This window comes from Chenopodium quinoa, unplaced genomic scaffold (assembly GCF_001683475.1).
Source record: "Chenopodium quinoa cultivar QQ74 unplaced genomic scaffold, ASM168347v1, whole genome shotgun sequence".
Lineage (NCBI taxonomy): Eukaryota > Viridiplantae > Streptophyta > Magnoliopsida > Caryophyllales > Amaranthaceae > Chenopodium > Chenopodium quinoa.
The window spans coordinates 3,812,344-3,884,432 of NW_018745675.1; the positions used below are offsets into that span (position 1 = coordinate 3,812,344).

At 39.3% G+C, this 72,089-nt stretch overlaps 3 protein-coding genes across 5 annotated transcripts; all 3 read right to left on the reverse strand.

The window, feature by feature from the left end:
• Positions 1–15,459: 15,459 nt before the first annotated feature.
• Positions 15,460–19,873, reverse strand: LOC110717227. The gene is made up of 9 exons (XM_021895880.1): positions 19,844–19,873; positions 19,516–19,654; positions 19,409–19,467; positions 19,249–19,323; positions 18,394–18,621; positions 17,196–18,352; positions 16,883–17,070; positions 16,453–16,793; positions 15,460–16,364 (listed from the first exon to the last, which is right to left on the reverse strand). The coding sequence occupies exons 1-6, from the start codon at positions 19,871–19,873 to the stop codon at positions 17,402–17,404; spliced, it is 1,482 nt and encodes a 493-aa protein (XP_021751572.1). The 3' UTR covers positions 15,460–16,364; positions 16,453–16,793; positions 16,883–17,070; positions 17,196–17,401.
• A 12,925-nt stretch (positions 19,874–32,798) lies between these two features.
• LOC110717261 lies at positions 32,799–38,202 on the reverse strand. Of its 3 annotated transcripts, none has more exons than XM_021895921.1 (4): positions 36,737–38,202; positions 35,453–35,565; positions 35,071–35,368; positions 32,799–34,924 (listed from the first exon to the last, which is right to left on the reverse strand). In XM_021895921.1, exons 2-4 carry the CDS (start codon positions 35,555–35,557, stop codon positions 34,539–34,541), a joined length of 789 nt encoding a protein of 262 aa, XP_021751613.1. In that variant the 5' UTR covers positions 35,558–35,565; positions 36,737–38,202; the 3' UTR covers positions 32,799–34,538. The 3 variants fall into 3 exon arrangements, with proteins under 3 accessions (XP_021751613.1, XP_021751614.1, XP_021751612.1); XM_021895922.1 differs by having other exon boundaries at positions 32,799–34,691; positions 34,791–34,924; positions 35,453–38,202; XM_021895920.1 differs by having other exon boundaries at positions 35,453–38,202.
• A 10,392-nt stretch (positions 38,203–48,594) lies between these two features.
• LOC110717228 lies at positions 48,595–49,104 on the reverse strand. Its single transcript, XM_021895881.1, has one exon. The coding sequence runs from the start codon at positions 49,102–49,104 to the stop codon at positions 48,595–48,597; it is 510 nt and encodes a 169-aa protein (XP_021751573.1).
• Positions 49,105–72,089: the final 22,985 nt, after the last annotated feature.

Here is a 72,089-nt window from a genome sequence, read left to right on the forward strand (position 1 = left end):
TTCACTCGGAATTTGTTCCAGAATGTCGATTCCACCTAAATATCACTATTTTTCAGCCAAAATCTGGGTTCGACAGCCAAATCGAGAATAAAACCGAGTTTTAAAATTAATTAAAACGAGCATCTAATCTAATTAGAAGAAGATGAACCAGAAAAATAAATTCTTTTAAAACACCTTAATTAATAAGTAATTGCAAAAATTAAAAGGAGCAGGGCTCCGATACCGCTGTAGGGTTTCGTAGTGACCCGACACTACGCGGAAGGAAACCCCCCAAGACCCACCCCTTAATTAAAGCAATTAACAAGCATAATAAACTTAATCAAGCAAGACTAAGAACAAGAATTATACCTTTGTTGCGTGCTTCGCTCCCAAAGAGCTCTTACTTCAAAATCCCGAAACCACGAGATCTCCAACGGATCGTACCCTCGATCCGACCCGAACGTCCCAAGTCTTGAAGGTTAGTCAAGACCCGGACAAAACAAAACTATGAGTTTTACGAATCAAAGGTTTACTCTAATTATAAGAGTTGCCTTTTTAATTCCACTCAAGGTTGTGTATTTCCCAATACCATGCCTTTGGTATTTATAGGGAAATGCGCCCTTGAACTTCATTTCCCAACCAATGTAGGAGAATGAATAATTTTGATAATTAATTTATTTCCAAAATAAATTAATAATTAAATTCAATCACAATGCAACAAGTGTCAAGGGGAGAGAGAGGGTTAGGTGAGGACCATGAAGAGGTGGGGGGACCATTGCCTTGCCCCCCAAGGCTTTGCCCAAGCCTTGGTCCCCACCCCTCACAAAATCGCATTAAACAAAGGCTCCTGGGCTACTACCAGCTAGCACGCCAGCTAGCAGTGCCAGCTAGCACGCCAGCTAGTAGTGCCAGCTAGCACCAGCCCAGCCAGCAGCCTCGCATCCCAGCCAGAAGGTGCGCTGGCCCCTAGCACTCCTACGCATTGCCTCGCGCACACACTCGCATACTACGCGCAGCCATGCCAGCCAGCCCCCTTACGTACACAAGGCCTAGCATGCGTGCTGCTAGCAAGCCACGCATGCTGGGCTTGGTGCTGCTTGCTAGCTCTTCCTCGCATACACTCGCATAGCCAGCATGCGTGCTGCTAGCGAGCCACGCATGCTGGACCCTTTCCTCGCCATCCACACGCACCAGCCTCAGCCATGCACCACGCACTACGCATGCGCCAGTGCCTAGCACTAGCTGTGCTTGGTGCGTGTGGTCCTGCCATGCGCGCCCAGCATTGTGCTAGGGCTGCGACGGCACCCAGCCATCCTAGGGCACGCATGGTGCGCCTAGAGATGCTGTTTGGGCTGCGATGGTGCCCAGCCATCCTAGGGCACGCATGGTGCGCCTAGAGATGCTGTTTGGGCTGCGATGGGCTGTTTGGGCTGCGATGGTGCGCCTAGCACACCTAGTGTGCTTAGGCTTGCGCCTAGCCATGCTAGGTGCATGCTAGCTCGAACTAGCCTAGCATTTACATGGTTAGACCATTGTGGTGCTACGGCTACGCTCGTACTATTCGCTTGTGATTTTGCGACGTTCGGCCTCGACGCCCTAGGCTCGATATCCGACGTCTGTATTCGTAAAACTCAGTTGACTCATTAAATCCTTTCGGATTAATTCGTCGTCTCGGATCGGTGATTCGATTGGGTTCGACCCGAAGGGTTCAGTTAAGATTAAGTTGTAATATCAATTGTACCTTGATATTACTGATCGGAAGCGTCCTCCACCTAAGCATTCCGATCACTTGATCTAACTGAATAATTAACTCTGTAATAATTCTGAACCCTCTATCGGAAGAATACACTTGTTGGAAGGACACCATTCCTTTCAATTCAAACGGCCATGGGTTATCTTTAACCTAAGCGGTTAAAGCCGTTTGAGTCTATGAGCTGTAGAACAATGTACTACCCGGAAGGGAGATGTTCTCTTCGGCAAATTCACCCAAATGGGCGTCGCCGGATGCCTTCTCATGATTAGAGCAGGCGGTTTAAAACATGATGGCCATTGGCGTTTTGAATAACTAAGTTCAATACTCAGCCTTCTGCTCAATTAGAGCATACGGTTGCCCAGTTGTGCATTGCACATGGGACTTGGAAGTTGCCCTGTTGTGCATTGAACATGGGAATTCGTAATTGCCTAGTTTTGCATTGCACGGATGGGACTTTTACAAAAGATAATTGGAAATAAAGTACTCTTTCATTAATATACTCTATCTACAAAATATTTACAAGTCCTTAGAAGTAGTACTTTTTCAAGTTGTCTACATTCCAGGTTCTGGCTAGCTGCCTTCTGTTTGGTGTTTCTAGGCGGTAGGTGCTGCCTGTAACTTCTTCAAAAACCCGGTAGGGGCCCTCCCAATTAGTGGTTAGCTTCCCTTTCTTATTTGCCCTACCGGTTGCATCCATTTTCCGTAGCACAAAGTCCCCCACTTTGAGGGGTCATTTGTGTACTCTTTTGTTGTAGGCCCTTCGTCATTCTCAGACGGTATATCTCATGACGCAAGGCGGCATTTCCCCTGCGCTCCGGGAGTGAGTCCAATGCTAGACGCATCGCCTCCCAATTAACGTCTTCATCACAGAGCATGACTCGGAGTGTTGGCTCATAAAGTTCAATTGGCAGGACGGTTTCAGTGTCGTATGTCATGAGAAACAGGGTTTCACCGGTTGCCCCTTTTTCAGTTGTTCTTATGGCCCAAAGGACATGAGGCAATTCATCTGCCCATAGTCCACCAGCCCTTTCAATTTTCTTCTTAATGCCATCTGAGATGAGCTTGTTGATGGCTTCAACTTGGCCGTTTGCCTGGCCAACGGATGCAAAGTAATGTGAGATCCCTTGATCTCCCAACCAGCTCTTGAGGGTAGGCGTTTCAATCTGAGGGCCATTTTCTTATACCGTAGACATAGGAACCCTAAACCGGGTGATGATGCTTCTCCAAATGAAAGAGATGACGTCCTTTGTCTTGATGCCCTTGACCGCCTCCGCCTCAACCCATTTGGTGAAGTAATCTACAGCCACAAGGATGTCCCTCCGCCCGCCTGTGGCAGGCGTATATGGACCTAAGATGTCCATGCCCCATTTTGCAAATGGCTCCGGGCAGTAGTTAGCCGTCAGGTCTGTTTCCGGACGGTGTATGAGTCGGCCAAATCTTTGGCACTTGTCACACTTTTTTACCATTTCCATGGCGTCTACCTCAAGAGTAGGCCAAAAGTAGCCCTGCCGCCTGGCCCTTTTTGCTAGAGTTCTGCCGCCTATATGTGATGCACAAAAGCCCGAGTGCTGATCCTTTAGAATTTCTTTGCCCTTTTCATGGGTAATACACTTCAGCAACGGTTGGAGGTAACCCTCTCTGAAGAGCTCCCCCTCGTAAATTTCAAAGCTTAAAGCTCGCTTTTTCAATGCTGCCGCTTCTAAAGGGGCATCCGGCAAGGTGCCGTCTACCAAATAATCTCGGATGGGGTCCATCCAGGTAGAGCTTCAGTCCAAAACTGCAATGGGATCATGCTCAATACTTCTTTTTTCCATGACTTCCCAAAAGACTGACCTAGACGTATCACAAGTGGCGGATGATGCTAGTTTGGACAATGCATCCGCCTGATTGTTTTCTGACCTGGGCACTTGACTTAGATGGAATTCGTTAAGTGTCACGGCCTCATCTTTGACCGCCTACAAATACTTGATCATCACTGGATGGGTGGCCTCATAGTCACCATTGAATTGGCTAACGATCAATTGAGAATCTGAGCAGGCGTAAACTTTCCTTGCCCCTGCCGCCTTACACATGCATATACCGGCTAGCAGGGCCTTGTACTCTGCCTCGTTATTAGAGGCCTGGAACTTGAACCGCAGTGCGTATTCATATTTGTCCCCTTCCGGTGACTTACATATTACGCCTGCACCACAGCCGTTCATAGTAGAGCTCCCGTCTACATATAACTTCCGAACCTGATCAACATTTTTTGACTGTGTCGGTCTCGTAATTTCAACAATGAAGTCGGCGAATGCCTGACCCTTCACTGCCTTTCTAGGCTCGAAAGAAATTTCCAGACTTTGCAATTCAATATCCCACTTGAGCATTCTGCCAGATGACTCCAAGGTTGTCATTAGCCGCTTCAAGGGTTGATCTGTGTAGACCACAACCAGATGTGCCAAGAAGTATGGCTTTAGATTCTTGACTGCCATGAACAGAGAAAGGCCAAAATTTTCAACCAGGGGGTATCGCAGCTTAGCATTCTGGAGAACATGGCTAATGAAGTAGACCGGGAGCTGAATGCCGTCTCTCTCAGCTAGGAGAACGGCACTGAGGGCATGATCTGAGACGGCCAAGTACATGTAGAGAAACTCTCCTGCTAGAGGGCTGACCAACCGTGGTAAAGAGTGGAGGTGCTCCTTCAATTTCTAGAATGTCGCCTCAGCATTCTCCCCTAATTCAAATCTAGTCTTCTTCTTGATTGCCTAGAAGAAGTAGAGGCACTTGTCACCTGACCGATTGAGGAATCTCCCCAATGCCGCCAGATAATCGGTGAGTTTTTGGACTTCTCTGACAGTGCCGGGTGACTTCATGTCAATTACCGCCTGCACTTTTTCCGGATTGGCCTCTATCCCCCTTTGATTAATCAAGAATCCGAGTAACTTCCCAGACTCAACACCAAAGACACACTTTTTGGGATTAAGCATGACCTTATGCCGCCTGATGGTGGTGAAGGTTTCTCGGAGGTCAGCAAGGTGATCCGTCTACAGCTTGGATGTGACTATCATGTCATCAATGTATGCCTCTACGTTCCTCCCAATTTGATTAATGAAGACCGTATTAATCATCCGTTGGAAGGTAGCAGGCGCATTCTTCAACCCAAACGACATCACCGTATAAAAGAATAACCCTTGATCAGTGACGAATGTCGTCTTCTCTTGATCTTTTTTCCACAAGGGTATCTGATGGAAACCTGAGTAGGAGTCCATAAAGCTCATCAAGGCATGACCGGCTGTAGAGTCGACTAGACTATCGATCTTTGGAAGTGGATAGCTATCCTTCGGACATGCCTTGTTTAGGTTTGTGTAAACAACACACATCCGCTAGGTCCCATTCGGCTTTTTGATAAGGACAACATTGGCTACCCAATCCGGGTAGTAGCATTGCCGAATGAACCTGACATCTAGTAGCTTCTTGACCTCGACGGCTGCTGCCTGAGATCTCTCCTCGCCGTGGTTCCTTTTCTTTTGCCTAACCGACTTCTTTTTTAGATCCACGACAAGTTTGTGGACAGTAAGATCCGGAATGTTGCCTGGCATCTCTTCCACTTCAAAGGCAAAGATGTCTTTGAATTCTTTCAGCAGTTGGTGTAAGTTTGCACCCAACTTTGCAAAAGCAACCGTCCCCACTTTTACGGTTCTCTCTGGATGGCTGTCGTCTAGAATAATATCAATAGTATCACCAGCCGGCTGGGGACGGAGATCCTTTGATCGTTCCCCGATCAGTGATTGCTATTGCTTTTCTTTTTTTACGGCCACTAGATGGTCCGCCTTTCTCTTTTTGCTGGCTGCCTTGGGAGCAGGCGCGACTTCTTTGAAGTCATTAAGGTCAATAGGCTCCTCGTTATGGCCGGCTGCAATAGCAGTCGGCTTGACGTCTGAGAGGTAGCACTCCCTAGTCGTCTTCTGGTCCCTGTTTAGGGAACCCACTGACTCGTCATCCCTCTCAAACTTGATCAGCATGAGGGATGGGATGATGACTGCCTTGGACTCGTTAAGGGTAGGACAACCTAGAATGAGATTGTAGGCGGTAAATTCCTCGACCACCAAAAACTTGACGACCATGTGTCGTCCTTCCCCCTTCTCTCCAAGCCGGATGGGTAGGTCAATCCTCCCCACCGGATGCCCTATTCCTCCCCCAAAGCCGACTAGGGGGTGAGAAGCCTTGTGCATACTGCTAGGCTTGTACTTGAGCTTTGCCAAGCACTGATAACTCGTTGATTGGCAACCTTGCATTCGATTTGGGTCATCGTGAGGCCGCCTGACCATACCCCGATCCTTCTCAGAGATGAAGACCTCAAGGAAGGTGTCTTTCGATGCCTGGCCCTCATCCACTGGGTTGGATAGTTTCCGGATGTTGTCCTTGGTACCCCGGATGGTAGGACCATCGCTTTCGAAACCGCCTGCTATGGTGAAGATGTGCTCTTCATTAGTGTCAGAGCTCACAGCCGGCTTCTTTGACAGTTGTTTATTGTTGGTTTTGGGGTTACCCTTGGACTTCACCGTGTAGGACTTCAAAGCCCCCTCATCAGCCAGACCGTCCAATAGCCGCCAGAGGTTATAACAACCATTGATGTCATGACCGACATCCTCATGGAAGTGACAGTACTTGCTCTTGTCACGGTTCTTTATAGAACTCTTCATTGCTGCCGGTTTTTCAATTGTTAACTAGTCTTTAATCTCCATGAGGATAGAGGAGCAGTCCTTGTTGAACTCGTACTTGGGGACGTGCGGTTCCAACTTTCTTTGTTTCTTCTAGGATGGCTGACTAGAGCGATCCGCCGCCCAGACTTATTTTCTTTTCTTGCTCTCTTCTTTTTTGGCTGGCTAAGCAGGCCGACTTTCTCTCCTGTCAGACCTCCTGGGTTCCGACGAGTGCTTGATCGCACAGAGTTCTGTCGCCTGTATATAGGCTTCGGCTTCCATCAGCGCCTCTTGGAGGGTAGCAAACCTCTTACGGACCAGGTCAAACTTAAAATTCGACCTGTCCTTCAGACCCTTGAAGAAGTCTGTGTATGCAACTTCGTCATACAGCCCCTGAATCTGAATTCTCATCAGATTGAACTGCCTGACATAGGACCGTAGTCCCTCCTTGTCTCCCTGCTAAATAACCCCTAGGTCGAGACTTGTCTTTTTGGCAAGGATGTTCATGGAGAAGTTGGACGCAAACAGGTATGCAAGCGTCTTAAAATTGTTGATGCACTTGGCTGGCAGGTTGCTGAACCATTGTTGGGCTATGCCCTTTAATGTTGCCGGGAAGCATCGGCACCAGGCGGTGTCTTCCAACCCCTGTAGGTACATAAGGTTGGTGTAAGCCATTAGGTGGTCTTCTGGGTTGGTGGTACCGTCGTAGGTACCGACCAACACATTCTTAACCTTGGCCGGCTGAGCCGCCTCGGTTATGTCCCTGTAGAAAGCCGAAGGCTGTTCTCCAAGGTTTAGCAGCCGGAGCTGCCAGTCCATAGGCTGGACCTGCTGTGCCGCCGGACTCTCGAAGAGAGCTGGCTGCATGTTGGGTGATCCATAAGGCATGTATGGCTGTCGGGGCACATACGGAACTAGCTGGATGATTTGAGGGCTTGTACGTGCGGACATGCCGCGTGACTGACTCCCTTGGTTTGTCTCCGAATGCTTCATTGAAGTATTACGGAAACTGTCTTGGTAAGTCGACGTTGAGGCTGACTCAGATATGTGTTGACTTCTCTTCTACTGGATCAACATCCGGGCGTCAGAGTAAGTATTTTTTGACCCATCCGGCTAAACTTGCCGGATGGCCTTCCTTTGCCCTGATTTAGGGAAATGAAGTTTGGAGAGGTCGATCAGGGGTCCATCCGTCCCCTTTGGTTTAGGGTGAGGAGTAGGCACCCGGTCTTTGAGGTGCTTCTTCCCGGAGGGAGAAGTCTTCTTTGTCGACTGACCTTTGCTTAAGCCATTTGACTTCTTGATTATGTCCTTGATTTCCCCCTTGAAAATTTTCATGAATTTTATGAGCTCGTCTCTGGTGACGAGGGCTGTGCCCTCTGCCGTCTGGGGTTGCCCAGCAGGCTTGCCGGCTGGGTTGCTAGGACCATCTTTGTCTTGGCCCCGTTCCCTTGTTTCTTTGGAACGGGTGCGCCTTTTTCAAAATAACCCATCTGGGGCTACATAGGTGTCAACCTCATAGTCGTCACCACTACCCTGGTCTGTATGGACCTCAGGCTCGGCGGAAGGCCGTCTGCCCTCACCAGGCGGTACAGTATCGGATGCCATCTCAGAAGTACTCGTCCCACAGACGGCGCCAAATGTTTCAGGGTTTTTTGGAGTCCCTCGGGAGAGTTACAATTTTGGGAATGCGCGCCGATCGTCTGTACCTGCAAAACCACAAAACTTCGGTTAGGTGGAGTTCCGCCTCCAACGATCAAGTTAGTACGTCTCTGGATGTAGAAAAGTGCGGAAAGTAAATGGGTTTTTCTCTCTAATTCAGAGAGATTCTACAATTAATATTGCTCGGTTTTTGGTGTTTGTATTTTTGAGGATTTCTGAATATTTGTGAATGTCAATAAATGAGGAGTTTCCTCTATTTATAGTAGATGAAGTTCTGCTCCCCTATTAGGGTTACAATGTCACGTGTCAACATCTGATTTGATCCCATTGGGCCTTTGAAGGGCTGCCACGTGCCAGGTTGTTATTGGGCCACGTGGCATAGTGGGGGGTTTTTTTACCCCAAACAAAAACGAAGGTGAGGATGATGGCGTACATGGTGTTGTTTCGGATGTCTTCTTCTGTGGCTTTGAACAAGGGGCCTGGTTGTACAAATACACCTGCCACACATGCATTTGGGTTGCCAAATACAATCCCTACATCAGTTAGTGCCTTTGTGGGGAGTTGTGATGGATCCGTTCCGACAGTGATTAAGGATCCACCATTGCCCAAGAAGAAGGCCCATCGTACAACCAATGTGAGTTATCCATCTTGCACAGAGAAAAAGGGAAAAGAAAAGGCTGCTAGGGCGAAAAATGCAGCAAAGAAGCAAGCTGCGGCGGCATAGAACAATATGTCATTGTCAACGAATGACTATATGCGATCGATTGGAGGGATTTAAATGAGGGATGTGGAAAGTTCCTTAGGGTACTTTACTTCTGTTAGGGGAACAAATTCTAGTGGTTTTTTTGCAAGTGTACTAGGTACTCCTGGTACATCAGGTTCCAATCACTTGTAATGTAATCGATTCAACTGGTTTATTAATGCAGTGATATTTATTTGTTGTATTTCTTGTTAAAACATCTTGCAGTGGTACACTTATCGTTCATGAAATGTACCATTAATCAGTTATATGCATGTGTTGAAAATACAGGTGTTTACATGAATAGGTTCCTATAATAGTATACCATATGATTCGCAGAGTGCTACTGTAATCAGGGTGGTACATTTTCAGCATATCTAGGGTTTCAAGGTTAGAGTACACGTTGTCATTTGATCGAGGGTACCACTAAGACAATTAGGGTATCACTGTAGTCAAGGTGGTACAAATGACCTTATAAAATAACCACTGAAAAGTCAATGGCATGTTTCTTATTCAAGGTGGTACAAAACCTTTATAGGAGGACATTGTTTAATCACAATTTTTGGTATCACTAATATCCCTCTTAGTAGGTTTCACTAATATCTTTGGTACAAATAACTAATTACTAGAGTTAACCTCATTAACTAATTCGTAATCTTTTAATGATTTCTTAATCACAACCTTTGGGGATATTTACGTTGATAGTAGGACATTGTAGAACATTATTTAATGACAATTTTCGATTTCACTAATTATTTTGTTAATAAGACATACATGTATGAATACTAGAGTTTACCTCATTAACTAATTTGTAATCTTTTAATGATTTCATAATCACAACCCTTACATGTACCTTAAATTCGTAATCACAAACTTTGGGATATTTACCTCATTAATGAATTTAATTACTTTTTAATACAATATATACGTCCATCTGCTTTCATTGTTTGAGTCATTAAGTTGTTGCTTGGTTCGTTCATGTCCTTACTCGTTATTGATTGTTAAATGATTTAACCAATTAAACTCTGTAATGAACAATGCTTTTATATGTAGTCCACCTTGTGAAATTAGACTTAACACTTACTTCGTTAACCTAATGACAATGAAATTTATAAAGGCCTTAGTACAGTGGTACCTTTTCATGTCATGATTGTATCATTGTACACAAAGTAGTACATTTTATGCAACATAGGGTACCATTTATATGATCACAAGCAAGGGTATCATTGCACTGTACGAGTGGAACTGGTCATCTTTACAAATTCCCACTTTAAATAAAATAGGGCCCATGGTGAAAAATTGGCGCCTAAACACAATAACTTTCCCGCTCTGTGTGGTTTTACCATTATACACTTCACTCCACTATATATGCTTGTGGTTGGAGTTAAAACAGTCATTTGTCCAAAAACGTTTCCCTCCTTCTCAAACACTTTCTTCACAAATTACTTACAATGTCAACCATGTCCTCTGCATCTTCAGGATGTCGTACAATTCGCCGTCCGTGTGCATCTGCGGACATCTCATGGATATTAGCCAAAATTTACAACTGTTTGGGGGATGACGCAACCCTCGTGAAATTTCGGATCTCAATGTTTGAGAAGAATCCGAAGCGAGCGTACTACAAATGTCACCACTGCGGATACTGGGAGTGGGTTGTTCAATTAGACCTAATCAAGGATGGTCCACCAAGCAACAGTGGCGGCGTTGTTCATAGGGTAGAGGTCTTAGAGCAGCAACACATAAAGATCGTAAAATTTGGGCTAACTATTTTTGTAATTGCCGTGTTCGTTTATTTAAATTGTAATTACATTATTCACGATCAAGTTGTTCAACTGTGATTAGTAGTAGCGTTGTTCAATATTAATTATCAAAATATTGTTTGCGCTTTTGTGTGCTAAAATTCCATATGCAGATCTATGTAGTTCAACTAGTTCAATTTCATGTGAAAACAGGACATTTGCACTGGTACTAAACACAAAAGTGTATGTACCATTGTCAACAAAATAGTACATTATAGCCAACTAATAACAGGATATAGTGCTGTGAATGTACCACCTAATACAATAATGGTACATTAGACGATGAGTCCTGAAAAGAACACCCAAGCATTTTTTGATGACAAAAAACATAACCGAGTACCATTTAACAGGCCAGTGGTACATAAAACATAGTAAGACGTACCGTGGTTACGAGAATGGTACATAATGGTACCATTTAACTGGCCAGTGGTACGTAATACATACTAAGACTAATGAAGGTAATGCGTACATGTAATTAACAAAGAAAATGCAACACAACACTACGTAATCAGTCGAACACAAAGTCATGGTACTCTTCCCATGGATACCTATATGGGTCACCATAATCAGGCTCATAACCATCCCAAAAGTCACCGGAATCAGGATTGGACTTATTCTTGAACCTATCCTTCGCCTTGGTCAAATGACACACATACCAAGATGGTTAGTCGTTGTACTTAAATGGCTCCCTTGTGATAAGATCTAAGTGTTGCATCTCATCATACCCGTTTTCAGCCAACATCTTGCTTCTAAAATACATGCATTGTTCTTCGCTCGTATGGATCATGTCAAAAGGATCCTCTCGAGAGAAATTCAGCCACTCTATGGTGACGTGAACCAAATCTTTGTCGTAGTCCGACGTAAAATCATGACCAAGTAGTAGAAGACCAAATTTTTAACCTTCCTCACAGTGGTTATTGAGCATGTACTCAACATTTTGATGCCAATCATGCATAGGGAGGAAAAGCTCCCAAAATTTTATCAAGTTTCTGCAATAGTATGGATATCACATCCAATAGATCATGTTTTCCAGGAACTCACAAAGATTCACACTTACCGCGATCTTGTAAGCGTCAAAAACGTAGTGCATGAAACAGAATGCTTCCTTCCAAAAGTACCTAGGACCTCCTACTTTAAAGGAGTTAGGAAAGGGTACTCCGGATGGAAAACTATCCCGGTGATGGGATTTTCAAGCCCTCCACGAGCAATTGTGGCTGATTGGTGGGCGAACATCATCTCTTTACCTCTTTTGGTGAGGTAAAATTCTCGAACAATACCATTTGCATCGTGATACCCATTTTTTCATGAATTCCAACCGCTTCATAAGGCGCCTTGGGTCTTATCACCAACCACTCCCTTATCAGCCACCATTCTCTTATTTCTTTGGCTACCCTTTATTTTTTTTGACAACTTCTGTTACTTCGAGGAAACCAGCCATGAACTAATACTTGCCCTTTCTTATACTCGCAACTATCAACATGCATTGAATTTACTCCCAACTACTTTGTGTTAGTTTCGTTACTTCCAGTGGTACAACAATTGTACCATTACATTAAGTGTTCCTGTATGTTTGTGACTGTAAATTGTTCCACTGGAACTTACATGTAAGAATTGAGTAGAGGTGTTGTATTGAGCAGTGGTTATCGTGGTAAAAATCAATTAATATTCAATTTAGAGTTATCCGAATAATAAAAGCTTTATTAGTTACAGTGGATAGTAGGTAACTTTCATTTAATTTGGCCTTCTATACATCATCTAGTGGTACAGATATACGCAATGGTTATAGCAATGTTGTTAATGGTAGATATAGATGCCACTGGATGAATGTGTGTTTCTTTTGAAATGACAGCTCTGTGCCATAGTACTAGACCTAGGCCATTTAGCCTGTAACAGAGTGAACATTCACCACCGTAACTGAAGGTAAAAATTAAAATAATACATACAATGGTACATGTAATTCAAGCGAATACGAAATCAAATGTACCACCAGTGATTATCTTGTACCATTTCCCAGACTTTGTTCTTCTTTAGACAAGATAACTCCTTGGGGAACTTCTGCACCTTATCAGTGACTGCGGTAACTCGGTATTTCCAAGGTTAAAAAAATTTCAAAAAGCATTTCATCACAAAAAATTAAGTTTCCCTCCATTTCCTTTCATTTCCCATTTCATCTCATCTCCATCCCCTTCCCCAGTTACAAGGTACTCAAATGGCCGGAAATACCAATGTCAAACACTCTCCATTCCCTACCTCAGGTCACCAAATGTTCCCCACCTAGATAAACCAATAATGTACTTTCATAAAAACCTGAGGGAGGTGTCCAAAATAAACCCAAATTTAGTGAAGTTTTTTATAGGAGCAACTACAACATGGTAAATGAGATATACCAGCATGTGTAATCCATTAGAGCACATCTCCTCCAATCAATGTGCTGCCAAACTGATTACATGCTTCTACAAGATGGCAGCCCAGTTTTGGGACACCTTCCTTTTATAGAGGACTTGGTGGGTTGCTACAATGAGGAGCTTGTGTCATGTTGTATTGGATGATAAAAAAGTTATATTCCTCGTCGTCCCCGCTTACAGTACCACCTGAGATAGAGGAAGCAAGCCCAATCTTAACACCGACTCCATACTTGCTTACAGTTTCCCCATGCTTTGCCGCCACATATCTGTTGGCTCCTTCACGGATACCCTTCACATCATGACGGTCGATACTACCAACACCCACCTGAGGTTCCTGGTTGAAGGTTGTACCTTGAAGCCGAGGCTTAACCATTTGCTGGCCCATTCGTAAACGCTAAAACCGTGTTAGCTATAGAGGAGAGCATCTTGTCTCTACCCGAGAGTATGATGTAGACGATTGTGGGTTGCTCATTCTATTTTGGAACGCCCGAGGGTGCACAAGGCCCTCCTTTGGCGAGCACTTCGCCACCCTACACGAAAAATTTAACCCCTTGTCGGTCATCATTTTTGGAAGCTCGTATTGGTAAACATTACATGAATAATTGGGTTGTTCGTTACCTCCCAGGTGAATATGAAGTGGAAATACGTGGTACGGAGTCAAGGCCTGGTGGAGTTATGATGTTTTTGAAACCAAATATGCTAAGGGCCAATTTCTTGCACAGATCGAGTGTGCCAAATGGGTTGCTTGTTAATGTTGTTTTCCAGGTAATTTTTTTGTTTTATAAGATTGTTTGGAATGTAGGTTATTTAGCGAAATAAATGTTGTTTGCAATTACAGGCTCCACCATCACCATCATGGCCTCCACAACAAGTTGAATTGAACAATGACCCGTGCAACTCGGACGAGGAGGCAGAGCCAGGTAGTCACTACTTCAATTCTGGTTTGGCTTTTGATGGCTCTAACCACCATTGGGGATTTGGAAAAGACCTATGATGAAGATGCTAGGGATCAAATACTCATCCATGCTCTATGTCTTTATTTAATTAGTACTGTAGTTTTATTATCCTTTCCTTAAGACTATGTTTCTTTATGCCTAAGACTATGTTTGATTATGTCTGAAGTTATTACATTTGCCACTTTGCAGCCTTTGTTAAATAATGCTTAACTATTTGTCCTTTGTGTAATGACTGCTGTAATATTACTAATTATACAAATAGGGGGAACCTTGAATATACTACTTAACTGTGATAGTGGTACATTTAATACTCAGAAAACGCACCACTAAAATCACGTTGGTACATTTAATCAAAGTGGTACGTACCTATGTTGTGTAAATACTACTTACCTATCATGTGTACATGAATAATGACCCTTTCATATGCATCGTGTGTACATACTACGTACCTATGCTGTGTACATGAAGTCAATATGCACCACTACTATCAAAGTGGTACGTTTTGTACTTTGAATTATACCACTAGAAAACCAGTGGTTTAAGAATAATGACCCTTTCATATGGGGCAATGAGTCCAAAACTTGTCATCTAAAAGAAGGGTGAAGCGAATTTTCCTATTCTCAAGATGCAGAAAATAAGACAAGTATTGTAACCAATATGGCATAAAATGTTTAAACCAAAACCAATACATCTAACAATTTAACATATTGAATATTTTGACAAATCATATTGTTAAGCTTGTCTATAAAAGGTATTAGAATAATATGACCCAATGGGATCTTATCTGCGAGCACTCTTTTATTTCTTTGGCTCCCCATTTTTTGGTGACACCTTCCTATTACTGATAGTGAGTTACGCAGGCATGAACTAAACCCACACTCGCTGTTTCTTACTATAAATTATTACTTGATATTCGGGTTACTATAAATTGTACCACTGGTACCTATACGAACTGTAAACAGTGGTTACCCTTGGTAACAACCAATTCATTTAAATTAGGAGGAAGTCCGAATAAAAGATATATTAATTACTGTAGCTCAATTCTCCTAATTACTTTCCATGTTTTGTTTGTAGTTGGATTACTATTTGAGTTCCTAAGAATTATTATATGAATTATGGAATATAATGTTCAATTTCGTTGCTGTTTTTTTTATTGAATTGCACTTCTATCAATTATGTGTTGTTATGTTTAATTTCCTTTGCATAATTTTATTAAATTCCACTTGTGTTAATTAGTAAATTCTTGACTTGGATTGCGTTTACTTTCAAACTAGTATAAGCATTTTCCTTCTTTGTAATGTATTATTTCCTCAACACAGTCTAACTCTAAGTGACAGTTATCCTAATTCATGAATACATTGACGGATCAATGGTACAAACCACAACCTTTTAATGTACCATTGCAAAGACAAATGACACTTGTACTATACCATCGCGAACTAAATTGTAAGAATATCATTTACATTCTACTAGTGGCACTTGCAATGTACCATTAGGAAATCCATTCCACCCAATGTCATTTTGATTTAACCAGTAACAGATGTAGCATACCACTGGCATGTTTTTTGTACCTATGGCACTGTACATTGAGTTTAAATTACCCTGTTCATGTAATTACCCAACTCTTGCTGTCATGTACTTATGTACACTCCATGTAGATTGCAACAAGTAATTAAAGCACAGTTTTTGAATAATCTGCAAAATGCAACAAAACACCTAATATAGACATCACATAAAACACTTAGCCATGAGTGGACAAACCACCTCCACAGCCAAAGCAAGCTAATAGTTACCCCTGAGTGGACAGACCACCTTAGAGAGGATTACGTTTGCCAGCATGTGTTTACATGTTCAATACAAACTACTTAGAGCCACCATAGTTCAACCCCAAAAAATAATTACACCATCGCCCAGGCCACTAACATAACACATCACAGATTTCGCGTTGTTTTCCTAGAACCTGGAATCAAATCCCCCAGACCATCTTTCAATTCGTTCAATTCACACTGCACGTCGTCCAAGAACAAATTTGCCCGAGCATTAGGAATCTTCCCCTATAAATGTATGAACACACACTGTAGACAACCACTTCAGAGAACTTGACACAAAACACAGATATATACACCACTTACCACACTAAACCTCGTGGTGAATCTTCTGGCAAAGAACTTAATACACACCAGCATAAGAACACCACAATATGAGCTTCACATTGTAGGACCACAATCAACATAAACAAAAACCACACTTCCTGCCTTTCAACCAAATAAGGCAACAAGTGCTTACTTATCCCTTGGCTCTAATATCTCAATAGTGCATCTCGTCCAAGAATTTAGCTGACCAGTCTTTTATTCTGGGTCACAAAGTTGAAAAAGACGTCGCTACCACTAACCTGTAGTTTGACAAACACATTACACATAACCAAATGGGTCTTAGTAAATACCATATTTGTTTAGAATGAATGACATTAGTATTAGTACCAGAAGATCAAAATATTTGGCATGTGTGGTGAACGGGTTAAGGTACATAGAATCTATCATCCACAACTTTCGAGCCTTCATGTCTAATGCTAAGCACCACCAGTGTGACTCGTTAGGGGAATCCTTGGGAACTTCAAGCACTGGGACAAAGACCTGATAAAATGACAATGTCAATGCCATAAGCACAATTTAGAGTATATACATGAAACACATTTGAGCCTAGAGTATTGAACTATGAGAGTAAGTAGCTGACTTCTCGAATCTGCGATAGCTTATAGCTGAAATTTGCCATACTAGTTAGCAATATGTTCTTCATTTCCTTCATTCAACAATAGTCGATTCTACGGTCCAAACAAAAAAATTAACAAGCATGATCATCAATTATGCATGTATGACACACCAAAGCTGAAATGAACCAAGAACCACTTACCGAAAAGCTTGGGTTAAGCAAAATATGCTTGCTTCTGTTCACAATGTCTTTGGTGCCCCATTGCTTAGTTTAGCACACTGGCCATTATAACATAATCACTAGAAACCCGCGATTTATGGGGCACCACTTCAAAGCAAACCCTCTGGTTGGCTTCCATGTGGTCACACTTTATCAACATAATACCAGGGCTATGAAGCAACAACATAACACCAAGTATACACATAAACATATTAGAATTTATAAATAAAACCAAAAATTTAGAAAAGGCATGCACACAACAGACTTTCCACTTAATTAAATGTTTTTGAATTACCTAAGTGGATCCTTCAGGTCCTTCCAGCGCTTTACAAACTGTAGCAAACGTGCCTCAAGCGTTGTTGGCGTCGGGTGTTTGACACATTGGTGAACATGGCTGACAAGGCTACCTCTGTAGGTTTCACCACCCTCTTATCCGCAGTTCCGTTCCCCTTTTTTAGTAGACTCATCTTCCTCATCAGATGAAGAATAATTTGCCAAACTTCACTCAGCATCAACCAACACAGTAGTTCCCCTCGCCGTAACCAAGCCCAAAACTATTTGAGGTCCAGGCTCAATGTTCTCATCTTCCACTTCAGTATCAGAACAATTATGTAAATCCGAGACAACACCTTCATCAACCTCTGCGTCAACCCCATCCACCTTGGATTCATCCCCAACCACCTTGAACTCACCCCCATCCTCTGTAAACAATGGATCCACCTTAATCTTTTGAACCACACATTCTAGGTCATCTTCACTTGACATTGTATCAGTAGAAGGATCTTCACCAAGTCCTTCCCTACCTTGTTTCAATTGTTCCTTCTCCAATAAAAAACTGGCCAAATTAGGATCTGCACCATTCACATCATCATGATTTTCACCAGACAAGTTCTCATGCACAACAACTTCCTTCTCCATTGGCTTACCCCTCTCCATTGGCTTACCCCCAATCACTCTCTGGGCATTAGCTACGTCAACACACTGTGACATCAATTGATGCATTGATTTCATAACGCATTTGGTGTACGGTGGCAAATACCCAATTTTACTCACCAACAAATAAAGGATACAACCCCCAGAACCTGCAACATATCCATCATGAGCAAATTTCTTTTGGAAACTCCTGGCTGCTACAACCATCCAGTTAAATACATAAGTACACCAGTCATACTCAAACGCTTCATCGCAAACCAATAACGACGGTACAAGCTTCACTCCAAGATAGCTTGTATTTGTCGTAGCAGACAATGCGTAGCCCAAAGCTGCTATGAGAAAGGCTATCTTGAAATCAGCTTTCTCGTCATCCGACAGCAGGAATACATTGCTTTCCTCATCCTTTCGAATAAGTGCCCCCAAAGTAGCTACTAATGAAATGCTATCATTTTTCCCAAACTTTTCCAAAATTCTACTATGCTCTGCCTGCTTATCTTCAGGAATCGTACATGGCAATACCTTCTACCCCATGGGAACTACCCCATGGAAATCCCAAGTACGTACTCGACCTGAAGAGGACTCAAAGGAAGCACATACTCATCTACAAAAGTTATCAAACCATAACCCATCACCCTTGTCAACAGCCAGTACACAAACTTCCGCGGTATAAAAGCTAGGTGTATACTTAACAACCCTCCAAAACCCATTTCTATGACAAGCTTCTTCCTAGAGTCATCAAAGTTCTTCATCGCTGTCGCAAAAGCCTTCACACCATGCAAATTAGGGGCCTACAACATTACATTCAAAGGACATAAACTTCTACCAATTCACACCAGAGATAAGAAAAAGTAATTAAGCTGACAAGATAAGACCATGAACCGATTGTAGTCCTCGTATTTCACTCGAATTCATAATTTCTAACTTACTCCAATAAATCCACCTTTTCCATTAACAATTGAATTACTCTAAATTACTGCAGCTCTCCTTCTTTTCACCCCCTTTACACTTACTTAACATATTATTGAAAATACATACATTCTGTTACAACAACTACTTCTAACTCACCTATAATTTCCAATGTCTCTGTTTTACACCATTTTCAACATGTTCATGCCTTTATTTGTTCATTATCTAAAAACAATAGCTAAACAAACAATACTAATACATTCCCACTACACTTACTTGTGAATGTTTTATGAGGTATTTTAATCTTTCACAACCAATTAAGGACTCACAATATTATTACCAAACTTATAACTCAAGTAGAATTAACAATTAATCTATTTTATAAAATTGTCCTCATCTTCACATGCATATTTATTCACTACATTTTCCCACCTACCTAAACAAAGGACCAACCACATAGAAGCATTTCCATATCAAAAATTTGGCGACAAAAAAGGTTGAGACAGTACCTTTTTCGTATTTCTTGATTGGGTTTTAACGACAACCCCTTTCTCCTTCACCTCTTCTCCATTCGTCTTGTCAACCTACGTAAAACATTATACATGTAATTTATCCATCCAAATATTACTCAGTCAAAAACCTTTTATCATTATCATCTAACATCAATACCTTTTGCTTGGCCCTCTTTGCTGTCTGCTTCTGAGCACCAGTTTCTCGCTTGCGCTTCCCTTTATCAACTTTTTCTTGTAATAACTAGATTAGGAGATCCTGGTAACCATCTCTGTTAGGTTCAGGTTCTTCCTCACTAGCTTCACCCTCCTCCACATCCTCCTCAGAATCAACATCTTCAGAACCACCATCATCAAAACTAGATTCTTCAGCACCAGAATCATCAGAAACAGCATCCTCGAAATCCTATAATTCCTCTTCCTCAAAAACAGGATTAGGTTTCATTTTCTTTTTAGGCGCCTCATTCATCCGACTCATTATGGGTTTAGACCTCGCTTACACACATACAAATAATTTACAACATAAATCAACTACACCATACAACGATCACTAACCAAACATACAATCTATTAGTTTCAGGAAAAAATAACTCACCAATTCTGATCCATTCTTCTTCCTCGCCATTATTTCCTCTTGACAAATTCAAATGAACCCTACATAAATGGGATTTTCCAACTAAATAAAACCATTTCAACCAACCCTTAACTCTTCACATATAATTTTTTCAACCTTTAAATACACTTTATTCACATACACAACACTCATACCTTAATAATTTAACAAGCCAAAAAAATATACAAGAATCCATACTTACATACTCATTAATTCGACCAGCACAACCCATAATTTTAAAATTATTCATAATCCTAGACTATATTTCATAGTAGACTACAAACAAGTCAAATAACCATACTACTCCCTTCGTACCACCATACATTTCATAGTAAACTACAAACAAGTTTAAAGAATTACTAAAATTGATAAGTAGACTTTTAAATCAAATAGTAGGTTAAAAGGTGGGAACTGTAAAAAATTACAAGGTTAACAAACAAAGACGATAATTGGACAAACAATAATTCTAGATATGATAACTGGGCCTAAGCAAACAAACTATGAATATTATCTTCCCAAATAATTCAGGACCTGTTTAATGATGTTCATCAAATCTTGAAAAGGTTGGAAAAACTGCATATCGCACATAAATTACATGAAACAGATACTTAAATTGTGGATGAAAGCAAATTAATTAACCTGGAGTAGTGTAGTATGTACAATCGACCACCGCAACCCAAAATTTTAAAATTATTCATAATTCAAACACAACAACTCAGCCAATCGCCAAACCTATTAACAATTTATACGAACACCACAACTCAAACTCATTCCAATTAAATATCAGGTTACACAAACAATTTACAGATTAAATCCTAATTCTCTATATTCAATTGATAACCCTTAATTTCATATACTAATCCATCACAAAAACAAATGACATTCTCATATTGAAGAAATACACATGAATTTATTAAATAACAAAAAAATCGTTTCAAGCATAATCATACAAGGGTTTTGTGCCCATACCTTTAATCGCCCAGACAAGGTACCCCTTTGATTTTGCACGGCTCCATCGCACCAAACTTCTGCTTCTGTTGCTCCGGCAGGAACCACCTTCGTTGTCTTCGTTGGCACAGAGGAAGGGAGTTACAGAGAGGAGAGGGAAGAAGAGAAAAGTTTCTTGACTCCAAATGAATATTATACAAGTTCGTTTTTAAAAAAAAACACCTTTTCGTATTCACAAAACCAAGCACCGTTACATTTTAAAATATAACAGGAGATAGAAAGTCAACCTTTTACTGTTTTTAATTATGAAGCTTGGTAATTTGCACTACTACCCTCCTATTTGCTTTCTTAACCTATAGGCGCTATGCGCTGATATGCACCCGTTAGTAGTTAACTAGTTATTGAAACACTCAGATATTGAGAATGTCTTAGACAGCAGGAAGATCGCTCCTCTCCTAACAGGAGCCTGATCACATTTACATTCCGCACTTTACTCCTCATACACGTTCTAACTTGATCGTCGGAGGCGGAACTCCCACCCCCAAGAGTCTTCGTTGTTTTGCAGGTACAGGCAGCCAGAGGTCAGTCTTGGTGCTATAACTCTCCCGCAGGACGCTTAAAAACGCCGAAACACCCACTACTCGCCATTAGAAATGGGTCGTCATAGGGCCAAGATAAAGACAAGGCCAAACAAACATAGAAACACAGAATCAGCAATGCTGAGTACATAAGCATAAACAGTACACACTAACATGCTTTCATCCTATCAACATACAACTTACCTTGTTGTACCTATTTACAAGCATATAACACAACCAACCAATAACTAGCTAAATAAATTGCTTATTTAATTTGATTACGCATCGAACGGGTTTCCCACCAAATCCCTGCCCCAATTAAATTGAGGTAAACTACACCGGGAGCTAACCAGGTAGTTACATGCCACATGAAAGTGACTGGACGTCCTGTGCATAAATAAATAAAGGAAAATCCAGCGTCCTGTACTCCCAGTAGAAGTTATGAACAAATATAAAGTCGCATAACTCCCGCCATATGTTCATACTCGAGGTATATACGTTTCAAGAGTTTTGGTGCGTAATCTCTTTCACTCTACGTGATTTACATATTTTTAGACTTGGTGATGATTCTCAAATCATAATACAATCAATCATAATAAATCATTCAAGCAATCAAACATACTAATTTAATTATTGAATAATTATTGACCACATAAATTAAATGTTGAACCCTTTTTTAAACTACCTCGATGTTAAATAACACCTTAAGCGCATAAAGCACCGCAAATCCTATCTCTCGGTGTTTAGAACACCTTAAGTGCACTTAGGCACTGCAATACATATAGTTCCTGTGTACTAAGACACTTAATAGCTTAATTCCCATGCTTAAAGGATCAATAAAAATTATATGAACCATGATAAAATTTCCTTTTCAACCAAACCAAATTGAACCTTTAGTTTAATTAAACATGCTCTCAATTATACCAATAATAAAAGTGTGGTTCATAATCAACATGCCAACATATTAATTCCATTCATCAATTCACCACAAATAATTCATACTTCACAAATCAATCACCAACATCAATCCAATCAACAATTCCAACCAATACCTATCATGATACTACCTTGGATTAATTAAACAAAGCCTAGCATGTTTCTATACACTTAAATAATTACCGAGTACGCGAACGTACCTTTAATATGATCTCAAAATCGCCACGACTACACGAAATCACTCACTTGGAAATCTCTTAAAATCCAAAATTACAAAGAGACATTAATACCTATTCAATATAAATTTCCAGCAACATATACACTCTTTCAATCACTTATAAACCCTCTAAAACAAGCTGAAAATTAATTAAAAACCCCTACTTTTATTCCCAATTAATGGGTAATTGAAAATCCTTTCAAGAAACATAATTCTAATATTTATATAAAAATTCCAGCTTTATAAAAACATGTAAAATTGCTGTAATTATGTTTAAAAACACTTATTTCAATAATTCCAACCAACTACAGTCAATTTCCATCAATATACATTAATTTAGAAACCTAGGGTTTTCAATTTGAGGCTTTTCAATTCAAAAAACTAAATCTGAAAAATTATACTTCCTCTGTTCTTTTTTACTGGACCTGTTTCTTTTATCACGGTTGCTTATGCAAAACTTTAACGAGCAATAACTTTAATTCTCCATAAGTAAATTATAAATGTTATATATTATGATAGTACTTATTGAGACAAATTCAAAAATATCCTACATAAATATGTTTTTCCTTACATATTATTCACAAAAGACGGTCAAAAGAGGGATGGTGAATAGTGTAAAAGTCAAAGCGGGTCAAGTAAAAAAGAATGTAGGAAGTACATAATAATCATAATCAAACATCATAAAAATCATTACAAAACCCAAAAATAACAATTAAATTAAGGCTAGATTAGAATTAAAACAAAAGAGTTTTTTTTTTGACTTTTTTTTAAAAATTATTTAAAAAATCCGCACCACACGACGAGGAGGGGGCTGCTGCCGCCCTCCATGCCGGCGGCTGCTAGCGGTGGTGGCCAACCGGTGGGAGGTGGAGGTGGTGGTGGCCGACCACCTTGTGTGTGCATATGGGGTGTGTAAAATAAAGGGGAGGGGGAAAAATTTAGGGAGAGAAAATAAGAGGAGAGAGAGGGAGAGAGTTTACCTTTCGGTATTCTCCACCTCGGGAAAGATCTAACTTGCTCATAAGATGGGTATTTATACCCAAAGGCGTCATTCGAAGGGCGCTTAACTAAGCATGCTGTGAATATGTTTGGCACTCAGAGGAAGCGGGATTTGACATATATGATTAGGGACACGATTAGAGACAAAGAAAAGAAGGGAGCCGCCAACAAGTTTTTAAGGAACTTGTAAACCGTTCACGGATCATTTAAAGGCAACCACAAAAAGGTACAATGATATACATCAACGATTGACCCGTGAAGGTTACACCCCATTCATAATCCATGAGATTACTAACTCCATATGGTTCAGAACCACAAAAGGAGGATCGAGGATGATGGTACGAAGTAAGTCATGGATTTACATTCGCCTGTATTGGCCTCTACTCGATTCTTATTGTAAAAAGTATTCCTGCGATCTCAAAAGCATGCAAACAAAGATTCAATTTGCTCCAAAATATTATTACGATAAATTGGTTGAATGTTAATGCAACATATAATTCTAAAATATTGTGATCACCTGATTAACAACAAGATTAAAAAGGAACCTAAACCGATTGTCCAAATTGTCTTATTAGGCGTTATATTCAATTACATATTCCCCTTAAACATGCAATATAGTGATCAACAATAAAACAATAGAATAACATCAATATTGGAAGAAATTCAACCATTAATCCAACAATTAATATATGACAATCATAACAAAAATTGTTAGAAATATAAGAGGAACAAAAGGAACATGGTTCCTTACTTTGATTGGGTTTGCTTGCAACTACAAAATAATAAACGCGTTAGTAACTTCAAGGAAAAATAATAATAATAATAATAATAATAATAATAATAATAATAATAATAATAATAATAATAATAATAATGAAAATTAATGCAAATGAAAGTAGAGTTGATTTGGGGCCAAACCCTAAAACAGTTCTACCTTTCACGTCTTGCTTTAAGTACGGAATTTCGAGTTAAGTATGGACTCTGGGGAGTGCTTAGGGGATATATTGTGAAAGAATAAGGAGGCTAGCATTTAGGATAGAGCAAAAGAGAGAGAAGAGAGAATGATTTGATGAATAAGAGGGAAAGAGAGAATTTTTTGGTGCTCGAAACTCAGAAATCAACCTCGTATTTATAGACAAAATATGAGGGGTGAAGCACGGAACCCTATAATCCAAGCGCCGCGAAAGAATTAAACCTAAAAATTGCCGTGACGCGGCAAATGTTACCGTGGCGCGGCAGAAATTGCCGTGTCGCGACATTTTGGTTTTCTGGAAAATCATCTAGGTTCATTTTTATCTTCAAATTTGCACTAAGCACGTGGTAAATTAGGCGCCGTTTCAGAGTTACGGACTTATTTCAGGCCTAGGGTTTTTTATTTATCAATCGGGATTAATTAATAAATAACACGAAATGAATTAAGAAGGGTTTGGACTAAAATGTGGATTGGACCGAGTTTAAATAAACATTTGGATTCATCTTTTGACTGATTTGCAGGCTATGTTTGACTAAATGTGGGTTTTAAAAACTCCCAAGATTAAATACTTGACCCGACCAATAATGGCGATGAAAGGTTGTTCATCATCGGGTTTGGTTTTGGGGATACATTTTTAGGTGTCTACAATACCCCCTCTCAAAACCCTCATAATCTTAATTTCCCTTTCTACCCTTAATGATCCATGTTCCTATTCAAACTAGTCATTTGAATTTCTTTAAATACCATTGACTTAAAATTTCTTTTTATAAAATAATATACCTCAAAGTTTCTAAATAATAAAATAAAATATTTCCAAAATAACTAAATGAATAAAAATAGACCTTAAATTAAAAATAAACCTTTTTAAATTAATAAAATAACACAAATAATTCATTTCAAATTATTTAAATGCTTCATAAAATAATAATTTAAATTAAAATACGTATAAAAATACGGGGTATTACAAAATCGGTCCAGTCCAAGATCGGTTTTTATAGGGTTTTGGACTGGACCTGACCAAAGACCGAAAAATTAAATTACTCAACCTGGGGACTGAATCGATTAATTCGGTCCAGTCAGATCCATTTTTTCTGTCCGGCCTGTTTTTTGAACACCCCTACAATTATATAATAGATTAATTTATTTTTGTAATCAAACTAAATACTCTCTGTTTTTGAATAATTAACATGGTGAAATATTTGGCACACATTAGATATACATGATTTCCGTGGTTGCCTATGGTGCGCACAAAGGGGTATGCCTTGGGGTGCTGCTGCTGTGTGGCGAGGGGCTGCTGTTGCAGGCTGATGGCTGGATGCGTGGCCTTAGGCTGCTGGAGTGCTTGTGCGTGCTGCTGGGCAGCGAGGCAGCAAGCCCTAGCCAGCCAGCTAATTGCTGCCAGCGCCAGCGAGCAGCTAGCATGGCGTGCCGCGCTAGGCGAGCATGCTAGCACCCAGCACCAGACGCAACACATGGGCTGCCTAACGGCCATGGTGCGCAACCCTCGTGTTTTGAGGGTGGGCTATTTTGCTTAAATTTTGGGCTATCGTTTTTGCAAAATTTTTCCGTTTTTAATTAATTTATTTATTTTAACGAGGTTAAACCTCGATTTTTCCGGCTCTTGCAAAATTTGGGTTAACCGGCTTAATTAAGTTGGATGCGGAATTCAATGGGAGCTTCGTTAATTGCATGATATAATTGCGTCTCAATCACACAAAATGTTAAAGAGCTTTAACTAGTTTTAATTAGGCATGTTAATTGGATTAACCACCTAAGTTAGTTACTAGTTCGCGCGCGTTATGCATTGTTATTTGTTTTTCTTTTTAAAATGCATGGCCCATTCACATATAGTGAATGGATGAATGGAAAATATATTGTTTCACAAGTTTCATGAAAATGGCAACTAGTGGAGCCCAATTAGGATAGTAAATACGGACTGCGATCCGTTATGTATTTTTGTAAATCTAATTAAGGTCTGCGTGCCGTTGAGTATTTTTGTACCTTAATATTTAGATTAATACTAGTTGTAGTAGCTAGTAATTTTATTTTGGCGAAAATGTCTCAAGATGGCGTTTCTAAGAAAACGAGCCAAGATGAAGACCCTTGAAGATTTGAAGATTTCAAGGGGTCATGCTAGTTGCCAAATGCATCTTATTTCATGTTTTTTATATATAATTGTTCTTATATATTTGAATGATATGTTAGGTGCATGTTTAGGATTTCAAATGTTGCGATGATTAATTGAGTTCACTTAAATCAACCAACATAGAAACCCTAGGTCCCTAAAATATTGAGCTTGTTTAGGGTAAAAATACCCCTAAGACACGTGGCCCTATAATGGCTTTCTAGGTGTCAAGTTCGCAACGGTCAACAAAGGCCCAATCCCTTTGCGACAGTGTCATTGTACCCTAATTGAGGTACAGCTCTTCCCTACTATAAATAGTAAGGGCATACCTCATTTATGGGGATCGAATCATTTTCCCAACCACCAACCAAACACAAATCCCCTTGCAAACGCTCTCAAATCGAGAAGCATTTATTGTCTTATCTCCTCATTAAGAAAGATACTAACTTAATCTTCGGAGGCGGAACACCCCAGCCCCAGCCGGAGTTTTCCGTTACTTGTGCAGGTACAGACAAAGGAAAGAGCATACTAGGAAATTGTAACTCTCCCGTAGGACACATAAAAAACCCCCAAAAATCTGGCGCCGTCTGTGGGGAGAGTACTTTCTAGATGACTTTAGAACCCGTACTGCCGGGTAAAGGTAGTCAACCTGCTGGTGAGGCTGAGGTCCACTCGGACCAAGATACAGTCAACAACTATGAGTTGAAACTTAGACAGCTGCCGATGGTTCTTTAAGAACCAAGCATACTTGTTCCAAAGACAAAAGGGAACGAGCAGAGTAGCAGGCACTCCCAAACCATCCCGTCAGGGGACCGCTTGGGTTAACTCCTGCTTCAGAAGGAGCCACCCCAGTCTCCAGGGACGAACTCATAAGCATGATGATGAGTTTCAAAGGGGAAATTAAAGGCCTTCTGGATAACATAGCCGGCCCCCGTAAGGGTCAGGCGGAAGATAGGCGTCCTGGAAAAAAGATGGCCCAGACAGTGAAAGGTAGAGCGTCTGCCCCACACCCGAAGTCAAAGGTGCCGGCTAGGCCCATTGATTTCTCAAAGATTCACACTCCCATGGATGGAGCCAGAAAACCCATCCGGCACATACAGCCGGATGGAACAAAGAAAGTATATTCTGATGCTCGGACGCTCATTCAGGATAAAAGGACTCATCAGCGCTCTGAGTCGGCATCAACCTCAACCTTTCGAGACATCTTCAATGTCACATTAGGGAGGCACTCGAGAACAAACAATGACAGCCGTACGACCGAGGTTTCCGCTCGATCCAGCCCTCATATCATCCAACCAGCATTGCATGGGACACCATACACGCCTTTTGGATCTCCATATTCACAGCCGGGTCTTTTCGGGGGGCAGCAACAGCCGCCTGTCCAGCCTATGGACTGGCAGCTCCGGCTGCTCAACCTTGGGGAACAGCCAACGGCGTGTTCCAGGGAAATCACCGAGATGGCCCAGCCGTCAAAAATTAAAAACGTGTTGGTGGGTGCCTATGACGGTACCACCAACCTGGAAGATCACCTCATGGCACACCAACCTGATGTATTTGCAGGGTTTGGATGATGCCTCATGGTGTAGGTGCTTCCCGGTAACATTGAAAGGGATTGCTCAACGTTGGTTTGGCAACCTCCCAGCTGGATGCATCAATAATTTTAGGACGTTGGCCTACTGGTTTACGTCCAACTTTTCTATGAATATTCCTGCCAAGAAAACAAGCCTTGATCTAGGGGCAATTTAGTAGGGAGATAAGGAAGGGCTCTGGTCATATGTCAGGCGGTTTAACCTGATGAGGATCCAAATCCATGGATTGTCTAATGACGTTGCCTACACTGATTTCTTTAAAGGCCTAAAAGACGGGTCAACTTTTAAGTTTGACTTGGTTAGGAAGAGGGTCTCTACTCTTCACGAGGCGCTTATGAAGGCGGAGGCTTACATTCAAGCAATGGAACTCTGTGCTGTGAAACTTCCAACGGATTATAAAAGACCCGAGAAAAAAGAGAATCGGCCTACCCATCCGGTCAAAAAGGAAGAAAATAAGAGAAAGGGGGTATGGGCAGCAGACTCATCCAGACAACCTTTCCAGAAAAGAAAGAGGTCGGATCCATATGTGCCAAAATATGAATTCAACAAGGATTGTGCCTCCATTCTCAAAGAAGTAAGGAACCGGTTGAATCTTGAAACACCGGCTCCCATGAAGAGTCCCGTGAGCGCCCGAGATAAGAGCAAATATTGCCTCTTTCATGAAGAAATTGGCCATGATACTGAGGGTTGTTTTAGTCTCAGGCGGCTCTTTGACCGGCTCGCTGATGAAGGGGCTCTCAAGTCCTATTTATCCAAGTCAAAGGGTGGTCCCAAAAAAGTAAAAGGACCACCCCCAAAGACACTGGCAAATAAATCGGATACGGATGAGGATACCATCCTAACCATATATAGCTGGTGGATTTGCGGGAGGTGGGCCTATCATCCGGGGGACGAAGGATAATATTAGGAAACTGGTTAACTCAGTGGATGAGGGCCAGTCGTCTAAGTATTCATTTCCAGAAGTTAACATCTCCGAGAAAGATAGAGGACATGTCAAGCGGCCTCATGATGACCCCATAGTCATCGAGTGCAAAATCGCCAATCAACGAGTTGGCCGAATCTTAATTGATACTAGGAGCTCATCTAACCTCATAAGCTACCGGTGCTTGGAAAAACTCAAGTACAAGCCCAGTAGCATGCATCTGGCCTCATACCCTCTTGTTGGTTTTGGGGGAGGAGTAGTACATCCGGTGGGCATGATTGATCTACCCATCCGGTTCGGAGAAAAGGGAAAGGGTCGGCACATGGTTGTCAAGTTTCTTGTTATAGGAGAACTGACTACCTACAACTTGATTATTGGCCGCCTAACCCTTAACTTCTCAAAAGAAGTCATCATCCAATCTCTAATGTTGATGAAGTTTGAAAGGGATGATGGCACAATCGGTTTCTTGAGTGGGGACCAAAAGATGGCGAGAGAGTATTACCTCTCGGACATCAAACCAACGCTTGACACAGGCGGTCAAGAGAAAGAAATAATTGAACTTGACGACTGTGATCAAAGCTCACCAGCTATTAAGAGAGCCGGTAAAAAGAGAAAGGCGGACCAAATGGCACCTATCAAGGAGAAACAATTGCAATCACTGTTAGGGGAGAGGCCAGACGGCCTTCGCCCACAACCGGCTAGAGAAATAATTGACATAGTCCTCGAAGACAGCCGGCCAGACAGAACCGTTAAGATTGGGACGGTTGCTTTTGAAAACTTGGGACCTGACTTGCTCCTTTTGCTGCAGGAATTCAAAGATGTGTTTGCCTTTGAAGTAGAAAAGATGCCGGGTGTAAGTCCGGATCTTGCTGTTCATAAACTTGATGTGGATCTTAAGAAGAAGCCGGTTAGGCAAAAGAAAAGGAACCATGGCGAGGAAAGGTCCAAGGCGGCAGCAACTGAGGTTAAGAAACTCTTAGATACTGGGTTCATCAAGCAATGCTACTACCCGGATTGGGTAGCCAATGTTGTCCTTGTGAAAAAGCCGAATGGAACCTGGCGGATGTGCGTAGATTACACAAACTTAAACAGGGCTTGTCCAAAAGATAGCTACCCGCTTCCAAAGATAGATCATTTCGTAGACTCTACAGCCGGCCATGCCCTGATGAGTTTTATGGATGCCTACTCCGGCTTCCATCAGATACCCTTGTGAAAGAAAGACCAAGAAAAGACGACTTTCATCACAGATCAAGGGCTATACTGCTACACGGTGATGTCGTTTGGGTTGTAGAATGCGCCTGCCACTTTCCAACGAATGATGAACTCGGTCTTTTATGATCAGATTGGAAGGAATGTGGAGGCGTACATCGATGACATGATAGTCAAGTCAAAACTACAGGCGGATCATCTAGCTGACCTCTGAGAAACCATCACCACCCTCAGGCGGCATAAAGTCATGTTAAACCCGAAAATATGCGTCTTTGGAGTTGAGTCTGGGAAGTTTCTCGGATTTTTTATTGATCAGAGAGGCATAGAGGCCAATCCGGACAAAGTAAAGGCGGTGATTGACATGTAGTCGCCTCGTACCGCCAAGGAGGCTCAAAAGCTTACCAGTTGCCTTGCGGCATTGGGGAGATTCCTTATCCGGTCAGGTGACAATGGCCTGTATTTCTTTCAAGCAATAAAAAAGAGGTCAAGGTTTAAATAGGGTGAAGAGGCTGAGGCGACATTTCAAAGGCTGAAACAACACTTGCATTCTTTACCAAGATTAGTGAGTCCCCTACCCCAAGAGGCTCTCTACATGTACTTAGCCGTCTCAGATCATTCCTTAAGTGTCGTTCTCCTTGCTGAGAGAGATGGCAACCAGCTCCCGGTCTACTTTATAAGCCATGTCCTCCCAAATGCTGAACTTCGCTATCCTATGATCGAAAAATTCGGTCTGGCTTTGTTCAAAGTAGTCAAGCGGTTGAAACCTTATTTCCTGGCTCATCTGGTTACCGTCTATACTGACCAACCGCTCAAAAGGCCTATGACCACTTTAGAGTCATCCAGAAGAATGATTAAATGGGCTGTGGAAATTAAAATTCTAGAAATCACTTTCGAACCTAGGTCGACAGTGAAGGGTTAGGTGTTTGTCGACTTCATTATTGAAATGACAATGCCGATACAGCCAGATAATACTGATCAAGTTTGGAAAGTTTATGTAGACGGGAGCTCTACTGTGAATGGTTGTGGGGCAGGCGTAATTTGTCATTCTCTAGAGGGGGACAATTACGAATATGCTCTACGATTCAAATTTCACGCTTTAAATAATGAAGCTGAATACGAGGCCCTGCTAGCCGGTATCCGCATGTGTAAGGCAGCCGGGGCAAGAAAAGTTGAAGCCTGTTCTGATTCTCAACTCATCGTTAGCCAGTACAACGGTGATTATGAGGCCACCCATCCGGTGACGATTAAGTATCTTCAGGCGGTCAAGGAGGAGGCTGGGGCATTTGATGAATTCAATCTAAGTCAAGTACCCAGGTCCGAGAATAATCAGGCGGATGCGCTATCAAAATTGGCATCATTCGCCACATGTGATACGCCTAGGTGAGTCTTTTGGGAAGTCATGGAAAAGAAAAGCAATGAACATGATCCCATTGGAGTTCTACATCGAAGCTACACTTGGATGGACCCCATCCAGGATTACTTGGTAGACGAAACTCTACCGGGTGTCTCATCAGAAGCGGCTGCTCTTAAAAGACGAGCATTAAGCTTCGTAATGCACAAAGGTGAACTCTTTTGGAAGGGTTACCTGCAGCCACTATTCAAATGTGTTACCCCGACAAGGGGAAAGGAAATACTAGAACATCTGCATGCCGACTTCTGTGGATCACACATTGGCGGGAAGACTCTTGCCAAAAGAGCCAGGCGGCAGGGATACTTTTGGCCCACTCTCGAGACAGATGCATAAGATCTGGTAAAAAGATGTGACAAGTGCCAGAAGTTTGGCCTGCTGATCCGACAGCCGGCCACTGATTTAACGGCTATTCACAGCCCTATTCCCTTTGCCAAATGGGGCATGGACATTTTGGGGCCATACACTCCAGCCCCAGGCGACAAAAGATACATTTTAGTGGCTGTTGATTACTTCACAAAGTGGGTTGAGGCCGAGGCGGTAAAGGGCATCAAAACTAAGGATGTCATCTCCTTCATCTGGAGAAATGTCATCACCCGGTTCGGAGTACCTATGTCAATGGTCTTTGACAATGGCCCCCAGTTCGAAACACCTGTCCTAAAGACTTGGTTGCAAGATCAAGGGATTTCCCATTACTTTGCATCCGTTGGCCGTCCTCAAGCAAACGGTCAGGTTGAAGCTTTTAACAAGCTCATCTCAGGCGGTATAAAGAAGAAGATTGAAAAAGCAGGCAGTCTTTGGGCAGAGGAATTGACTCATGTTCTTTGGTCTATCAGAACCACTGAGAAGGGGTCAACCAGTGAAACTCCATTTCTTATGGCATATGGCATAGAGGCGGTGCTTCCCATTGAATTATATGAGCCAACACTTCGAATCATGTTACATGATGAAGAGGCAAATTGGGAAGCCATGCGCCTGTCTTTGGATACGCTTCCTGAAAGAAGGGGCAATGCCACCTTGCGTCATGAAATCTACCGCCTGCGAATGATGAGGGACTACAACAAAAGGGTGCGCAAACGCCCCCTCAAAGTTGGAGATTTTGTTTTACGAAAGCTTGAGGCAACCGATAGGGCGAACGAACAAGGGAAACTAACCCCAAACAGGGAAGGACCCTACCGGATTTTTGAAGAAGTTAAAAACGACACATACCGCCTGGAAACCCCAGACAGCATGCGGCTGCCTCGGACCTAGAATGTAGATAACTTGAAAAAGTACTACTTCTAAGGAATTTGTAATTTTTTGTAAATAGTATTGAAATGTGAAAGCATATAGTTTCCATTCATACAATTGTATTAGCACCTGTCTAGTGCAAAAACACAGACAGAAGAACACTTATTAAAAACCACTGCTCCAAAAAGAGCAGTCATCCGGCGACACCCATCCGGGTGAAATCGTTGAAGAGAACAGCTCCCTTCCGGGTGGTACATTGTTCTAGCGATCAAATGACTTAAACGGCATTTACTTAAAAGAAACTCGCAGCCGTTAGAAATGATCCTTCGCATCTAGGATTCATCAGCAAGGACCCAAAAGTGGTCCATCCGGCAAAGTAAAAATCCTAGTGGGTTAATGCAATCGGGTTTTATCTAAAAGCCAACCAAACGGTTTTTGCAACCCATTCGGCTGCCTGTTTACCGTTGGATTAAACAGTTGGCCATTTCAGGGGCATTTTATTGTACCAGCCGGAATAGGAGTAGATCAACCATTGATCACCCATCCGGCTGCCAATGAAACGGTTGCTTGTTTACCGTTGGAGTAAACAGTCGGCCATTTCAGGCGCATTTTATTGTACCAGCCGGAATAGAAGTAGATCAACCATTGATCACCCATCCGGCTGCCAATGAAACGACTGCCTGTTTACCGTTGGAGTACACAGTTAGCCATTTTAGGGGCATATCATGGTACCATCGCTTCATCCGGCGAAAAATAGAACGACTGCTCATTTACCGTTGGAATAAATAAACAACCATTCTACTTTGAAAGAATATTAACCAGACGAGTAGTTAAAGCTTTGTAATACTTGTAGAAATTGTATAAATAAAAATTAAATGCAATAGAGAGAATATAAAATAGCAAAACCGACTACGTCGGCCAGTAAATTACAAAAATTTTCAAATGTTAACCGGACCCTTGTCTGAGCAAAGTACATTGATGACCACGGCACGCAGGCCGGTAAAAGAAGTTATATATAAAAAAAAAGAGAGATTCATTGCTGCTCCTGTTGCTGTTGTTGCTCCGGCTACTGCTGCTCCTGCACCTGCTCCTGAGCCGGCTCTTGAGTCTGCGCCTGCTGCTCACCCTTTTGTTGCTCTTCTTCGACCAAACCGGCCTACTCCTTGAAGGAAGCAGGCGGGTCCAGTCCAAGGACCTTGGCATCATATACCTCTGAGGCATACTTATACCTAAGGTCGAATAACTCGTAGTCATAGTTCGGGTGTATGAGCCCCCAGGCAAGCTTCATGCGCTCCTCAATGTCGGTCTCGTCCTCAGCAATTAGGCGGCGTTGTTCTTTTTGAAGCTCTTCTTTATGAGCCGCCTGACTAGAAGCAAGTTCATTTTTGAGCCGATTGATGTCAGCGCGAAGGTCGACGTTTTCCTTGTCATCTCCTTCCAAAGCCTTGAGATCGGCTTGGAGATTTTTGACCTTCAGATCTAGCTCATCCGCCCTCGCCTTTTCCGCCTCAGCAGCCTCAATAGTTTGCTTCAGCAATTCCTCCTATTCCAACTCTCGCCGTTTATTTTCCATGTCATATTTAATGGCATTGTATTGGGAAACATCAATGAGCTCAAATGCCCGTCTCTGGGCATCCCTTACCTCCTCTTGCTTCTTGCGCAAGGGGACCTGAAGCCCGTCAACTCTCAGCATCACCTGTGATATCAGCCGGTAGAGGAATGTTAGAATTATTTTCAAACAACTAAAGCGGCAAACAAAGAAATTACAAGAAGGTGATGCATCCGGTAAAATTACTTCAGCCAGGAGAGAAGTGATCCGGTCAATGTTGACTGTATGCACAGCCGACACAACCTCTTTCTCGGTCCGGGTTAGGGTCCAGATCATCCTCTTGGCATACTGTTGATAGTTGGGCCGACTGGAGGTAGCATCTGAATTAGAGATTTATCTGTCAGGTGTTGGGCATACGCCGCGCCAATATTCTGACGGCTGCCAGAAGAATCCCCGGATTGGCAAGCTTGGGTCTTTACTCGCATAGGCCCAAGCGGCTAGGGGGGATCAAAGGAAAAAGTCATACCTTTATCGAACTGTGGGGTAGTATCACCCCCAGCCGCGTTTGAGCCAGTACCCGTTTGAGTCTGGCCAGCCGGAGTCACCGGCTCCTTTATACCCTCATCCACCACTTCAATTGTGGGAACAATTCCACTAAGGCTCTTGCCTGCAGTGGTGGGCCTACCTCCTGCAGGCGGTTTAGGAATAGACTTAGCTGGCGGGGGAACCCGCATCTTCAGTGCCTTAGCAGCAGGCAAAGGAATGTCCCCCGCCGGTCTTTTGACCATCTTAGATAACGAGCGAGGAACAACTTTGTTCCCGGCCTGCAAATATACAAGACCAACCGGTTAATGTCAACAACGGCATACATATGCTACAACCGGTGAAGTAGATGAAATAAATGTTACCCCGCCGTCTTTAGCCGCCAGCTGCAACTTTTTCTTCTCAATTTGCTCCTTCCGAAGCAGAGCGGCTGAGTTAACCGGTGTTTTTTCTTTTGGTATCTTCTCCATCGCAACTTCTGCAAAAACAAAAGAAGAATGGTTAATATGCAATATAAAGTACCAATATCAGGCGGCAAAGGCCGGTGAATAATAAAAACCTACTCTTAGGAAGCATGGTGCTAAGGTGGGTATTTATTGTATCTACGCAGCTGGCGATTAAGTTGAGGAGATGGTGAAGAAACGACATAAAATTTGCTCTTCCAGCTACTCCATTTGGACGGTTTGTCCAACATCATCATATATTCCGGGTGCGTGGTTAGAGTATACCATGCATTCCACCCACCCGGCGCCCTGCTGAGATAATGCATGTGTGCAAAGGATTCCCAGCTTGGTTTGACCTCTTGCATCTCGCAGGCGGCAATGTATCCAAGAATGTTGACCCATAAGTTAGGAGTCAACTGCCATACACCCAAGTCATACCCCCTTAGTATGGCTTTAATGCAGTGGTAAAGGGGGAAACGGAGGCCGGCTGTGAACGCCGCCTCATAGCAGCCGAAGTAGTTGTCGGCATTGTCTACGTCGTCGGTCCAAACGACGCTTACCTCTACAGACGGGACAACCACTTCCCAGTCCTCCCCTACAGGCTTCTTCTCCAAGAAAGTAGGTAGTGTTGCATTTAGAGTAACCACATCCCTGGCGGATATGGTCATGTCAATAGGGTCGCCTGTAGCCGGCCACTTATAGGCGTCCTCATCAATAGGGGCAGCCGTTCCAGGAGACTCCTCATCTGAGTCGAACCCCTCGTCATCTGATCCTTCACCGGATTCTCGGCATTAGAACCAGAGCTACCTAATATGCTATCACCCGGTGTGCTAGGTTCACTCGGGGAGTCCTGCGGAGTATTTTCATTTAGAACCCTCTCAAACGGTCCCTCCATCTGATCATCATCTAAATGGTCAGCCGGATCTACGGCTGTGTCATCAGACTTGTAGTCCGGATCTACTGCCGTCCATCTAATCCGAGCCATTCTGTTCTGCACATGAATAGAAACGGTCGGATTCGAAGTAGGAGAAGGTTGTCCCAAGCACCCCCAGATGGCAGTCCCAGTCCTAGACTCAGCCGTCCCTGGTGACCGGCTGACCACTGTCGTAGGCTGTGCCGTGTTTATATTGGTGGAGTCCATGTCCTAACTCTATATGCACAGCCGAAAAATAAAGGGAAAAGAATTACTAAGGATACAGACGGTACCTTAGAATTTGAAGCTTGGTATGTGGAAATGGGCTTGAAGTCACCTCAGGCGGAGAACTCCACGAATGTGTTTTAAGCTGAAAAGACACAAGCACAAGTTAGCCGGTTATTCATAAGCTCAGTCAAAGAGACCACAGACGGCATTTACCGCCTGTGATTGTTTAGATCTAGCTAGATTATTGTAAAGCTCTCTATGATACCCCACACGGTATTCAGCGAGCTAGGTCAGAAGTACCCCAGACGGTATAAGACCGGATGGGGGTTATGACTTGCATTTTTGTAAAGGCTAGCTAGATTATTGTAAAAGTCTCTATGATACCCCATACGGTATTCAGCGAGCTAGGTCAGAATTACCCCAGACGGTATAAGACCAGATGGGGGTTATTACTTGCATTTTTGTAAAGGCTAGCTAGATTATTGTAAAGCTCTCTATGATACCCCAGACGGTATTCAGTGAGCTAGGTCAGAAGTACCCCAGACGGTATAAGATCGGATGGGGGGTTATGACTTTCATTTTTGTAAACTTAGCAAGATAACTTGTAAAGTTCACTAAATAATACCCCAAACGATATTCAGTGAGCTAGGTTAGAAGTATCCCCAAACGGTATAAAACCGGATGGGGGTGGGGAAAATAAGCATTGGTTAAAATAGTAAAAAGAAATGTAAGGCTCACTCCATGATACCCCAGACGGTATCAAAGAAGTTGGGGCAGAGGTACCCTATTTGGTAAAAATACCGGATGTAGGAGCTGCAAACAACATTTAAAGTCAACCATACCCCAAACGGTAAAATACCGGATGAGGGTATAGTAAGACCTGTTTCAAAAAGGCCTGTTCAAACAATACCCAGACGGTGAGTCGTTCAAACAATACCCAGACGGTGAGTCACCGGACGGGGGTGCATTGAATGCACCTTAAAATTTGAAAAGGTCATGAAAAGACAAGGATGATGACCCAACCGGCTTTAAAACCGGTTGGGGTTTTTGAAATCATCACTTAACAAAACAAATACCCAGGCAGTGTAATACCGGATGGGGATGCTTTAAAAGCCTTGTTATTTGAAAGAAAAAAGAAAAAAGGTAGTCTAAACTTGGAAATGGGTCTAGACCTCCCAGGTGGCTTACCACCTGGATGGGGAAAACATTCAACAAATCCTCAAAAAGAAAGAAGTAAAAGAGAATGAAGAAAAAGATCTGGCACCTTAGAAAAATTGCAGAGAAATTACCCAACCGGTAGCCGTATGTACTTGATCTCACAAGGCCGGATGCAAGAAAACTAGAAGGAAATTAGCAGCCAGTATCAGAGCACTCAAGAAATTTTTTTAAAAATATGCAAAGTGTGGAGAAGAGAGAGAGAGTGTCTCTCATTTATAGAGAAAGAGCAGAAGGCGAAACGATGCCTTCTGCCCTAAAAACTTAAAATTTGAAAAAAGGAGGGAAGAAGACGAACCGTCTCCTCCCATGCATCTGACACTTGTCACAGGTGACACGTGGACATGCCACGTCACACCTGTGAGGGGCAGATGTTTAGGGTAAAAATACCCCTAAGACACGTGGCCCTATAATGGCTTGCCACGTGTCAAGTTCGTAATGGTCAGCAAAGGCCCAATCCCTTTGCGACACGTGTCATTGTACCCTAATTAAGGTACAGCTCTTCCCTACTATAAATAGTAAGGGCAGACCTCATTTATGGGGATCGAATCATTTTCCCAACCACCAACCAAACACAAATCCCCTTGCAAACGCTCTCAAATCGAGAAGCATTTATTGTCTTATCTCCTCATTAAGAAAGATACAAACTTAATCTTCGGAGGCGGAACACCCCAGCCCCAGCCAGAGTTTTCCGTTACTTGTGCAGGTACAGGAAAAGGAAGGAGCATACTAGGAAATTGTAACTCTCCCATAGGACACATAAAAAACCCCCACACAGAGCTAAAATATGCCATTTTAAGAACAACACTTACCGAACTAATGCCCGTATGTGATGGGCTACGCCAAAGCGAGGCATCACTACCTCCCTAAGAATGTAAGGTATACTAGGTATACGAGTTATTCTTGGTTAAGCTCGACGATATCAGTAAAGAGTCCTTTGATGTCGTGGAAAAAGAGATAAGACGTCAAGGATGCATTAGATGCGACGTTTTATCAAACCAAGATTAAGATTGAAAATTTGCATGAATGCTTTTAAATTTCAGACAAGCCAAATCATGCTTAATCACTTTTTGATTTTTGGGATCTTTGAATCATTTTATTCTCGCCAAAAGGGACAAATTATTAATGCGTGGAAAAATGCTCAATAAGATTGAAAATTTGCATGAATGCTTTTAAATTTCAGACTTATTGGTTTATGAATGGTTTTTCATTTCAAATTCTTTCAATTGTAGAACCATGTCTGCAAGTAACTCAAACAACAATTCTAGGTGCCCGGAACTCCCCGACAAGTTGGCTTTTAGCCTCAACTTGGTCAAATTCAAGGAGTGGGAGGAGAAACTCTGGAAAACTCTTCGGAATTGTTCCTTGGAGTACACTCTTGATACTCCCATTCCAAGCTTCTTCTCTAAGGGGATCAATAATTAATTCCAATGGAATATTCCGTAGAAAAAATAAGAAATTCCGACGGATTTTAATTCCGTCGGAAATTTCCGACGGATTTCCGCAGATTGTTAAAAATTTTCGAAAATTTCCGACGGAATAAAAATCCTTCGGAATTTCTGATTTTTTCGACGGAAATATGTGTCCGTCGGAAACAGTCCGTCGGAAATCGGCCTATTTCTAGTAGTGTTCTTAACCGAGCTACTTCCTATGGATCAACCGAAAGGCCCCTCAGACTAAGAAGGAGGGAGTTCAAGAAAAAGGCAAAGATTCGTTGCTTCTATTGTGGTGGGGAAGGCCACTACAAACGAGAATGCAAGATCTTTCGCAAGGATGAGGAGGAGAGGAATGTTCCGACTACCTCAGGTATCTTCCTTAAACACTTGTGCATTAAGCAAATCATAGGTATTAGATATCAAATATGACTCACTTTAGTAAGACAAATCAAAATTTCATCACCTTCACCATCGACTATAGTAGATATGGTTATGTCTACCTTATGTCGAATAAATCTGAATCCTTTGAGAAATTCAAAGAATTTCAGAGTGAAGTTGAAAATCAACTTGGCAAGAAGATTAAAGCACTTCGATCGGATCGAGGTGGCGAATATTTGAGCCAGGAATTCGACGATCACTTGAAAGAAAATAGTATTCTTTGAGCTGACACCTCCTGAAACTCCTCAAGGGAACGGAGTATCCGAAAGGAGAAATCGAACCTTTTTAGACATGGTTCGATCAATGATGGGTCTTAGTGAACTTCCTATCTCTTTTTGGGGACATGCGCTACTAACTGCGGCACTAACACTAAACCGTGCTCCATCAAAAGCTACAAAAAGACTACACATGAATTATGGAATAAGAAACCTCTAATGTTGTCTTTTCTTAAGATTTGGGGTTGCGAAGCATATGTCAAGCGATTAATTTCGGACAAGCTTCACCCGAAATCAGACAAGTGTTTCTTTGTGGGCTACCCAAAAGAAACCAAAGGGTATTACTTCTACAATAAATCCGAGAACAAAGTGTTTATTGCTCGTGATGGTGTCTTTTTGGAGAAGGAACACCTTTCCAAAATGACAAGTGGGAGGAAAATCGAACTCAACGAAGTTCGAGAGGACGAGCAACAGTGTCAACCTTATAAAACTGACAATCAAAATGCTTTAGAAGCAGTTGATAAGATTGGTCAGAATCAAACAGACAATGTAAATGCTCAACCTATTACCCTTCGTAGGTTGCAACGGCCAAGATCTCAACCAGACAGATACCTTGATATTGTCTTAACCAAAGATTAGGACATCCTAGTCATGGATGGAGATGAGCTAGCGACATACAAACAAGCTATGACGAGCCCCAACTCTGCTAAATGGAAAGAGACCATGAAATCTGAGATGGACTCCATGTCTGAAAATCAAGTCTAGGACTTGGTAAATTTGCCCGAAGGTTACACACCCATCGGTTGCTAATGGATTTTCAAATTGAAAATAGACAAATATGGAAATTTATCAATATACAAAGTTAGACAGGTGGCAAAAGGTTACAGGAAAATCCATGGGATTGATTATAATGAAACCTTTTCCCCAGTCGCAATGCTTAAGTCCGTCCGGATCATCCTAGCAATTGCTGCATATTACGATTACAAAATATGGCAAATAGACGTCAAAACCGCCTTCCTTAATGGGATTTTGGAAAAAACTGTGTATATGACACAACCGGAAGGTTTTGTTGATCCATGCGATGCTGGAAAAGTATGCAAGCTTAAGAAGTCCATTTATGGACTGAAGCAGGCAAACAGAAGTTAGAATCTGCGATTTGATTGGAATCTGCGATTTAATGAAGCCATCAGCAAGTTTGGTTTTATCAAGAATATGGATGAGTCTTGTGTTTACAAGAAGGTCAGTGGGAGTGACATCGCATTCCTAGTCCTATATGTCGATGACATATTGCTCATTGGAAACAACACAAAATTATTAGAGTCCGTAAAGAGCTGGCTGGGAAAGTGTTTTTTCAATGTAGGACTTAGGAGAGGCACAATACATATTGGGCATCAAGATCTATAGGGATAAATATAAGAGGATGATTGGATTGAGCCAGAGCACTTACATTGATAAAGTACTGGCCCGATTCAGCATGGAGAATGCCAAGAGAGGGCACTTACCCATGTCCCATGGCGTAACTCTCAGCAAGAAACAGTGTCCACAGACACCTGTTGAGCGGGAGAGAATGAATCAGATTTCATATGCTTTACTAATCGGATCGATCATGTATGCCATGATATGTACTAGGCCTGATGTATCGTACGCCTTAAGTGCTACGAGCCGATACCAATCAGACCCAGGAGAGGCGCATTGGACTCATCCAAGAATATCCTAAAGTACCTAAAAAATAACAAGGATAAATTCCTTGTCTATGGTGGCCATGAAGACTTGATTGTTGAAGGTTACACTAACGCTAGCTTCCAGACTGACAGAGATGACCTCAAGTGTTTAGTTGGAAGAGTGCCAAGCAAAGCACTACTGCAGATTCTACAACTGAAGCCGAATACTTGGCAGCTTTGGAAGCCGCTAAGGAGGCAGTTTGGATTCGTAAGTTCGTTAGTAAACTTGGTGTTGTACCCTCCATCAAGGGTCCAATAGATCTCTATTGTGACAAGGGAATGGAAATCCGAAGGTGAAATCAGAATTTGTAAGATCGGGACGGATGAGAATGTGGCCGATCCTTTGACTAAACCTCTACCTCAAGTGAAGCACAACAAACACGTCGAGGCAATGAGAATCAAGCACGTTGGAGATTGGATTTGAATTCCCTATACATATGTTTTAATTAAACTAGACGTCTTAATGTAAAACACTATGTAGAAACCATTCATTTTTTGAGTAATCAATTTTTATGAATTACTATTCACTCCATTGGTATTTAATTGTGGTTTAGAATTAAATAATGAGTCCATTCGATTTCTGAGAATATTCAAAACAGGGTATCAAGACCATGTCCTGGATAAAGAAATACTTATTAAGTGAACATTGAATATATAAATCGAAAATTATCCCTAATCGAGGTCATTTAACTGATGGACGATCAATGACCACCAGAGATTAGTGTGTAGTATGATCTACATCACCGTTTCTTGTGTTGTAAGGACACAGTAGTCATAAATCATTTGCAAAGGTGCTAGTTTGGAACCGCACCGGATTGACCTATGAGAGTACTTTAAGAGATTTAAAAAAGTCATAAGTACATTTCTCATTATAACTATTGGAACCTATTTCCTCGACCATGAGTATTGGGAAGTTCTCTTGTTTGAGTACTAGTCTCTTTGATGTTTTCTAACGTCTGCCGTAACTGGGGACTATAATGGGAACACTCGGGAGATTAGGTCCTCATAGTAAGAAAGGCTTACAGTACAAGACTGCGAATGTCCCCCTACTAACAATAGGGAATATGTCTATGTTTTTTACAAGGCCGCTAAAAGAGAGAGACAGTGAAAATGCATGGTCGTGCTCAGATGGATTTTAGAAAGCATCTGCTTATTGACAGTCGAACTCGAAGATCGAGAAACACTTCTGGACGTAATAAGGATGACGAATATTCTTACCTTATAGTTCATGAAGAGACATTAAGTGACATAGGATATGGGCCATACACTATATGCACACTTGTCTTGACTGAACCCTTCGGGTCGAACCCAAACGAACTGCCGATCCGAATCGACGAATTTATCCGGAGGATTTGATGAGTCACTAGAGTATAACGAACACAGACGTCGGATATCGAGCCTAGGGCGTTGAGATCGAGCGTCGCAAAATCAACAAGGAACAAGTTCGAGCAAAGTCGTAGCATCACATTGGCCTAGCCATGTTGTTGCTAGGCTAGCTTGAGCTAGCACAGCACCATCGCAACACCATGGGTGTGCGTGTGTGCGTGCATCGCTAGCACAGCACCATCGCAGCACCATGGGTGTGCGTGTGTGCGTGCATCGCTTAGCACAGCACCATCGCAGCACCATGCTTGTGCGTGTGTGCGTGCATCGCTAGCACAACACCATCGCAGCACGCCACGCACTAGCTAGCAAGCTAGCTGGTATGTGTGTGTGTGTGCGTGCGTATGCCTTCGCATGGGAGCACCAAGCACGGCTTAATAGGCCTCGCCTAGCAGCAGCAGCATGCATGGCTCGCTAGAAGCACGCATGCGCTTGCTAGGCTGTGCGTGCTTGCTGTGCTACGCTGGCTGGCTGGCTAGCAAGGCAGGCTTCCTAGCCTTGGTGCTAGGCGCCAACTAGCAGCCTTGGTAGCCAAGGCAGGCTGCCAGCTTGCTTATGCCTTGATGCCGGTTTGGAGAAGTGGGGACCAAGGCTCGGAGCCATCCCTTGGGGAGCAAGGCAATGGTCCCCTTTGGTGATGGTCCTAACCTAACCTCTCCTCTCCATGTGCCACTTGTTGATTGTTGATTGCATTATCTTTTAATTAATTTTTTATTTAAATAAATTATTTAGAAATGCAAACTATCCCACATTGATCATGAATGGGAGTGGAAGTTGCATTTCCCTATAAATACCCCATGATTGGGAATTTGGAAATCAACTTGAGTAGAACTCAAAAGGGCATCTCTTATTGTTGAGAAAACCTTTAAATTCGTAATTCTCTAGTTTTATATTTGGTCAAGTCTCGACTAACCCTCGAGACGAAGATCGTTTGGGTCGGGTTGTGGGTACGAGCCTTTTGAGGCCGTCACGCTTGTGAGGCTTTAAGCTTCGAAGTAAGAGCTCGATTTACGAGCGAAGCACGCTTCAAGGGTATTACTTCTTTATTCCTTCTGTTAATTATTGTTTAATTATTTTTATGCATGCTTTATTGCTTTAATTATTTGGGCGGGTCTTGGGCGGGTTTCTCTTCCGCGTAGCGTTGGACGTTACGAAACCCAACATATTAACGCATAATTAATATTATAGCTTAATCTTGACTAAACCCTCCGGGTCACACCTTATCGAGTAACCGAAATGAAACGACAAATTAATCCGAAGGATTAAATGAGTCATTAGAGTAATACGAATATAGAAGTTGGATTCCGAGCTTGAAGCGTCGAAAACCGAGCGTCCTAAGTTGAGTCGAATTTAGGAATTGACGAGACGAGAAATCAAGCAAACAACAAGTCATCGCACGAGAAAATCCTAGCCTCGAAGTGGCCTAGCTAATCGAGGGCTATGATGGCTAGTCATAGCCAGCCATGTGTGCAAGGCAAGGCCTGCAAAGGGCCAGCTGCACATGCTAGGCATGGCAACAGCAAGCCTGCACCATCGCAAGCAAGGCCAGTAGCACATGCTAGCTGAGTCTTGCGCGTAAGGTAGTAGCATGCTGGGTTGCGCCTAGCAAGAGCATCGTATCAGCAGCACAAGCACGCTAGGCGTGTGTGTGTTGGGGGCATTGCGTGGTGGGGTGCGCCTAGCACAAGCATTGAAGCAACAGCTAGCTAGCGAATGCTAGCGATAGCAGCATAACATCAGCTAGCTTGAAAGAGCTTGTGGTAGTAGTGCCAGCACGCCCAGCAGTAGCCCGCATGCATGCGAGGCACACTTGTTGGGCTGCACACACACGCAACCAGCCAGCAGGCCCAGCCTAGGGGCCAGGTCGCCAGCGATGCAACCTTGGCGCTAAAGGCAGGCCACGTCAGCTGGATAATGCGTGTGGGGCGTGTGGCTGTGGGATTGCTTGGGGAGCAAGGGGAGGGTGGTCCCCCCCTTGTGAACCTCACCTAACCTTTTGCTCTCCACTTGATACTTATTGTTTGTTGATTAATTTGCATTTTAATTTGATTTTTGAATTAAATTAAATTGAATAAAATGCATTTTACCAACTCTTCCACATTTATGGGAGATTGGAATTCAAGGGCTCCCTTCCCTATAAATACCAATCATTTGGCATTAGGAAGGGACACTTGAGTTGTGAACTTTAAGGGATCTCCAAGAAGAGAAAACTTTAGCTCTAATACTCTAAGTTCTTTTGCTCTAGCCCCGACTAAACTTCGGGGTTGGGGCTTTTCAGGACGGGTCTTTAGGGTGAGCGCTGTTGGAGGTTTGCGCATTTGCAGAGATTTACACTTTCGAGTTCGAGCTCTAAAAGGAGCGAAGCACGCATTAAGGGTATGATCGTCTTTCTATCTCTCTTTGTTAATTAATTATGTGATTGTTAATTTATATGCATGTTTCGTTACTTTAATTTGTGTGCGGATTTTCGGAGGGTTTCATTCCGTGTAGTGTTGGATACTACGAAACCCAACAATTTTGTCTTTATAGATTTTGGGATTTTCATATGCCTCTAACCTTAATTCTTCTAGTTGAAGCAACAGTAATTTCCTTTCATATCCAGCAAGGTCATAGTCTAAATTACATTGCTTTACTGACCAAAAAGACTTGTGCTCAATTTGCACAGGTAATTGACATGCTTTACCAAAAACAAGTCTAAATGGAGACATTCCTAAAGGAGTTTTATATGCAGTTCTATATGCCCACAATGCATCACCTAATCGAATACTCTAATCTCTCTTATTAGGATTAACCATTTGCTCAAGAATCGATTTTATTTCCCTGTTAGAAATCTTAGCCTGCCCACTAGTTTGAGGGTGATATGCAGTAGCAACTCTATAGGTTACATGATATTTCTCTAAAAGCGCACCAAAGGTTTTGTTGCAAAAATGAGTCCCTCTATCACTTATGATGGCTTTAAGCATGCCAAATTTATTAAAATATGACTCTTAACAAATTTAACACAGCCTTCGTCTCTACCCATTTAGATACATAATCAGCAGCAAGAATGATATAAACATTACTAAAAGAAGAAGGAAAAGGGCCCATAAAATCTATACCCCAAACATCAAATATTTCACAAATAAGGATACCAGATTGAGGCATTTCATTTCTTTTAAACAAATTTCCAGTCTTTTGACAACGTTCATAAGATTTACAAAACAAATATGCATCTTTGTAAATAGTAGGACAATATAAACCACATCCAAGTACCTTATGAGCAGTCCTTTGAGGTCCAAAATGTCTTCCACTTTCAGGATTATGACTAAAAGTAAGAATGAAAGCATATTCAGGTTTGTCTACACATCTCCTAATCATTTGGTCAGAACATGATTTCCACAAATATGGATCATCCCACATATAATATTTAGAATCAGATTTAATATTATTCTTTTGAGCTTTAGTGAGTGTAGGGGGAAATGTTCCAGTCACTAGATAATTAACACTATTAGCATACCAAGGAGTGTCAACACTATATAAAGATGCAAGCTCCTCATCGAAAAAAAATTCAGTTAGTAATGGACAATCCTCTCTGGGTACAATTCTACTTAGAAGGTCGGCAACTTGGTTTTCAACACCCTTTTTATCTCTAATTTCCAAGTTAAATTCATGTAATTGAAGCATCCACCTAAGCAACTTAGGTGTTGAGTGACTCTTCTTTAACAAGTATTAAAGAGCCGCATGATCAGAATAAACAATCACATGAGTGCCAAGTAAGTAAGGCCTAAATTTCTCTAAAGCAAAAACAACCTCATACATCTCTTTTTCAGTTACAGTGTAATTGCATTGGGCAGAATCAAGTGATATAGAAGCATAATGGATCACATAAGACTCTTTACCTTTCTTTTGCCCTAGGACTACTCCTACAATTTTATAACTAGCATCACAAATGATTTCAAAAGGCAAAGACCAATCAGGGGGTCTAATCACTGGAGCACTTGTCAATTTTTCTTTTAAAAGCCTTATTGCATTCATCATTAAAGTAAAAAACAACATCTTTAGCAAGCAAAGCACATAAAGGTAAAGCGATTTTAGAGAAATTTTTGATAAAGCGTGTCTATAAAAGCCAGCATGTCCTAAAAATGATCTAACTTCACGAACACATGTAGGATAACGTAAAGAACTAATGACATCAATTTTAGCTTTATCAACCTCTAAATCTTTGGCAATAACAATATGACCAAGAACTACACCTTGTTTAACCATAAAATGACATTTTTTAAAACTCAAACAAGGTTAGTTTCAACACAATATTTCAAAACTCGAGATAAAGCATGAATACATCTATCAAATGAATCACCAAACACAGTAAAATTATCCATAAACAATTCCATAACTTGTTGAATCAAATCAGAAAATATACTCATCATGCATCTTTAAAAAGTTCCAAGAGCATTGCATAAACCAAAAGGCATTCTTCTAAAAGAAAAAGTACCAAAAGGACAAGTAAAAGTGGTTTTATCTTGGTCTTCAAGAACAATGGGTACTTGTGTATAACCAGAATATTCATCATGAAAACAGAAAAAGGATTGTCCAGCAAGCTTTTCTAACATCTGATCAATAAATGGAAGGGGAAAATGGTCTTGTCTAGTAGCTTGATTAAGCTTCCTATAGTCAATACAAACTCTCCATCCATTAGATACTCTAGTAGGGACAAGTTCTCCTTTATTATTCTCTACAACAGTTATTCCACTCTTTTTATGTACCACATGAATTGGACTTACCCATTGGGAATCAAAAATAGGGTAGATCCCCCCTGCATCTAACCACTTTAAAATTTCCTTTTTAACTACTTCCATCATTGAAGGATTTGATCTACGTTGAGCCTCTCTAGTTGGTTTAGCGTCTTTTTCAAGAAAAAATTTATGCATGCACATGGCGGGACTAATGCCTTTTATGTCAACTAAAGTTCATCCTAATGCTTGTGATTTTTAAGCAAATCAATAACCAGGTCTCTTGAGATTCATTTAAAGAACTTGAAATAATCATAGGTAGAGTCTCATTATCACCCAAATAAGCATACTTCAAATTAGAGGGAAGGGGTTTCAATTCTAATTCAGGTGGCTTAACAATAGAAGGAATCAATTTAGTCACAACAAAAGGTAAAGACTTTCTGCATCCATCAGAACATCAGGTTCAATCACATCAGACGAAATTACAAAAGATTTTCTTAAAATCACCAAACACACCATTTTCAAACAAATTTTCACACCACTCATCAAAAACATCCTGAGCCATCCAATCACATGCATCAAATGAATCTATAGAACTAACATTGATGATATCATTAGGGTATTTCATAGCATCAAATATGTTGAAATTAATCATTTCTCCATCAAATTCCATTGTCAAATTACCTTCATGAACATCAATTTTAGTTTTGGAAGTCTTTAGCAAAGGTCGACCCAACAATAAAGGAACACTATTAGATCTATCACCCATATCAAGCACATAAAAATCAGCAGGAAAAACTAGTTCATTCACTTGAACAACCATCTTCCAAAACTCCCATAGGAAATGCATTAGATCTATCAGCTAATTGGATAACAACATTAGTTTTAGACAAAGTACCCACATTCAAAGTATCATATACAGATTTAGGCATGACATTGATTGAAGCACCTAAGTCTAGCATGCATCTTTCAAAAATAGAATTACCAAATTTACATGGAATAGAAAACATGCCAGGATCCTTACATATAGGGGGAAATTTCTTTTGAATTACAGCTGAAATATTTTCCCCCATACTCACCTTTTTAGAAGAGCGAAATTGTCTTTTATTAGTGCGTGGTACTTGCTTAATTTCATTAAGAAGAGGAATATTAACTTTAACTTTTCTAAAAGTCTCAAGAATTTCATTGTCCATAGCTTCTTTCATAGCATTAGCAAATCGAAAAAGGAAAGGGGGAACATCTTTAAAACGAGAAACACCAAAATTCACATCAGAATTACCCTTCCCTACAGGTTCTTTCTCACTCTTTATCATGTTTTTCCTTACTCTCACCAACTGCATCCTTAGGTCTGACTTCTACCTCTTTTTCTACTTCTCTAATCTTTATTTTAGGTTCCTTTAACTCTTTACTGATCCTAAGTGTTACAACTTTAGCATGTTCATTTGGATTGGCAAGTGTTTGAGAAGGAAGCTTATTCGAAAGTTGAGATTCCAACTTACTAAGAGAAGTGCTAATTTGACCTATTTGAGTATCAATGTAATGTAGGTGAGTGTTAGTTTTCTTTTGATAGTAACCACCATGATCATGAACCTATCCTATTTGGTTTGCTAACTGTTTCACCAAATCTTCTAATGAAGGGTTAGCAGGTTTAGGTGGTGGGTTTTGTTGACCAAGTTGCTTAAATTAATTAAACTGTTGAAATTATGGTCGATTTCCATACCTAAGATTATGGTGGTCTTTCCAACCTTCATTATAAGTTTGTGAGAAAGGATCATACTTCCTATTTTGTTGACCAGAAAAACTCCCTAAAGCATTAACATCTTCACTCTGTAAAGTTGGACATTCATCAGTTGCATGAGAAAAATCAGAACAAATACCACTGACTCTAGCTTTAGACTCATTACCAGGAACAATCTTTGACACTAAGGTGGTCAAGGCAGCAATCTGTTGTGCGTTTTCCTGTAATTGATTTTTAATTCCACTTAAGTCCACATCATTAACTCTTCCAACATCATTCCTCCTACTATGTTGTTGAGTGTTTTGTGTCATATTAGAAATTAGAGTTTTAGCTTGAGATGGTGTTTTATCAACTAAGGCACCCCCTCTAGCAGCATCAATCATTCCTCTATCACTAGACAACAATCCCTCATAGAAGTATTGAATTAGGAGTTAGTCACTAATCTGATGTTGTGGACATGAAGCACATAACCTTTTAAAGCGTTCCTAATACTCATAAAGTGACTTATTAGCATGTTGTCTAATACCAAAAATCTCTTTTCTAATGAATCCAACATGACTTGCGGGAAAGAATTTTTCAAGAAAAGCTTTTTGGATAGCCTCCCAAGTCGTGATTGATCAAGAAGAAAGAGAATACAACCAATCTTTAGCTATATCATGCAAAGAAAATGGAAAAGCATGCATTCGAATGTGATCTTGTTCAATTCCTTCAGGTTTCATAGTGGAACACACAATAATAAATTCTTTTAAGTGTCTATGCGGATCCTCACCTGCGCTCCCATAAAATTTAGGGAGAAGATTAAGAAAACCTGAATTGAGCTTCAATGGTTTTTTCCAGAGTAGGGAAGACAATACACAGGGGTTCATCCTCCAGCTTAGGAGCTCCTAGTTCCTTCAATGTTCGTTCGCCCATGAAAGTGTATGTGATAGGTAATGGATCTTCTACTTCAAGTTCAGGTTCTGCACTAAAAATTTGAAGTAACTTCTATGGTTCTTCCTCGTTTAAGAAGCCTACATATGCTTTTATGCGCTGAAGTCGTGCTTCTGTATCGTACGCATACATGCACCTATAAAGAAAACTGAAAACTAATGAGGAATTTCCTAAAATACTATCACATAAGGTCAATATTTATGTACTGGTCAGAACTCAATCATAAGCTTGTAACTAGGCAAGATTACAACTTTAGCAGTTCTGAAGTAATGAGATCTGGTATTCAGATAAGAAATTTTATATTTCATGTATTTGGCAGTAAGTATACTAAATTTTCAGTAGCAAATCAGCAATTCAGCATCTAACAAGTAATGATATGAACTAGATAGTAGTCCAACAGACTGGCAGAAATGGTTCTCCTGTATTTAGGATTAGTCGTACCAATACTCATGCACCTTTATATCAAAATTCAACATATAAAGCTAGCTAATTCTCAATATTATGCTGCCAGACTGTTCACTGAATGATTCACATCAGAACCTTAGATTTTCATTAATATAGTAGCCCAAAACAGCATATAGATGGACACAAACTCGCTTAAATTTATTCTGCCAGGGACTTCTAGAACATTTATGTAGCATACTTGTTTCAATTTTTTTAGTTCTTTTATCAGAGTTATCACACCAGATTAATGCTTGCAAAAATAAATGTTGGGCCCGAGAACAAACAATACATTATAAGCACTCTATTGAAAATACAAATTACAGAAAAATTACAGCCACAAAAAAAAAAAAAATAAATAAATAAATAAATAAATAAATTATTAGAGCAAATGCATATAAACCGCATAATATTGTTACCAAAACACTGTGGAACTTATTACCAGAATCAGCAAGGTATATAAGAATTCAGCAAATAATATATGGTAAAATTAAGTAGCTCAATTGTGAGTGCTAATCTAAAACAATCAACCCATACATAGTGTAAGCAACCCCACTAGCTACCATTAGTCTATTCATTTGAATGTTAATTCGACCTTGGACACATATCTCTTAGCATCTGTCAGTAAATATCACTTATAAAATTAATTAAGCACATGCTTCTTTGAATTATAATTCTCACAATAATAGCAGCAACAAGTCATTCTTCTTGCGTAACGTGATGAATCAAGCTAGAATGATAAAGCAAAAGACATAAGGTAGCTTTCAAGCTTGTGCAGATAAAATTATTTATAATAGTGTCTTTAAACATATATCACTTGTCATAGTTCTAAAGTCATGAAACATATTCTGACGAAACTTATACTGTATACAGATTGAAACAGGATGGGAATGTCAAATTTCCTTCAATGTGGCAAAAGAAGATTTGAGTTGCCGCATAGAACAAGAACGAGAAAAAAAAAATAAAAAATCATTTAAAGTGGACTAATATGTACCGTGGGTGAGAGCTGTTATATTGCAAAAGTAGTACATTGATTAAGGTAGCACTTAACATTAGTCAACTTATTAAAGGATTATTACAGCACACTCACATATATTCTAATATAAAGATAATTTTACAGGCAATATTAGTATTCACAGATTAACAAGTAAACATAAATGAGTAAAACCTTGAATTTTAATTATAAAAAAAAATCTCAACGGCACCAAAATTTGATACGAGTCGTTTACCACACCAAATTAATAAATTAAATACCTAACTTAGATATTCAAAAATATTAACAACTAGTAAAAAGGGTAAGTAAGGAGATTAATTAACTCTATAAACTCAAAGTCAACTCGAAAAGTAAACTATATACACATAAAGAATACTATATATACTATATACATGAGAATGGGAGGTTTAACTTGAACGAGCAACTAAACTAAAAAAAGAATTAAATAATAATCTAATAATCACAAGTGATGACACACTTAACCAATTCCATTCATAACTTTACTCACACCAAACTATTGATAATAATAATTGACCGACTCTGCTAAATTACTCAAGTTAACGAATGGACTAACTGTAGAGACTTTAGTAACAAAAACTCCCTATCTCCATTACTTGAAACCAATTCTAAACTAAACTGAAATTGACTCTAAACCGTCTAATTAACACATATATATCGCAACTTGCATGAGTTAGAATCGGAAGCATTAACAACTAGGAGACCTCATTAGTCTTAATTAAACTAATCAAATAAATGTCAGATTATTTAGATTGAATTTTCTCTTTAATTTAAATCAAACCGTAATCGCACACTTGATATAAAATTAGGGACTACTTTACTATACGATTTAAACTAAGCTAAACCATATAGATAGCAATAATTCACAACTAATAACATGAAAGATAACAATCAATGCCAAATTGCAAATTTGATAATCAAGAACAAGCAAATTTCAAATACCCATTAAATCGAAAAAAACACATAAATCAGAAATCAATTATAATACCAATAATCCAATAAAAGTATTTTATCAAATTAGCAAAGAACATAAAATAAATTAGTAATATGGAACAAATTAATAAGAGGAAGACTTATGAAGTATACTCCCAAGAACACCCGAATAAACCCTGCTTCGACCCCGCAATTCACCTTCGTTCATGTTCTGCCTTGGATTTGAGAATAAGCTGCCCTCCAATGGCTATCTCCTCTTCACCAATTGCCCAATTACGGACTCACTCGAACTATCTCACTCACTACTAGAAAAGAGGCCATTTCCGACGGCAAAATTCCGTCGGAAACACCCTAAATTCCGTCGAAAAACACTGTTCCAACGGAAATTCCGTCGGAACTGGTTGTCGGAACACCCTTTGTAAGTAAAATGGCCAATTCCGTCGGAAAAAACTGTTCCGACAGAAATTCCGTCGGAAACCGCATTAAAAAAAATAAAAATAAAAACCCCGGCACCACCCCAACTACCCTACCCAGCCACCACCTCACCAGGCCAGCCACACCTGCACCCACACCACACCACTCACCAAACCAGCCCACAACACCCACACCACACCACCCACCAAACCAGCCCACACCACACCACACAGCAAACCACCCACCAAACCAGCCCACAGCAACCCACACCCACGCTCCTAACCCACACCCAAGCCCCTAACCCACTGCCGGCCCAGCCTAACCACCACTTAGAACCCCCCCCCCCCACCAAGACAACCACCCAGAACCCACCCACCACCCTCATCCTAACCTGAAAAACATAAAATCAACCCAAATTTGTAAAAAAAATCAACAAAAATCAACCCAAATTTAAAAAAAAATCAATAAAATAATCAACCAAAATTCGAACAAAAAAAAAATCAAACTAAATTCGTACAACACATCAACAACAAAACCAAACCAAATTCGTACATAAAATCAAACAAAAAAAATATTAATAACACAAAAGCATACCTTAAAATCCAAATTGAATTCGAATTTGGTTTATTAAAACCAAATTTGACCATGAAAAACTCTAGATCTAGACTTTTTCATGGTCAAATTTGACCAAAAAACCCATTCATACCTTCACCAAGACCACTCACCGTCACACCATCCGCCGGAATACGCCGGAAAAGCATTAGGCGTATAGAGGAAGGAGAAAGAGAAGGAAGGAGAAGAGAGAGAAAGGGCCGAGGAAGGAGAATGGCCGAGGAAGGAAAAAGAAAAGAGAAGGAAGGAGAAAGAGAGGCGTGGAGGAGAGGAGAGAGAAAACCAAAATGTTAGGGGTGGGAGGGGAAACCGGATTTTGTAGGGTTTTGTAGTGTTTTTTAGGTTTGTTTTTTTTTATTATTATTTAATTGAATTCCGACGGAATTTATTTCCGTAGGAAACATAATGTTCCGACGGATAATTCCCTCGGAACGTTCCGACGGATTTTATTTCCGTCGCGTGATTAAGTTTCCGACGGAAAATTCCGTCGGAATACCCGTAAATTCGAACGGATTTGTATTCCGTAGAAATTCCGTCGGAAATTTACGACAGATTTTAATTCCGTCGGAAATTTCCGACAGATTTCATGTCCGTCGGAGCTAGTCCGTTGTAAATTGACCTATTTCTAGTAGTGACTCTTTGTATAATTTTTGGCTAAGTTGTGTAGTTTTGAGAAGAATTAATGTGGATTTTTATACACCAAAAACGACCTAAATTTTCTTGTTTTGAGAAGATAAAATTGTAGAATAAGATAAAGATTCATCTTCTCTATCTCTTGCCCTGAATTTCGGATGAATTTGGTTGAAGATGAATCTGACCACTTTTGTTCTTCTTAGAGTTCCTTGTTCACGACTAAATGCCTAACTTTCTTCTTACCTTCTTTTCTTTCTTTATCTTTGATGATAGCATGTGAGTCTTTGAGTAGCAAAACAAGTGGGCCTCCTTCTAGTTATTGATAAACTGATTTATTTTCGTCTAATTTTTGTACAAAAAAAACATAACATGATATTAAGTAGTAATTATTATAAAAATAGCTATAAAATAAAATACAAGCATAAACTAAAAACTAAATTATTAAAGTGAATAATTTCATAAAATAACTAATAAAAAGTGATTGTAGGACTAATATTAGGGATAAAAATATGGTAGATTATGCACTTATCAATATATATATATATATATATATATATATATATATATACATATATATAGGGTCGGGATCCGATGAGAACCACCTTCTATGTGAGAACTCATCCCATATGTGAGAACAAATCTCAGCCATTAAATTGTACTAAATCGAACGGCTGTGATTAATCACATAAACCTCCTACAAACCACTTAATTGTCTTCTCTCTCTACCCAGTTAACTAACTTCTCTCCACCACGAAGATTCATCAATGGTGACTGATTAATCCATTTGAAGGTTTGACAATTTTGATTTCATCTTCTTCTTCACAAGTATGAATAACTTCGATTAAAGAATATGAAGGCTCGATAATTATCAAGGTTTGTTCAACTTTTCAATTTTCGTTGTTGTCTATGATTTAATTTGAATTTTAAATCAAGATTGTGCGATTTTGATTACAATAATTTGGGTTTCACATTTTTTAATTTCAATTTTAGTATTCTGGAAATTTTTGAATAAGAATGTTCTTAATTTTGGTTATCCGAGTTTGACATTCTAATTTTTGCTCGATTTTTTTAATTTGAGTGTTCTCAATTTAGGATTTTCGTTAAAATTTTCAATAGGAGTTTCAATTTTTCCTGTAGACAAGATCCTTGACACCATCGAGGAGGTTGCGGACGAGCTGGACTTGCAGGTCCTCATAAGGAAGAAGTATGGTATCGAAGACTTGCTTGGGCCTAAGGGTGATTTCATTGCCATGGTAGAGATTGATCAACTAACTGAACAATTGGTAATTATCAATGAGTTTGTTTTGAATATCCAGATAGTGCATACAATGTGTTTGATAAAATGCTTGGTAATTTGAGGAATGCTATCACATGGAATTGAACAAGGGACTATTAATGCTAATCAAATGATTACTCGGCTTAAGGAGAATGTAGTTGGTAGAATTAGATGTTTTCCATGTAAAATGAGTGCTAAAAACAGAAGTTGGTTTGATAATATGTGATGTATAAGTTTCTTTAGCTGCTTGTTTTGATAATATGTGATGAGCAACGATAATAAGTTAGTTTCTCATTTGTCAAATGAGCAAATAATTAGTTGCTCATTTGTCAAATGAGCAAATAATTAGTTTCTCATTTGTCAAATGAGCAAATACTTAGTTGCTAATTTCACAAATGAGCATTGAGTTATTTGCTCATTTGACAAATGAGCATTGAGTTATTTTCTCATTTGACAAATGAACATTGAATTATTTGCTCATTTGACAAAAGATCAAAGAATTGTTTGCTTATTTCACAAATGAGCATTGTGTTCTTTGGTCTGCTTGCCTATGCACAAGCCCCACCACCTTCTTCTTGGTCTATTTTCTGCACACCAACCACACTCCTTTCTTCCACTTCCCTCCACAAACCTATCCCCCTTGCCCCCTCATCTTTTTGCTTGCAGTTCTGATTTTAGAAACTGATTTCAGTTCTAATTTTAGATTATGAAATTATTGTGTGTGTGTGTGTGTGTGTGTGTCTGTGTATGAGTGTAAGAGTGTATGTGTAAGTGTGTGTTTTTGCTCTGGCCGTGTACATTCTTATTTAAGAATCTCATTTCAGTTCTAATTATTGAGAGTGTGTGTGTAAGTGTGTTTAAGGGGGTGCATATTCACTTCTTACTAATTTACTTGATAATATTAGTAGTTGTGTTGGGTGAGCATGTGTTGGGTAATTTGTGAGCTATGGTGGCTATTGTAGTAATAATGGATGCATTTTAGTTTCTACATTTTATTGTTTTCCTATGCTTCTATGGGAGGGCGTTGATCTATATCGAAAACTTATTAACTCAAGTGGTAGAGCATTATGCAAATGCATAGATGATGTAGGTTCGAATCCTACATAGGTTGTATTTATAAATAACTATATTAAAAAAAGCTTCAAAAAAAACTTGATCATCTCTCCTTTTCTGCTCAACTATATTGTTGTTCAATTCTTATACATGTCTTATAATTGTAATATGATTTATGCAATGTCCGAAATTTTTAGCACGAATTAGCCTAGGCAACTTCCTTTTGATCAAATAATAGGTGTTCCTTTTCCAGCTCTTCAAACTTTTGTAAGTTATAAGTTAATCATTCTTCCTGCTGTATACATACTTGCAGTACTTCTGCTTCTGATGCCAAGCTACACAAGAATGTCGCAGTTAGCATTGTTGTAATTAATAATTGATCGCAACACTCATGTGGGAAAGGAACAAGAAATAACAGTGACGATTGCAGTTCAAGATGTTTATAGAGACAACAGTGGGTGTCTTTTGTATTGTTTTCCCAATAGCCAAAAGAAATAAATTTCATTAACTACTCAAAATTTTCAAACTCTGCATTTTCACACTACTCTACATGCTAATTGAGTGTAGTTTTCTCATTTCTTTGCTCACACTACAAACTTGTGTCTCCACATTACATAAATAAACCTACGTGGGATTCGATCCCACATCTTTTGTGCATTTGCACAGTGCTCTACCCTTGAGCTAGTAGGCTAACGTATTTAAAACATTTAAACACACTCACAAATGAGCATTAATTTGATAAAATGAGTAAGAATCATTTGCTCATTTGACAAATGAGCATTAAATAGTTTGCTCATTTGACATGAGATCATTGAATTTTTTTGCTCATTTGATAAATGAGCAAAAAATTATTTGCTCATTTGACAAATGAACAAAAAATTATTTAATGCTCATTTTAAATGAGCAAAAAATTATTTGCTCATTTGATAAATGAGCAAAAAATTATTTGCACATTTTATCAATATAAAATTTGTTTCCTAATATCAAATGCATGAGAAACATTATCATGTAATTCAAAGAGGACAGACAAAAGCAGCGAGAGAAGCAGAAAAATAAACTAAAATCCTGCACAGTTACAAGATAACATACTTTGAACATACCAAGATAAAGTTCCAAAATAGCTTGTTCTATCTCAAGAATCAACAGTAGAAACCATTTGCCTACAATACATATAATTTTATGTAGTTATGATGGTGACTACATATATATAATATCTCCTTTATAATTTTATAGGAGACAACAAAACAGAACAGTTTTCATAATTTTTTAAGTTAAAAATATCTAAACAACCTAGCTAGACAACTCCGGTCATATCAGTAAGACGGTAAAGCTACCACCTGATTTTTACTATGAACAGATAAATATAAAAATACACAGCAGATGTGAATTGCCAAAGCAATAACCAGTAGCTATTGACCAGTGACTCATCCTTCACAAGAGCTTCCTTGCTATGACTGATTTTTTTTTTTTCTTTTTAGGTTGGGGGAGGAAGAGGAGGGAAATATTGATACAGCCTTGCCCTCATGGATGCAGAAAGGCAATTCTGTTAAGCTAATACTTGCAGGATTTCAAAATTTAATTCAAATAATTGCTAATATAATCAAAATTGAAAATAGAAGCAACAAATAAAAAAAACAACTTTACCTCGATGTTTTTTATTCCAAAAAGCTACATTAATAGTCCGATATTGAATTAGGCGTGATAAAACATCAAGGTATTAAAGTCAAACATCTTTATTACCTGAGTCTTTTCTCTGTATCGCAAGTAACAAGAGCATAAGGATCTGATGTGCCATTCACATTTCCAGCGATAAGATTCTTTAGAAAAACATTACAAACTTAGAAAAGGACAAAAACATTGCTACGATCAAAATTGAGGTTTAGGTACCAAGTGAAAAGCAGGGAATACCCAAAATTGAAGAAGCAAAGAGAGAAAGGGAACAAGAAAAGCATCACTTATCACAGTTTAATTGGTTCTACAATTCACAAATTATGTTATCACTAAACATAACTTAAAAGTTTACTTTAGAAAAACAAAGCAAACCCTTTCCCCTTATTCATGGTTCTCTCAATCATAAAGACTTATAACTCACTCCATTCAAATGTGATATCTTCCATGATTTCAGTATATCACTTAGCATCACGCTACACTGTTTTCTTAATTTCTTCATTCTTATATGGAAACATGTATGCGCGTAACTTTAATTCATTCTCTGTCATTTGACAAATTATTTGCTCATTTTGACATTATTTGCTCATTTTTGAAAAATTAGTAAAGAATAAATATTAATTTTTGAGAAAATGAGCCAAAATTATCTGCTCATTTAGCAAATGAGCAAATAGTTAGTTGCTCATTTGTCAAATGAGCAAATAGTTAGTTGCTCATTTGTCAAATGAGCAAATACTTTTTTGTTAATTTAAAAATGAGCAAAAACTTAATTGCTCATTTGTCAAATGAGCAAATAGTTGGCTGCTCATTTCTCAAATGAGCAAATAGTTGGTTGCTCATTTCTCAAATGAGCAAATAGTTAGTTGCTCATTTTTCAAATGAGCAAACATTTCTTTAATCATTCATTAAATCAACAAGCATTTATTTGCTCATTTGTGAAATGAGAAAACATTAGTTTGCTCATTTGTCAAATGAGAAAATAATTAGTTACACATTTGTAAAATAAGCAAATATTTCTTTGATCATTTTGGAAATGAGCAATAAATTTTTTGCTCATTTAGCAAATGAGCAAATAGCTAGTTGCACATTTGTAACAAATATATGTCCTTTAGAATGGTAACATATGTAATCTACAGACATCACAAGGAGACAAATTATCCAACAAGGCATACATAAGGGACACTGGGATAGGAGCATCAACAGATTAACTAATAGCAGCCCACATCCAATAACCATGATACTATAATTTTTAATTCAGTAGTTCCAGGTATGAGTGAATAAGGCTCAACTCTAATATATCCTTCGCAGAATAAGTGAAAAGATGATTCACACTGAAGTAGCTGAACGAATAAACTTCAGACAAGAATGAATTCTCAATTTTTAAAAGGAAGTAGTAGATATCATTCATATGAAATCAGTAAATTATAATTTTCTGTATACTTTGTATGCATCCGTAATTCCGTAACCAATTCTTGTAGCTCAAAAGCTTATAAGGGGGATAGTAGCAAAGGCAAGTGCCTAAATTGGAAATTGTTTTGGTTCAGCAAAGCCGATTAAAAGCGTTGTAATAGTCACCATATATGACAGTAATGTTCTTATAATCTTGGTTCAGCAATTGAAGTCTCTTTTGTAGCTCATCATTGTGATAGGATGACAAGTTGTTTAAGAGACGCAATTTTCTGTTGGTTATAGAGTTCTTGGCTTGACATGCTGTGCTATAGGCAGGGAAATGGCTTAAAGGAAAGGTTCCCGGTACAATTATCTTGGTAGCACCACTTTGGATGACCCTCTTAACAACATACCATGATACTAATTTAATACTTTGAAATAACATAATTGCATAAAAATTCAGAAAAAATGCATAAAAACAAGAGACCGGGATTAATGTTTCATTGTTAGGAGAACAAACATACTCTAATGCCTTCAATAATCGCTTGGACAACATCAAAAACCATTCCATTGACATCCTTCATCGTTTTTCCCTGTGGCAATGCATAGTAATAGTCATTGCTTCCTATTTCCCCAACTACAAATAGGGAATTCATGAGCTTTTCTGCACAATCTGTTCAACAATTTCAATTAGATTAGTGTTATCAGATGCTAGTCAAGTGTGTATGCATGGCATGGTCACCTTATATGTTCCGAGAAATTTGTAGTTCATTGAGTTTAGATAAGGGGTCTATAAGTTCAGACAAGGGAATTTTAGGGGAAAAGAACGAGACCTGGCCTAATTGTATATTAGCCATCATAATAAGTGAATTTGGAACGTAAATGACCATATACCTTGGTCACTATAGCAAATGGAGTTGAAGTGCGACCACATCCAATCAAGCTCTACGCTGTAAGAGCTATTTGTGACAGAATTTACTATATTTTTATCTGCAAGAAACTCTGCAGGGATTTCTGTGGCACTAGCAACCACAAAATTTACTCCATGTATGAAATCTGCATGTCTTTTTAAGTATGGATTCAAGTGCGGAATGTCCAATGCCTTTGTTGATCATAAATCATGATCACCAAAAGAAGTGGGAAAAAAATCTATAAAATAGCCATAATTCAAAGACATTAATGAAATCAGACATTCAAAGGCTGTTTTCTGAGCTAGACAAATTAAAACTCAGAATTCTTTGAACAGAAAAAGTAGACGAAATAAGTAAATTAACTTGAAACCCTACAATTCCATTCCATTTCACACCCACATTCAGATCCAACACCAGAAAACAAAAACACAAAAAAAATCAGTGAGGCATTTCGTTGAATACCCTGTAAGAAGTCACAATTCTGAGCTTCGTTGCATACAACATCAAGAACATAATCAATCAATCACCCACATCACAAAAAGATTCAAACAACAAAATTCAATAAATTCATAATCAAATTAATGAAATTGAAAAACAAAGATAAAAACAGAAACCTCCAGAATTCTTCAACAATAGAGAAAGTATAAATGGGTCGAATAGAGCTACCCTAACCAGCTTGTTTTGATTTAGCAGTATGATTATCGAACCAAAAAGTCCAAGCATTCTCAAGAGGATGAGTTGTTGCGATTGATTTGCTGGGTTTTTCGGCGTTTGAGTTATCGTCTATAATCTCGCCTTTCTCCAAATCATCATCGTCTTTTCTTTGGTCTTCAATCTCAGTTGCCGCCATTGATTTCTCAAGCTCTTCTACTGCCAATAATTGCTTCTCTCTCTAAAATCTTTCAAAATTGTTGAGATTTTCGATTTTATGAGGAAGGATGAACTTGAACGAGGAGAGAGAAAATTGTGCGTGAAAGAGGAAGGAGGAGAGAGAAAAAACGCATTTGACCGGGATTAATTGTGTTCGTTGGATGTAATTGATCCAACGGTTATAATGAGTCCTCACATATAAAAAGGGTTCTCACATAAGGGATGTGGTCTCATATGATCCCATTTCTATATGTATGTATATATATATATATATATATATATATATATATATATATATGTACATACATATATATATATATATATATATATATATATATATATATGTACATACATATATATATATATATGTACATACATATATATATATATATGTACATACATATATATATATATGTACATATATATATATATTTATTTATGTACATATATATATATATATGTATGTATATGTAGAAATAGGATCATATGAGACCACCCCCCTTATGTGAGAACCCTATTATATGTGAGGACATATTACAACCATTGGATTAATTGCATCCAATGGCTACAATTTATCCCAATCAAATGTAATGTCAAATACAAACTTCCAGCGCTTTCTCTCTCCTCCATTCGACGCTCCATTTTTCTTCCTCCTTCAATTTCTCTGCTCCCTTCTTACTACTCTCTTCCTTTGCTTTGATTCTTCATCAATTCTGCTTCTAACTTCATTGGTTCTTTGTCAAGGTAATTTTCGTTGATTTTAGTTTGATTACTTAATGTTTTTGTCAATTTTTTTGCAATTTTTAGCCATTTTCGTGCGATTTTTGGGGATTTTCGAACTTATTAGTTGATTTTAGTTTTAATTTTGCTTTATTTGTTAATTTAGGGTTCTTTATAGTGTAATTTGAACTTTTATTTATAATTTCTGAGGTTATGAATGGTTATAGAGATTGATTTTGTAAATATTGGTACTTGCAGTTCACTAATTTGTGCTTAAATTTTGATGCACACTAAGTGTTTGACAATATTCCCCAATGAATCCTATTTTTTTTATCAATTTCAAATGTAGTACATATTTAATTGATGATCTTCTTATTTAATATTTCCTAAGATTGTATTGAGTCTCGGCTTAGATCCTATGACCAATAACGTTGTATAAGAATTGAAAATCGAACCTAGCAGAGTTGTCTCAAGACTGATTTTGTTTTGGTGGGTATGGATGTGTGATTCTGGTGCGAAACAAGATTGATGGACAATCTTATGCAGTGAAGAAAGTCAAGCTTAGTGTCAACTTGGAAATTCGATATGATGATGTTGTCAGGTATTGTGAATCTTTTGGTTGATTGAATAGTATTAATACCATAATCACACATCTAAAACTATAGTACATTAACAACTATTCTAATATTTTCTCAAACAATAAACTAGTTTACAGAAATAATATCATATAGTTTACTCTATCGTATACTCTAGCTTCTAGGTGTCGTGACATTTACATCATCAATTTCTACGGTTGTATTGACTGTGGGTTGTCTTACATGTGTCTTTAAGTTTTGTTTCCTATTGATGTATGAGGCTTGTTGTCCTCGTGGTGTCTCTAAACACTAGCTAGTTTGGGTGTTAATTTGACCTCAGATAGTTGGATGCAAATATGTCAAGAACATTTTTTTTCTGCTGTATGCTTGTTAATTTTGTGATTATAAGACTAGACTTGTCTGTAACCATTTAAGAATTTTCAAGCATGAAAGTGAGCTACATCAGACCGGTCACATTACAATCTAATTTGGTCTTCAAAGTAAACATGGGCATAATATTACAGTGTATTTTACTTTATTTAGTTAAATATCTTTTGTTTACCTAAATATCTAAATTGGATAACGGTTGAAAAGAGATTAGAAACCCAAGCCATTATTTCCTTGTCATATCACTCAGCTAATTCATTTGGAGCCTCAATATTTTGCTCATTTGTCAAATGAACAATTATTTTTTGCTCATTTGTCAAATGAGCAAAAAAATCAAATGCTCCTTTGTCAAATGAGTAAACTATTTAATGCTCATTTGTCAAATGAGCAAATGATTCTTGGTCATTTTGTCAAATTAATTATCATTTGTGAGTGTGTTTGAATGTTTTAAATACGTTAGCCTACTAGCTCAATGGTAGAGCATTGTGCACATGCACAAAAGATGTGGGTTCGAATCCCACGTAGGTTCATTTATGTAAAGTGGAGACACGAGTTTTATGAGAGTTTAATTGTAAAAGTTTATATAGTTATAAATCATTTCAAACTAGTTTTTTGCTCATATAATTTAGTACGAATTTAATTTGTTTTTTTTTTATTAATTTTGTTTTTTTATACAGATAACCTATGTAGGAATTGAACCTACATCCCCTATGCATTTGCATAGTGCTCTACCAATTGAGCTAATAGGTTTTATACTATATTTTAAATCATTTTCTATGTTATAAATTTTTAATCAGTTCATTTGATAAATCAACAAAGAATTGTTTACTCATTTGATAAAATGAACAAAGAATTATTGCTCATTTGATAAATGAGCAAAGATTTGTTTACTTGTCTAATAAATGAGAAAATAATTATGGGCTCAATTGATAAATGAGCAAATAATTGCTTGCTCATTTGACAAATGAGCAAGATTTTTTTGCTCATTTGACAAAATGAGCATAGAATAATTTGCTCATTTGAAAAAATAAGCAAACAATAATTTTCTCATTTGAAAAATGAGCAAATAATTGCTTGCTCATTTGATAAGTTTTTTTAATAGTCAACAATCATAGGTCACGATCAAGAAGTATTCACGAATTATATTTCTCTCCTCAGACTTATAGATTAGAAGAGACCAAGCATTCAATCCTAAACAATACACTAGAAAGAAACAATGCAAAACAAAACCATGATAGCATAAAATATGAATTATAAACCTTTATAACCTTAGTTCTGCTTAAAGCTCATAATTTGTCAACCATGATTTGACAATATGCATTTGACCCCTCTATAGAAGTTAAACAAATTTGCAGTAAGTTAGAAACTTAAATATTTTTCATATGATATATTTCATTTGCACAAAAGATTTACTTTAAGTGGGCTTCCTGATGGCTTTCCTGTATTGAAACTCTCCTGCCTTGCTACCACTAACTAGATATTTACCATCAGTGGACCATGCTATGCAGAGTACCAAAATTTTGTGTCCTATACAAGAAAAAACCAAATGAGCTTAATGATACTAATAAAGAAAGACATAAGCAAATAGGAGTATCAGACAAATGAAATACACACAAGCAAACAACACCATTATTAAGACACAAAAGCTCCCAATTCACTGAGCATTACTTCATTTACACATTCACAAACCTTTCTCCCCAAGTTTCCAAATTTTTGATAATAAAATCTTACTACTCATTTATCCTACACAAACATCTCTGTATAATGAACCGACAGACACAAGAACACAACATCATTAAGTTTTCTATGGTTGCATAATGTACATGTCATTTCCAAAGTTCATTTTCCGCATCAAAAGTATCCAAAGTAATACCTACGAACTCTTTTAAAACAAATCATTGATAATAGAGTACCAAGTCACAAAATTTCTAACAAGCATTTTATCAAACACCTTGTATGCACTATTAGGATATTCATAAGTGTCATAAAAATGCCCCAATAACCCCTTTTAAACCAAGTTTTAATTGCAACACAATTACAGAAACAGTCACCTCCATCTCACACGAACCAACAACAATAGCACATGTTCCATTTCTACAAAAATTAATTTTCGAATGACTTGACACCAAAACAAGAACATTCAATAGGAAATTTAACGAAAACTAACAAAGATTAACATGCAATATGAAAATGTTAACGAAAACCCTAAATTAAGAACAATCAAAGTCAAAAATCAAGCAAAAATTAGAATATCAAACTCGAATAACCAAAATTAAGAGCATTCATATTCGAAATTCCAGAACACAAAAATCGAATGTTAGAACATCAAATTAAAAATTATACTAAATTAAATTAAGATCACTCAATTTGAAAATTTTAACGAAAATATGAAAATAAAGAGCATGAAATTTGAAAATTACTAGCCAAAATTAAGAACATTACTTACTTGTTTATTGTTCAATGAAGCTTGTTGAATCTTGTTGTTACTGAAATCTGACATAAATTAAACGAATTTGTGTTCAAAATCCTTGAATCTCATTGAACTTGTGATTGGAGCTCATAAGTTCTTCCACTTAAGTTCTTCTGATGAGCAGTAAGTAGTTTTCTATAAAGGGGGAAAAGTTTGGTTTTATTACTATTTTGCCATTATAGAGGCGCATTTGATGTGAGCCGTTGATGACGTTTGATCTTAAGACCTAGAATTGTTCTCATATATTAGTAGTGTTCTCACATAAAGACCTGTTCTCACCGGATCCTGACCCTATATATGTATATATATGTATGTATGTATATATATGTATAGTCCAGAAGTGTATAGTCCATTTTCACAATCTCGCTCTTTGAGAGGCCTTGTAAATAATAAAGACATGTTCCTTATTGTAAATAGGGGGATATTCCCAGTCTTGTATTGTTACATCCCTTACTAAGAAGACCTAGCCGCCCGAGTGTTGCTGTTATAATCCCCATTTACGGCAGACGTTTGACAACATCAAAACGGACTAGTACTCAAACAAAAGAACTTACAATACTCATGGTCGAGGAAAGAGGTTCCGATAGCCATAATAAGAAATATAATTATGACGATTTTAAATCTCTTAAAGTATTCTCATAGGTCGATCCGGTATAGTTCTAAACAAACACCTATGCAAATGATTTATGACAATCATGTCCTTGTAGCACAAGAAACGGTGCTATAAATCATACTACACACTAATCTCAAGTGGTCATTAATCGTTCATCATTAAATGACCTTGATTAGGGATAATTTTCGATTAAAATATTCAATGTTCACTTAACATGTGTTTCTTTATCCAAGACATTGTCTTGATACCCTGTTTTGAATATTCTCAGAAATCGAATGGACTCATTATTTAATTCTAATCAATAATTAAATAGAAATGGAGTGATAATAATTTTGCAGAAAATTAAATTACTCCAAAAACGAATGGTTCAACATAGTGTTTTACATTAAAATCCTCAAATTTAATTAAAACACATGAACAGGGAAATCAAAGCCAATCACCAACGTGCTTGATTCCCATTGCCTCAACATGCTTGTTATGTTTTACTTCAGTCAAAGGTTTAGTGAGTGGATCAGCTACATTGTCGTATGTTCCAATCTTACAAATTCTGATTTCACCCTCGGACTTCCCTTCCCTTATCATGTGAAATCACCTCTTGACATGTTTGACCTTCTGATGTTCCCTAGGCTCCCTAGCCTGAGCAATAGCTCTATTGTTATCACAATAGAGGTCTATCGGACCCTTGATTAAGGGTACAACATCAAGTTCATCAATGAACTTACGAATCCAAACAGCCTCCTTAGCTGCTTTTGAAACTGCCAAGTATTCGGCTTCAGTTGTAGAATTTGCAGTTGTGCTTTTCTTAGCACTCTTCCTACTAAACGCTCCTCCATTTAGACAAAATATGTACCCTGAGAGTGACTTAGAGTCGTCTCTGTCATTCAGGAAGCTTGCGTTGGTATAACCTTCAACAACCAAATCATTACTCTCACCATAGACCAGAAATTTATCCTTGTTCCTTTTCAAGTACTTTAGGATATTTTTTTGGCTGTAGTCCAATGCGCCTCTCCTAGGTCTGATTGGTATCGGCTCGTAGCACTCAAGGCATACGATACATCCAGCCTAGTACATATCATGGCATACATTATTGATCCAATAAGCGAAGCATATTGAATCTGATTCATCCTCTCTCGCTCATCAGGTGTCCGTGGACACTGCTTCTTGGTGAGAGTTATACCATGCGACTTGGGTAGGTGCCCTCTCTTGGCCTCCTCCATGTTGAATCGTGCTAGTACCTTATCAATATAAGTACTTTGGCTCAATCCAATTATCCTTTTAGATCTATCCCGATAGATCTTGATGCCCAATATATACTATGACTCTCCCAAGTCCTTCATTAAAAAGCACTTTCCAAGCTAATCCTTTACGGACTTTAACATTGGAATGATGTTTCCAATGAGCAATATGTCATCGACATATAAGACAAGGAATGCAATGTTACTCCCACTGAACTTCTTGTAAACACAAGACTGATCTGGATTCTTGATAAAACCAAAATTACTAATGGCTTCATAGAATCGTAGATTCCAACTTCTGCTTACCTGCTTTAATCCATAAATGGACTTCTTAAGCTTGCATACCTTCCCAGCATTGCTTGGATCAACAAAACCTTCCGGTTGTGTCATGTACACAGTTTCTTCCAAAATCCCATTAAGGAAGGTGATTTTGACATCCATTTTCCATATTTCATAATCATAATATGCGGCAATTGCAAGGATAATTCGGACGGACTTAAGCATGGCGACTAGTAAAAAAGTTTCATCATAATAAACGCCGTGAATTTTCCTGTAACCTTTTTCCACCAATCTAGCTTTGTATACATATACATTTCCATCTTTGTCGATTTTCAACTTGAAAATCCATTTGCATTCGATAGGTGTGTAACCTTCGGGAAAATCAACCAAGTCACAGACTTAATTTTCAAACATGGAGTCCATCTCAAATTTCATGGCCTCTTGCCATTTTGCAGAGTCGGGGCTCGTCATAGCTTGTTTGTACGTCGCTGGCTCATCTCAATCCATAAAGGATGTCTTGATCTTCGGTTAAGACAACACCGAGGTATCTGTCTGGTTGAGATCTTGGTCGTTGCGACCTACACATTGCACATTGTTGGTTTAAAGCACTTTGATTGTCAGTTTTGTCTGGTTGACTTTGTTCCTCGTCCTCTCGAACTTCATCGAGTTCGATCTTCCTCCCACTTGTCATTTTAGAAAGGTGCTCCTTCTCCAAAAAGACACCATCACGAGCAACAAACACTTTGTTCTCGGATTTTGTTGTAGAAGTAATACCCCTTAGTTTCTTTTGGGTATCCCACAAAGAAACACTTGTCTGATTTCGGGTGAAGTTTGTCATAAATTAATTTCTTGACATATGCTTCGCAACCCTAAATCTTATGAAAAGAAAACTGTGGAGGTTTCTTCGTCCATAATTCATATGGAGTCTTTTCGACAGCTTTTGACGGAGCTCGGTTCAGAGTTAATGTCGCGGTTAGAAGTGCGTGTCCCCAGAAAGAGATAGGAAGATCGCTAAGACCCATCATTGATCGGACCATGTCTAACAAGGTTTGATTCCTCCTCTCGGACACTCTGTTCCATTGTGGAGTTCCAGGAGGTGTCAACTTTGGGAGAATACCATGTTCTTTTAGATGATCTTCGAATTCATGGCTCAAATGCTCGCTACCTCGATCCGATCGAAGTGCATTGATTTTCTTGCCAAGATGATTTTCCACTTCACTCTGAAACTCTTCGAATTTCTCAAAAGATTCAGATTTTTGCGACATAAGGTAGACATATCCATATCTACTATAGTCGTCCGTGAAAGTGATAAAATAGCGATAACCATTCTTTGTGGGTGTACTCATTGGTCCACATACATCCGTGTGTATAAGACCCAATAAGTCACTAGCCCTTTCTCCCAACTTGGAGAATGGTTGGTTTATCATCTTGCCTAATAAACAACGTTCGCAATTTTTAAACAACTCTAAGTCGAATGAGTCAAAAATACCTTTATGAAGAAGTTTCTTGATGCGTTTGATGTTAATGTGGCCAAGACGACAATGCCATAAGTAGGTTTGATTCGACTCAATGGTCTTAGATCTTTTGGTGGAATCATTAACATTTGTCTAGTCACATATAAAATGTGTAATCTAATAGAATATATAAGCAAGACATTCAAAACAACCATTGTTATAGTCTTGTGATCAAATAATCATCGTCCAACGCAATATATCAAAATATGTTCAACAGTAAGCATGATAAACAAGAATTAGTTCATTACAAGCCAAAGACAAATGATGTGCCTATAAGAACAACGGAAAGACCATCTTCATCGTCCGCTCGTAGTTGCACATCCACTCATGAAGCCCTCTCACTTGGTCCCTAAAAATGGGAGCATAAAGTGAGTTAACCACGGTATCAAATACCTATGAATAGCTTTATACACAAGTGTTAATGAAGATACCTGAGGTATATGAAACATTCCTCTCCTCCTCATCCCTTTGGAAGATCTTGCATTCCCTCTTGTAGTGGCCTTCCCCACCGCAATAGAAGCATCGCATCTTTGCTTTGTTCTTGAACTCCTTCTTCTTTGCTCTCAAGGGCCTTTTGGTTGCTCCATAGGAGTTGGCTTGGCAAAGTAGCTGCACCAAATCTCTTAGAGAGTGTGTCTCCTTTCCCGCAGCTATATGCATCCTAAGTGCATCATAGCCCGAGTGGAGTGAGGCAAGCAAGATATGACCCACCATCTCATCCTCCAACGGGATACCGAGAAGTTCCATGTGCTTAAAGAGCCTAGTCATTCTAATCACATGAGGTTATAGGAGGGGTATACCGGGTCTCAATTTGGTATTGTAGGCCCTTGACCAAAGCCAGTACCTCTCCCTTGGCAAGGCAACCCTCTTCCGGTGGCTTTATCTTCATGTTTGAGAGTGACCTAGTGGTAGGCGTGTCGCGTACCTATAAAAAATAACCTAACAGACCAATACTAATGTAGACTGTCAAGTAAGGGTTGGATCCCAAGAGACTAAGGTTCAAAAATAATTAAATAGTCTCGAATTTCTACTAAGCAAGAATCAATTATAACCAATTATCTACGGAACTAAGTATGAGAAGAATTAGAAAATAAACTAAATAAGATGATTAAATTAAGTACTTAAAACATCCAAGATCTAGTTTCACCACAATTATTATCGATGCAATTGTAATTCTACCCTTAACATACGATTTCAATCGAACGGGGAAAAGTAAACCCTAATAAATACCAAGGATCTCTCTCGAGTATCAATGGCTTCCCTAACATACAATCAATCCTATTCTCATGGTATCATGCATATTAGAGACATTAAACACATTACTCTCACTTCCCAATTATCAAACCCAACTACTCTCGTGTTGAGAATCAAACCCTAAATTGATTTACTCAAATCCGTTTATACCCAACTCTCGCTGTGATAAAAACAATGGAATAATCGCAATACTATAGTTACATCTAACCTAGCATTGGCATAATCACAATCAATTTAGCAATTCAATTGTTAAAGTTATTAAAGAATTTAAAGATTTAATTCATGCATCAATAATAATAGGGCTACACAAGATCTTGAATTAAAGAATCTACTCACACATGATTAAAGAAACCAAAACAATAATATATAATGAAAACATAATTAAATAACAAAGGATGAAAAATAAATACCAAATCTTAGATAAAATTGAAAGTAGAAAGCTTGAATCTTGAATTACAAAAACTTAGAAAAATAATGGAGAACTATTTCTTAAGGAGAGAATAATAGAAAATAAAAACAAGGCTTAATGAATGAATCGCAAAGAAAAACAATGCTAAAGAATATATACAAGCCTAAAAAGATAAGAAAAATCGGCTAAGCTTGGCGCACAAGATTCCCAGGAGGCACGGACGTGCCCCCTTGATAGGCACTGACGTGCCTCTGTACGTAGCATAATTGTTGCAGCTTCTGTCTTCCAGGCACGGACGCGCCTGATGCTGGGCACGGACGTGCCCTCCTGCTAGGCACGGACGAGCCTAGGGTCGAAACAAAGGGTGCTGCATATGGCTTGGAGGCACGGACGTGCCTACTCTCTAAAATTCCCTATTTCGCCTTTTCTTCAATCATCAAGCTTCATGGGCCTTAGCTTACTTCATAGATCCATAACTCATCCAAATTAGTTCTATTATTCCTGAAATTTATTAAAAGCAACACAACTACCCATAAAAGCATCGATTTATCCAAACTAAAGCAAAATACGCCAAAACGGACTCAAATACTCAACTAAATTAACAAAACTAACTAAAAATAAGCCAAATAATATACACAAAACACGACATATCACCTTGTCACATCAAACACGAGTCCATTATAGTTGCCATTGAGACTCTGGGTGACTCTCACATTGACAATGTCCTTAGGTGCTTTGAGGAACATGTCCGGAAAATAGGAGGAGACCTTTTCCTTCCATTCTTGCGGGATGGAATTAGCCATTCATCGTGAGACTTTCTTGTAATCGGAAGACCATGCATCATGAGCTTCAACACTCATGATTCCCTAAGAGAAGAAGCTTGGAATGGGAGTATCAAGACTGTACTCCATGAAACAATTCTGAAGAGTTTTCCGGAGTTCTTATCCCATTCCTTGAAGTTG

Coding starts and splice junctions, on each gene's coding strand:
- LOC110717227 (XM_021895880.1), bottom strand. CDS start 19,873: ATGGCGAGGAAGAAGAATGGATCAGAATTG. Junction 19,468..19,515: donor ACCTGAACCTAACAGAGATG/GTTACCAGGATC, acceptor AAGTTGATAAAG/GGAAGCGCAAGCGAGAAACT. Junction 18,622..19,248: donor AATCAAGAAATACGAAAAAG/GTACTGTCTCAA, acceptor GTAATGTTGTAG/GCCCCTAATTTGCATGGTGT.
- LOC110717261 (XM_021895921.1), bottom strand. CDS start 35,557: ATGGAGAAGATACCAAAAGAAAAAACACCGGTTAACTCAGCCGCTCTG. Junction 35,369..35,452: donor TGGCGGCTAAAGACGGCGGG/GTAACATTTATT, acceptor GTATATTTGCAG/GCCGGGAACAAAGTTGTTCC. Junction 34,925..35,070: donor TACCCCACAGTTCGATAAAG/GTATGACTTTTT, acceptor TCTCTAATTCAG/ATGCTACCTCCAGTCGGCCC.
- LOC110717228 (XM_021895881.1), bottom strand. CDS start 49,104: ATGATAAAGAGTGAGAAAGAACCTGTAGGGAAGGGTAATTCTGATGTG.